Source organism: Heteronotia binoei, chromosome 7 (assembly GCF_032191835.1).
Source record: "Heteronotia binoei isolate CCM8104 ecotype False Entrance Well chromosome 7, APGP_CSIRO_Hbin_v1, whole genome shotgun sequence".
In the NCBI taxonomy this organism is placed as follows: Eukaryota; Metazoa; Chordata; class Lepidosauria; order Squamata; family Gekkonidae; genus Heteronotia; species Heteronotia binoei.
In genome coordinates this window covers 85,069,589-85,141,677 of record NC_083229.1, presented here as the reverse complement: position 1 = coordinate 85,141,677, position 72,089 = coordinate 85,069,589, and positions in this window count along the sequence as shown.

The window sequence follows — 72,089 nt, the reverse complement described above, 5'->3', positions numbered from 1 at the left end:
TGTGCTCAGCAGGTATTGAAATCAGTAGGAAGTCCCTCTTGGGATCCTTCTGTCATTATTGTACTGATGAAGAAATGGGGACCCATTTCGATTTTAAATTTCTAAAAAGATTGCTCTTATATTGCCATTCTCAATGAACACATTGCCAAACATCTTCAATGTACATGACAAATGAGCCATCAATTGCTAATCTTATGTTCAAATGATGCTCATCAGTAAGGCTATCCTGCCTCTTCTCCTCACAGCTCTACCCATTACAACATTAATCTGCTCTGAAATAGCTGACAGTAGTTTGGTTGGTTTAAAATCCCTTTCAATGTCTCTTGATATTTCTGAATAATGATTCCTTTGCTGAGGCTTTGGAAGGAGGAAATAGTGCTGACACTAAGAAGTAGCAATGAAGACAGATTGAAAATAGGAAGCTGCCGTTTTTACTGAATCAGACCTAGTTAAAGCTCAATACTGGCAACAGTTCTCCAGGCAAGATGCATCTCAGTCATGCCGAGATGCTTTTAAAGTGAAGATGAAGCCCAGGCTAGGCTGATCTCATCAAATCTCAGAAGCTAAGCAGGATCAGCCTTGGCTAGTATATGGAAGGGCAACCTCCAAGGAATGCCGGTGTCATGAGGAAGAGGCAGGCAATGGCAAACCACCTCTGAAACATCTGTTGCCTTAAAAACAAGTCTAGCTTGCCAACGTGGAGTATAACACTAAAAGATCTAGAGAAATTCTGGCTGCCAAACAATCTTAGGATCTCCTGGCTATTCTATACACAGTGCCATACAACAACAACAACAACATCAACAATAAGTGAAGGTGAAGACTTATCTACACAATATAAAGTCCTCAAGTTTGTTTGGGAAGAGCATGGAGACTTTGCATCAGACATACAATGGAAGTGTTCTGTCTCCCTCACATACACACCCGGCTCTTTTCTGCTTGGGACCAAAACAGGCAAAGAGAAAATAACAGTAATCTATTCCCCTGCTCCCTCTCATGGATTACTGCCTTGACGTGGTGAGAGGACTTGTGCGATTCATTGAGGCTGTGAGCTATGCTATGCAGGGCCATCCAAGATGGACAGGCCACAGCTGAGAACCCAGACAAAATGTGATCCACTGGAGAAGGAAATGGCAAACCACTCCAGTATCCTTGCCAAGAAAAACCCATGGACAGTAGCCATGAAATTAAAAGATATTTGCTCCTTGGGAGGACAGCTATGGCGAACCTGGGCAGTATAATAAAAAGTAGAGACATCACCCTGCCAACAAAAGTCTGTATAGTCAAAGCGATGATATTATCAGTAGTAATGTAAGAGCTGGATCATAAGGAAGGCCGAGCGCAGAAGAATAGATGGTTTTCAGCTGTGGTGCTGCAGAAGAATCTTGAATGTCCCTTGGACTGCAAGAAGATCCAATCAGTCCTAAGGGAAATGAACCCTGACTGTTCCCTGGAAGGTCAGATGCTGAAGCTGAAGCTCAAATACTTTGGCCACCAAATGAGAAGGGAGCACTCACTGGAGAAGATCCTGATGCTGGGAAAGACAGAAGGCAAAAGAAGAAGGGGACGGCAAAGGATGAGGTGGCTGGACAGTATTACTGATGTAACAAACACGAATTTGAGGACACTTCGGAGGATGGTGGAAGACAGGCGGGCCTGGGGTGACTTTGTCCATGGGGTCGCAAAGAGTCGGACTCGACTGTGCGACTGAACAACAACACATTCTCTAGCTGTGTTCACACTTGCATGCTACTTGGTGGGTGCTCCTGTTGGCTCCATTGTTAAAATCAGTTTCACAAGGGAGCCAATAGCAGCTCCACCAAAAGGCTACCACTAATTTGGGCAGAAGCAGACAGGAGTGTGTGTGTGCATGTGCGTAAACTCCCAGAAGAACCAGGAAGTTTGTGTATGCAAAGGATGCACTCCACTATTGAGTTAGACCAGTGGTATCAACTGTACAGCCCACAGGCTGGATCTGGTCCCTGCAGAGCTTGAATTTGGCCTGAAAGCAACTGGCTGTCTCCTGCTTCCTTTACCAAGGCTGCCGTCACCATGGCATTGATTAATCTGCAATTGTCATTTAGCATCTGAAGTCATCTTTATAAAGTTTATATCTCCGATACTTCATACTACATTTTATAATACACATCACCAAGCCCACATTCAACCCTATACCAAAGATCAGATCTAATATGTGGCCTGCCTGATGTGTGGGGCTGGAGACAATTTGTTTGAGTCCCAATGCCATCATGGAAGACATTAGTTCTGAAGCCTGAGCAGAGGTGGCAGGTTTATTCGCATGGACATTGAAGTCTTCCAAAACCAATAGCCACAGGTACTCCAAGGCCCACCTGACCACCACCTCCAACAAGCTCAGAAGGCCATCTGATGGTATGCTAGGCAATCGGTACATCAGACGGTGGCCAGAGCCACCTCAGACTCCCACACCAGGCCAACACATTCGATTCCAGTGATCTTTGCGATGGGGAGTGGTTTGAAGGAGAAAATCTCCCAAATGAGCAAAGTCATCCCACCCCCTTGCCCCCAGGTTTGAGACTGATAGAATATAAAATGGAATATAAATAAATACCTTATAAATAACTACAAATAAAACAATATAATAAACATATTCAGTATAGAAACTAGAAGTGTAGATTCAGGTCAACAATTACTCAACCAGCTTTAGGAGAATTTGGATTCATTGTACATCTCAAATTAAAACAACCAAATATCAACTTAGCATTCTGCAGGGCTTGTAACACAATGTTGCTGCACAGGACTTTTGAATACATGTTGGTGTTTGTTATTGAACTTCTGTACTTTGAATGTTTTAACTTTTTTTTGTTCGATTCTTAGGTGATTAGTTTGGTTTACATCTGAGAGTGACACTATTTTAATTAATTGTATGCCATGGTGAAGAGCCTCATGGCACAGAGTGGTAAAGCTGCAGTACTGCAGTTGGAGCTCATGACCTGAGTTCGATCCCAGCAGAAGCTGGTTTAGGTAGCCGGCTCCAGGTTGACTCAGCCTTTCATTCTTCTGAGGTCGATAAAATGAGTACCCAGGTTGCTGGAAGGAAAGTGTAGATGACTGAGGAAGGCAATGGCAATGGCAAACCACCCCGTAAAAAGTCTGCCGTGAAAACATTGAAACTTGTGAAAGCAGCGTCACCCCAGAGTAAAAAATGACTGGTGCTTGCACAGGGGACTACTACCCTTTTTTTTTTTTTATGCCATGATGAGCTAAAAAAGGGGACTGGATATAATTTTTTTAAAAAAATAATATAGAAGCTAAATATTTTTAACTGCTAAGTTAATTTTTTACACAATGTCATTGTTTTCCTGAATAAGGTACTGACAGTTGAGCCACATTGTGTAGCTTGGTGCCATGCCATGCAATGATTTAATAGTGTTTCCCTCTGTGTCTTTTTTCAAAACAGAAGCAAAGGATCTAGTACGTTGTAATTTTGCTTCTTCTAAGCATATTTTTTAGCCCTCTAGTCTTTACTAAGCCACTCCACCCAAACTGCCCTTCCACCTGTATGGCCCCTCCTTTTACTGCCCCGCTCTGGCCACTGCCACCGCTCTAGCCACCCCGCTCTCCTCAGCACTCTCGCCACCCCACTTTCCCCGCTGCCATAGCTGCTATCACTACCCTGCTCTCCCCAGCACTCTCATGGTCCCACTCTCCCTACCGCAACTACTCTTGCTGACCCCACTCTTGCTGCTATGCTCTCTCCACCACTCTTGTGGCTCCGCTGTCATCGCCACAACTACTCTCACTGCCCCCATTCTCGCAGCTGCCTTCATTGCTGCCACTGCCATTTATTTATTTATTTATTCAACTTTGGTTGGGGAGACAAATTGCCTACATTTTTGAAAAAAATGAAACACTGTCTGTGTTGTGTGTGTGTTTGTATATTGCTGTGTGTTGGTTATACCCATGGCACAGCAGTTTTTTGCAGTTGCATTGAGCAAAATTACATTGTTACATAAATGCGGAATGGTTTTTTTTAAAAAAGGGTTGTCGGGTCACCGCACATCATCACAGCAGGCACATCAGAAAAGAAGGAGGGATGGAGGGCATGATCACCAGAACAGGGGTGGGAAAAATAGTCCTGAATGGAAGAGTTCTGCTTACATGGCCAACAGCTGGATCAAAATGGAAACACCTGTAAAAAGAGGAGTTCAGAAAACCCGCAATAAGCTTTGCAGAAGCCATATCAAAACACTGTTCTGGATGAACATGTGCAGAACTCTTTCCAAACTCCAAAATGCTTTGTCAGCATGCTCCGAGGGAAGAGACTGTACAGAATCAGCCACAGTAGTTGGAGACTGGGGCCTGCTCCTCAGGGCAACACTAATGTCTAGGTCATGATTTGGGGCATGTGAGGCCAGCTTCAAAGGTTTAACAAGAACACATTAGCCCCTGTGAACAGGTTGAACCAGCAAGTCCCTTTGCCTAGGTATTAAATACCATTAAAAGACAAGAAGCCCCATCTTTTCCTAGGTTTCATTAAGCTAGATCTTGATTGAGATCCTGCCCTGCAAGGAACTAGATACACCAGAACAATGATCAGGCTCAGTAGCAGGAAGGAACACACAAGCCTGGTCCTTCTTTCCCCTTGTGCTGCCTCTTCCCAGGCCTGCTGTGTCCAGTGTCTGTCTCTCCTTCTAAGTGAGAGGAGAACATGTAGGGCTAGTGGTCTTACCCTACAGGAAAGAGGGGTAGCTGCCCTTGGGTCTGGTGAGTTGTCTGCTTCTTCTTGAGCTGAGGCTTCAAGAGCAAGGCCCTTGGCCAAGGCCTCAGATTCAAAGGATTTAAAATAGTTTAAATTGTTTACTTAGAAAAATATGTAGGAATTAGGCTTCCCAACCCTCCCGCCCTGGTGGGGGACCCCAGGATTTCCACCCTCTTCCCCCGCTCCCCCAAAAAATGGAAGCGGGGAGAGAGGGGGGAAACGGCGCCGAGCCGCCGGATCCTGGAGCCGGCGAGGCTGCCGCGCAACTGCCGCCCCCTCCCCGCCCACCACAGTTTCTCCTCCGAGATGGGCCCAGGCTGAGCCCATCTCGGAGGAGCAGCCAAGAGGCGGCAGCAGCGCAGGGGAGGGCGAGGCAGGCCAGGAGCATGGCGAGCCGCGAATCTGGGCCCTTCTAGGACCCGGACTTGCGGCTCGCCACGCTCCCGGCCCGCCTCCACCCCCCCCCCCCCGCTTCCACCCCAGAGGCGGAGCGGACGAGGCGGCAGCGGCGTGGCGGCCTCTTCTCTGCTCGCTGTGGCTGCTCCTCTGAGATGGGCTCAGGCTGAGCCCATCTCAGCAGCCATGGCGAGTGGAGAAGAGAGGCGGCAGCTGCGGGGCGGCTCGCCACGTTCCCCGGCGCCGTTTCCCCCCTCCCCCTAGTTCCACCCCAGTGTCTCCTGGCTCCACCCCCAAAGTCTCCTGGCTCCACCCCCAAAGTCCCCAGATATTTCTGGGGTTGGATTTGGCAACCCTAGTAGGAATACAATCACACATGAGCAATCAAAATACACACACACAAGAGACTAAGAAACAAGGAGATTTTGAGGGGAAATTACAGAGGCGACACTTGTCCAGATGCACAAAAGTTTAGGGGAGGGACGGTGGCTCAGTGGTAGAGCATCTGCTTGGGAAGCAGAAGGTCCCAGGTTCAGTCCCTGGCATCTCCAAAAAAGGGTCCAGGCAAATAGGTGTGAAAAACCTCAGCTTGAGACCCTGGAGAGCCGCTGCCAGTCTGAGAAGACAATACTGACTTTGATAGACCGAGGGTCTGATTCAGGAGAAGGCAGCTTCATATCTTAATATCTATGTGGGGACAGGCAAGACAGCCAGTATCTTGGGTGTGTGACTGGATCCAGGAACACACAACACAGAGAGCATGGGCAAAACTGGGTATATTTGTACCCCAAAATGTATTCTGAAGGTATGGCCGGGTGAATTAAGTGGTTTAAACAATAGTTTTATAGGTTTCTCATTGTGAGTTATGGTTCCCAGGTGCTGAACACAAAAGTGAAATGTTCTGTGTTTACTCAGAGAATAGAGACAGGAGATGGGTTTTCCAGGGTGAAATGAATAGCTGTCCAGTTTGAAACAAAAGGTGGGAATGGGTTCCTGATGGTTGACAGAAAGAGCCATAATGTGTGACATTTTAGAGTAATTTTTATCTCTGTACTCTTGGGGGAAGAGGCAGGAAGGCAAAGGTGTTTGTGCAGTGGGTTTGCACATTCGCATAGGAAGACATAAAAGATGTTTGGGTGGGGTATGGAGACATGTAAAGAATTAGCCAGCCAAGGTTAAGATATGCAGATACTATACCTTGCTAGAACACATTTTCTTGGACATTCCGTTGCAGGGAGAGGAGGAAGCAGATTGTAAATAGCCTGGAATGCCTGTTGCAGCCTTAGACAGAAATCTCTTTTGGAGAGGCTTTTGGCAGGCTTTTGGACACAAGCAGGATCTCTGGTTCAAGTCAGGAAAATGGGGACTCCAAGGTCTATTGGGGTGCTCCCCATCAGTTAGGCAGCACCTCTGGGCTACATCTGAATCCAAGAGCATGGGAAAATTGGAGTATATTTTTTCCCAATACCACTCCAACCAGGGTTCTAAACTAGGCCTAAACCCAGAAGCTTTCAGTTATGCTCTCCACATGACTGGATGAGAAAGGCAAGCTTATGAGCAGGACAACAAGCTGTGTTCATGTCCATCACAGACAAAATATTTTCAAGCAGGCCTTGCTGCATAAGCAGTATTTAATTTGTGTGCTGGCATTTTGGTAGGAGATGTTATTCTGTAGCAATGAATGTTTTAAAAGGCAGCCCCAAGACTATCCTATCCCATAAAGTCTTCCTCCGCCCTGAAAAATGAAAATACTCAGTTCATTGCTCCATGCATTGGGAAGATCGTGAAGTAAAATCATAACCATGTGCCACTGCTTTTATTTATGAAATGCCTATTGTAAAGATATATCCCCCAAAGAAGGCAGTTCTTCTCATTATAAGTATTCATGGAAGACAGAGTTACTCTAACTATCAGACATAGTTGAAAAATAACTATTTGCAAGCCAGGGTTGAAAAGATAAAATGTGTGTGTAGTCATTAGACTTTTTTGTGACACTGAATCAGGTGAGTGATACATTGCAAGAGTCTTCTTTCTAAATTTTATATTCTCCCACAGTTACTTACTTCATTATCTGAAGCTTCACAAACATCCTGGTGGAAAAAGCTAATTAAACTTTTCCATTCAATTTTAATTGGCAGTATCCCACCTTAAAAGATAACAAGAATTGTTTATGAAATCTGATGTCTCACACTGTTTAAAAGAACAAAGGCCAACAATAAAATCATTCAGAAAACAATAAGCCTACTATCCCAGCTACACTTATTTACTTTTATGTAAACTTCAGGGATAGCTTCAGCATACCCTGAGGTAGGGCAGCTGCCAGAGCCCAGGGCTTCTGTCAGAGCTCATTGCCACTGATCTCTTGCACCTAGGCCTGCTTTGCCATCTGCTTGATGTCCCCCCTCCCCACATCTGCTTGATGTTCCACCACCCATGCTTCTTGCTGGCATTGTTGGGAAATGGTGTGGATGTGCTACACAGGGGTGATGTTTTAAGAAACTGAAACCCTCAGTGGCTGTTGCTAGGCAGCCACAGCATTCTAGGTTAGTTTCTGTCAGTAAAAGTCAGGAGGTAGGGTAGGGGTATGGCCCATTCTTCTTCTTCTCCTAATTAAAAAAAACAAGAGAGAGAGAAACCTAACACATGTCTCTCCTTTTGGAAGCCAGATACAGAAAATTTGCCATCATTTCAATAGTTACAACATTTCAAGAAGAAAGCAAATAAAGGGACATTTGCTCATCTGATTGGCCTTTTAGATCACCTTGGGCGTTTTTGCACTCACGTTCAGCCGGCGTGACCCGCCTCTTCACCACGCAGGATCTGCGCGGATTTCGCACTAAATGCCGCGGAGCAGCCGGAAGAGCCGGAAACTCCCGTCGCAAAAGCCGCGCAAACGGAAACTGGCGGTAACTGATCTACCACGAACGTCAGAATAAAAGGTACAGTGCAGGAAAACATGCTTGACACTTTCTAATTAATTCCTTCCACAGCCACATACCCCTTTGTGCATATGGAATCTTAAGAAACCTCCCATAAAGTATGGCTGAAGGTAATGCATTCAAATCGGCTAGCATGTAAGCTCTATGAATAAACAGATCAACTAGACAAGAAAAATACAATGCTAGTGACCCGCATGGCTCATTCCAGGGCCGTTTTGGCCTTTGAGTTCTGCAATTCGGTAGGAAAAATCCCATGCATAGTTATAGGATGGGAGAGACTTGTCTTAGCAGTAGTATGTGTGAAAAGGATTTAGGGGTCTTAGTGGATCATACGCTGAACATGAGTCAACAGTGTGATGTGGTGGCTAAAAAGGCAAATGCAATTTTGGGCTGTATCAATAGAAGTATAGTGTCCAGATCACGTAATGTGATGTTATCGCTTTACTCTGCTCTGGTAAGACCTTACCTGGCGTGTTGTGTTCAGTTTTGGGCACCACATTTTAAGGAGGATATAGACAAGCTGGAATGGGTCCAGAGAATGGCAATGAAGATGGTGAGGGGTCTGGAAACCAAGTCCTATGAGGAAAGGTTGAAGGATCTGGGGATGTTTAGCCTGGAGAGGGAGGCAGCTGAGAGGTGATAAGATCACCATCTTCAAGTACTTGAAGGTCTGTCATATAGTGGATGGTGTGGAATTGTTTTCTATTGCTCCGGAAGGTAGGACCAGAATCAATGGGTTGAAATTAAATCAAAAGAGTTTCCAACTCAACATTAGAAAGAACTTTCTGACCATTAGAGTGATTTCTCAGTGGAACAGGCTTCCTCGGGAGGTGGTGGATTCTTCTTCCTTGGAGGTTTTTAAACAGAGGCTAGATGGCCATCTGACAGTGATGAAGATCCTGTGAATTTGGGGTAGGTATTTGTGGGTTTCCTGCATTGTGCAGAGGGTTGGACTAGATGACCCTGGAGGTCCCTTCCAACTCTATGATTCTATGAAAGAGATTTTTCTACATATTTGGGGCACTCACTAGGTTTGCAGAAAAATCTGTAAAACATATATGTGTGTGTGTGTATATACACACACCCACACACACACATGGTGCGCTAAGGGGGTGGTGTGCAACAGTGTGAACACACCAAAGTGCTCCCTGCATGATATATGGGCACATTGCACGGGAGCATCTGATCGAGACTGCTCCAGTTTGGGGCAGCACAGTTTGGGACGCCTCTATTACACCTAAAACTGCCCATCTGTACTCAGCCATGATCTTTAATATCTTCAGATTTCAGAAGCCTCTCTGTGTTACTCAGCCTGCTAGATTATATATAAAAAATGACAGAATGCACAATTTTAAAGTTACATTTTAATAAATGTGGCTCTTACCAGAGTTAGCTGAAATTAAGATTACTGCATGGTAAATTAATGCTTTTGATGTGAACTTCACCTTGCTATGAGGTAATGAATATAACAGAATAGTAACTCTGTATATAAAGGGACATTTTTCTACCAAGAAATCATGAGGCTGCAGAAGCATGAAGAATCCTTTCCCTTTACAGAATACTGAGCTAAACATTTTATGGGAAAAAGAAAAACATGTGCATTTTGTAAGGAAAATGCCCATTATGATCAGAATTGGTCTTTAAAAATTCAACATATCTATCTAACAAATATTTTCTGTTTTAAAGAGCTCACTGTCTAAGAGCCAAACCAACCATTATGAACACATGAAGGTGCCTTATAATGAATCAGACCCTTGGTCCATCAAGGTCAGTGTTCTCTACTCAACTGGCAGCAGCTCTCCAGGGTCTCTGGAAGAGGTCTTTCATGTCACCTATTACCTGGTCCTTTTAATTGGAGATGCTTTGGGTTGAACCTGACACCTTCTGCGTGCCAAGCAGGTGGTCTACCACTGAACCACGGCACCTCAATATGTTATCCTGGTGCATTTTTAATGTTAAAAATCATCCTAGGTGTACATGTCAGTGCTCATGCAATTTGTATCAGGAAGAATAGTATATATGGGGTAACTACCCATCCTCCATGCTATAGCCCAAATACAAATCTCCCTATGGATTTTATGGTATATATATAATATTTATTTTTATATAAACAAACGTAGAAAAACAAACATAGGAAAAGGTAGGATAAGATAGAAATACCGCAGTTGTTCATTTATACATTAAAAATCATATTTTGGCCTATAAGAGCATAAAAATCAATAAATTATAACTAGTAACATTTTTCTATCTAATAAAATTACTAAACAAATCTTACATTGTTAAGTGCAAATTGCTTATCTATGGATTTTAATTATAAAAAGATAGATGGAAGAACTGATCACAAATCTATTGCAATGTACAGCCAAAGAGGATCTCACACACATAATTATAAGTTATTGCCATACCCTTAAAAGAGACAATAAAGACACAAAACCTCCTTAGATTATGCACAGATTCCCTTAGGGGGGAAATTAGATAAACTATCTTCAAGGTCACCAAAAGTCTTTTGTAGTAAATACAGGACACAAACCTGTCCACTACTATAAAGATGCCTAGAAAGTAATAATTGTAGATATAAAATATGTATTGCACTTCTGGCAGATCTATGATGAAGGCAGGCGGCACGTGTGTGGTTGTTTCTATAGTTACAGTGGCCTAGTGAGGCATATTTTGTATCATTTTCTTCTAGCACTTTATTTACTAGGAAGAGCAGCAATTTCATCTATTATTCACAAATGTTCTCTATTACATTCACTTCCTTTCTCCCCTTGTTCTGCCCCTTCCCTTCTCCACAGATAATTTGTAAAATACAAAATTAATGCCTTTGTTCTTACAGTGTTTAGTATTTTGACTTTAAGCTCTCAGCATTGTATTATTTAGGCTTACTACTTATCACAGTTGAGTGAATGTCGTTCACTTCCTACTATGATTGCAAAGCTGTTTCTCAGAAAGGAAAACAAGAGTCTCCCCACAATACAATTATACAAGATTTACTTCACAGTTTTGTATACATTATTTAGCTATTTATTTTTTCTTAATTCAAAGCCTTGGGGTAGTTTATGCCATAGAAAACAAGAAGATACATAAAACTTAACACTAAAAAGAAACAAAAAAAATCACATCAGTTCACAGTTCACAAATCCGAGTAAATTCCATTTCACTTCTTGATCACTGATTTACTTCCTCATCTCTTGAAAATGTATAATTCCCAGGGTTCCCAAATCCCCCGGTAGGCCTGGAGACTCCCGATTTGGAGCCTCCTCCCCCCGCTGGCCATAAAAGGGAAAGCGGGGGGAGGGGAGGGGGAAAACGGCAGCCCTTCCCACCCAGCCCCGATCGCAGCAGCCAGAGCTCTTCCGATTTCTCAGGCTGCTTCCCGTCCCCAGTCAGCCGGTGAAGGGAGGGGAGCCCAGCCACGCCCCCAAAGGACCATGTGCCTTTGCACCTCCGGAGGTGAGTTCTGCCGGCTTCCTATTCCATGCCATAAAGTGCCCAGCTGGTGTGCCTGTGTTGCTGTGAGAAGCTGGCAGCAACTCGTGAGTACAGAGTCCCCTGCATCAGATTTGCCAGAAACGGGGGGGGGGGGGCGGGGGGGAGTGGGAGGGGGAGGGGGGTGGAGAGGGAAACGTCTTCTCATAGGGTATAATGGGGAATTGATCTGGAGGTTTCGGGGGCTCTGGGGGAGCTGTTTTTTGAGGTAGAGGCACCAAATTTTCAATATAGTATCTAGTGCCTCTCCCCAAAGTATCCCCCAAATTTCAAAACGATCGGACCAGGGGGTCCAATTCTATGAGCCCCAAAAGAAGGTGCCCTTATCCTTCATTATTTCCTATGGAAGGAAGACATTTAAAAAGGTGTGCTGTCCCTTTAAATGTGATGGCCAGAACTCTCTTGGAGTTCAATTATGCTTGTCACACTCTTGTTCCTGGCTCCGCCCCAATGTCTCCTGGCTCCACCCCCAAAGTCTCCTGGCTCCACCCCCAAAGTCCCCAGATATTTCTTGAATTGGACTTGGCAACCCTAATAATTCCCCCTCTGTCATATACCACCTCATGGAGGGGCCTTATATTGTTATTCCTTCCTCCCACCTCATCTCAGTCTCTTAGCCAAGGTCTTTCTTTATTCTCACAAATTCCTTCCTTCCAGATCCTCTGTAATGCAGGTACTTGCCCTCTGGAAAATGAAACATGAATATTAAAAATGCAAGTGACTGTAATACAGGAACTGTTTGCTGACAGCTCCACAAAAGACAAACCATGTTTACATTTTCTGGGTCAATACAATCCCTTTCTTTGTTTTTCCAGGTAGTTTGTTCTCATATGCAGGCTTACATGAAAAGACAAAATTAAAACAGTGACGTTTCAGATCCTTGGTATTTTTTTTTCCAAAGCCTGGCTAAGAATATCATTACTATAGCCAATTTCTAATTACAATAACTGTGGAGAAAAACACGTACAATCAGTGGCTCTGTCCTTTCTAACCATCATAATAACAGCTGCCATAGCAGAAGTATTTATAGTATCTCGTAACCCAATGTTACCTAGGCAAAAGTTGTCTTACAGGTCTCAGCTTATGCTGATGTGAATTGTGATGTACTGAACATAATGAATTGTTCTGCTCTTTTTATTCATGTGCCAGAAAGGGGTGTATGCATGCTGGTGTGTGCAGGAGGGAGTGTAACCTGCTTCTTTCTTTCTTGTCAACTTCTGAATGTAATTTTAAAACTATTGGAAAGTCATTTACTATAGTGATGTGCGAACATCTTTCACCACAATTTGCCATCACTTCAGAATTGCCTTAGAGAGAGCATTCAAAACACAAAATATGTTTTCTGAGACTTCTTTTCTGTTTCTTATGTTGGTGCTTTCTGTGGAATTCATGTTCCCCTTGTGAACTGTACTTTGGGTTTCCTTGTCCTTGCATCCAAGTCCCTGCATCCAAGCCAATGGAGAAAGATGCCTGGAAATTCAAACAAGCATACTTGCCCAAGAATGATTGAAAGCTTTATATGTGAATGTAGGAGAACAACCACAAAAATATTTTCAAGAAGCAAGGAGGAGAATAACCCCAAATTCAGAAAACAAAAGGCTGTACCCAGGACAACAGGTCTATAAAGTAGTTTGCAAAAATGTACAAAATTTTCATTAAGAGTGAGGGGCTAACATTAAAGAATCCCAGCATGTGTGTTGCAGTAGCTAGCTTTGCATGCCTGGTCAGCTGAAGTCTTGCTCAATAATCTGAACCAGAAAAGAACTGGGAGAAATTGCACTTAATTTGTCATACAGCCAGGCATCACAATATGAACCTTGGCGGGGAGGATGGGGTATAAATAAAATTAAACATAAACAAACATAAACATAAACAAACCAAGTCATATATCAAATCAAATAATTATAAATTTCAGCAACATCACAAATTGACTGTAGGGTATGTTGGCTACAAAATACAAGCTAAATTACTGGTTATGGTCCTTTACCAGTCAGTGGCTACATTCTGAGAACTGAGTCTTTTTTGCAAACTATGCAGAAGTTAATTGGATCTGTTTTATTCATAAGGGAGGTATCCCAGATGTGAAGAAGGGAAGAATTTGGCTCAAATACCCTTCCTGTTGCAGAAAAGTGATAAAAAACATGATCACTAGGGTAACCTTAGCATTTAAACAGCAATATTGCATGGAAGAAACAAATAAAAATTTAAAAATTAGAATCTCAGGAAACTCTACAGTTAGAGTTCCCAGCAGCTTAATTTGACATTTCTTATGCAGCCAACTGACAGTCCTCATTTGTTAGATGGAATGCACATCTGCCAGGATATGCAGTTTTCTGCACTTGACAAAAAGTGATTCATTAATAAGTTGAACTGCTACAATCCCTTTCATGTAGACATAACGGTCTACCACCTGCTGTGCATATACTGTGACTATGATGATAAATAATAAATAATAATAATATACCCTGGCAGATACTGTGTAATGATAAATAAACTAGAAACATACAGAAAATTAGGAGATACTGAAGTTTTGTATAATATATAGAATAAGCTTTCAAAAAGCTAAAGATTGGGGTGCTGCCACCACTTTTTCCTTCCTTTTATTCTCTTAGAAGCTTATTGATTGATAAATCTTGAGCAGCAGAAGATTCTCATTCCTTATTTTTGGACACAAGGGCTAAAAAGTCAGAAATAAATTTTGCTATTACCAGAGTAATCTTAGAATCCTTATCACTAAGCAAAGGAGTAAGAGTTTCCAGGGTGTAAGAGGATGATTGATCAATTAGTGGCTTAATATAATATACTAAAAAAAAACTGCATTCAGGCAAAACATGAATAGATGTGTCAGTCTTATTAAGGCCACAAGGACAAACTCTATCGGAGTAAGGCCTATTCAGAAATCTCTCCTGTAGAACCATTGAAGGTATAATACTCAATTTTGAGAATAAAAAGCTTTGCAGTACTGTAGGATAGTAAGATGGGGGGAGGGGGTAAAGATTTTGGAAGAAGGAAACCAAAAGGCAGGAATGAGAAAACTCAATGGGCTCTTAAGATCAAACTGTTGTAATCAGTTTCTAAGACATGATTTTTGATCATAGAAAACACTTTGTATTTGCCCATATCAGAAACCTGATTAGCCGACATTCTAACCAACATCATCTTGTCATCCAGGGATTTAATCCAAATTGATTTGTGGGTTTCCCATTTCAGAGCCACTAACAAGCTCTTCAGCACACAACAATCTTAGTCTCAGTTGAAAGGCATAGAGCCATGCTCTTGCTTCCAGGGATATCTGCCCAAATTCTGCCTGCAATACAACATTCAATACACAATCAGTATTTTCTTCAAAACTGGGCCAGAGGTTGATCAATATTATCAGAGATAGCTTTGATCCAAACAGCTGAGTCATAAAGAATAAGGGGATCACTTTCAAGTTGAAGGCTTGCAGAGCTCCAGGAATATACTCCCCCCTCCTCCTTATTATGGAAAAACCAATTTATAGCATTTGCACATGGTTTTGCTTTGTTGAACAGTCTGCTAAATTGAGGGGGGGCGGGTGGGATTCCCAAGATAAATCTGTTGAGAATAGGATCCTCAAATAGGAAAAGGCCTTAACCTGCTCAATATTGACCCGTTGATTTACCAATGAAGCAGGTTCCATTTCCTGGTCTTGGTAAAAAAACTAAGGTCTTATTCAGAAAAACTAATTACCAAGTTTTCTTGGGAAAAGTAACTTCAGAAAGATTGTAAGGCCCTTTGCAGATCAACCATGGTCCGAGATAAAATAACAGCATTACCCATGTAAAACAGGGCAGGGAAACAAGTCTCAGTTAGTTTTTGTAGGAAGAAGAAGTGGTGGTAGTGTTAGCCAAATTGCCCTCAAAAGAGGTTTGGAGAATTAGTTTGTTGGGCAAAGATGACCAACTTTAGCAGGTTCAAAACCTTTGTATACAGGAGGTGGTCTCCCAAGAATTTCCCTTTAAATAATGAGATTTTGAGTAAACTAAAGATATTTATTAAGAAATCACACATACAAACAAAGTAAATAATTCATACAACAATCACACAGTTCTAAGAAAAATAGAGATGAAATTGATAGAGGTAACATGAGGGTAACACAGACAAGGTGATACTTTACCATCTTGGAGACTTCCCAGTAGCGACAGATGAGGGGAGGGGCAGCCAGAGATGACTAGCATCACTAGCCATAATGGGCCCAATTTGTGTAAATTGGGGATGGCTCAGACAGCAAATGGGGATACTATAGAGACACACTGAACTGCCATTTGCTAACCTTGACATAACCTGATTTGTGCCCTCAGGGGATGAGGTCATGGGGTCTGTGACCCGCAGGTCAGATGATCTGTGACACTGTGGTGACGTTGGAATACTGTGTACAATTCTGGTCACCGCACCTCAAAAAGGATATTATAGCATTAGAAAAAGTCCAGAAAAGGGCAACTAGAATGATTAAAGGTTTGGAACACTTTCCCTATGAAGAAAGGTTAAAACGCTTGGGGCTCTTTAGCTTGGAGAAACCTCAACTGTGGGGTGACATGATAGAGGTTTACAAGATTGTGCATGGGATAGAGAAAGTAGAGAAAGAAGTCCTTTTCTCCCTTTCTCACAATACAAGAACTTGTGGGCATTCAATGAAATTGCTGAGCAGTCAGGTTAAAACGGATAGAAGGAGCTTCAGAGACGCCTGTCTATCAATCCACATCTGTGTCTTCACACCCTTAAAGCCTGTCTGTTTTTAACATATTGCAGCTTCTTCAAACATTACATCAGACATCCTTTTTGCTTTTAAAGGCATTTATTATTATTATTATTGGGGTATTTATTAATTATTCACGGGTCCCTCTTCAGAATCAAACCTGGTCCTCCATAATAAAATATAAAGAAGGCACCAGCAAACATCCTTGCTGTACCCCCTTTTCCAAGTTAAATAGATGTATTAAGTGCCCTTCATATTTGCTCGTCAGTCCACTTTTCTAAAAGCCTTTCTATACGTCTCTGCACTGAGGGCAAAATGCTGCTGTGCCAGTTCTTTAAACTTGGTATAAGACAAAGCTTCCTGTGCTGGCATGTCACTCATTAATTCCAAAAGTTCTCCAGTAAGTAGAGAGTGTAAAATAGTCATGAAGAAATGCTGAGGCACACCCATTTCCTCACAAATATGCTCAAACAAAATAAAATAAGCCAAAATGTCCGTGTCAGATCTATAAACAGGAAACATTTTTCTATCATACATCCAAGGGCTATCTTTTCTTAGTGTTTGCCAAAAGCGTTCCTCCTCTCTCTGATTGTAATAAAGAGGACTCTCTCTCTCCCTTCTTCTGGGTAAAACAACATCTCTCTGAGGACTTAAACAAAATGGATTTTCAAAGTCTAGGCTGTCTTTGAGGCCAGGGAGTCTCCCAAGGGGAGGGACGGTGGCTCAGTGGTAGAGCATCTGCTTGGTAAGCAGAAGGTCCCAGGTTCAATCCCCGGCTTCTCCAAAAAAGGGTCCAGGCAAAATGGTGTGAAAAACCTCAGCTTGAGACCCTGGAGAGCCGCTGCCAGTCTGAGAAGACAATACTGACTTTGATGGACCAAGGGTCTGATTCAGTATAAGGCAGCTTCATATGTTCAAGAAAACAGCCATGGTGGGCTTTCCTCTTTCAGCTCCCTAGACCATTGACAAAAGGCAGGTGGGGGGGTGGGTAACAGTTCTTCTTTGAAACTCCCCTTCCTCCCACCTCTCTGTCTTTCTAGTAATCCGATCCCTTTGACAAGACACATGCAGCCGCAATTCCTTTGCAAATTCGGACTGGACTTTCACTTCTCAGGAATTCACAACCCTTCAAAAGTCAGAGTTAGCTGAATGTCTTACTTGACTACTTACAGCACCATATTGCTCATCCAAATCACTATCCATGCCTGGACACAGTCGTGGAGACACTCTTAGCCTGCCTTCCGCTTCCAGCTGGCTATGCAGTTCAGAAAATTTTCTTTTGCGCTTGGTAATTTCCTCCTGTAGTAAATCACCAAGAGGCAAGCTGGACTGGTTTGGCTTACATTCCACATGAGGAGTCCATGGTGAGGGCAAAGGTGCTTGTTCACCACCATAAGAACATAAGAGAAGCCATGTTAGATCAGGCCAATGGCCCATCCAGTCCAACATTCTGTGTCACACAGCGGCCAAATATATATATATATATATATATATATATATATATATATATATATATACACACACACACATACACACTGTGGCTAATAGCCACTGATGGACCTCTGCTCCATATTTTTATCTAACCCCCTCTTGAAGGTGGCCATGCTTGTGGCCGCCACCACCTCCTGTGGCAGTGAATTCCACATGTTAATCACCCTTTGGGTGAAGAAGTACTTCCTTTTATCCGTTTTAACCTGTCTGCTCAGCAATTTCATCGAATGCCCACGAGTTCTCGTATTGTGAGAAAGGGAGAAAAGTACTTCTGTCTCTACTTTCTCCATCCCATGCATTATCTTGTAAACCTCTATCATGTCACCCCTCAGTCGACGTTTCTCCAAGCTAAAGAGCCCTAAGCGTTTCAACCTTTCTTCATAAGGAAGGTGTTCCAGCCCTTTAATCATTCTAGTTGCCCTTTTCTGAACTTTCTCCAATGCTATAATATCCTTTTTGAGGTGCGGCGACCAGAACTGCACACAGTACTCCAAATGAGACCGCACCATCGATTTATACAGGGGCATTATGATACTGGCTGATTTGTTTTCAATTCCCTTCCTAATAAATCCCAGCATGGCGTTGGCCTTTTTTATTGCAAACGCACACTGCCTTGACATTTTCAGTGAATTATCTACCACGACCCCAAGATCTCTCTCTTGGTCAGTCTCTGCCAGTTCACACCCCATCAACTTGTATTTGTAGCTGGGATTCTTGGCCCCAATGTGCATTACTTTGCACTTGGCCACATTGAACCGCATCTGCCACGTTGACGCCCACTCACCCAGCCTCAACAGATCCCTTTGGAGTTCCTCACAATCCTCTCTGGTTCTCACCACCCTGAACAATTTAGTGTCATCCGCAAATTTGGCCACTTCACTGCTCACTCCCAACTCTAAATCATTTATGAACAAGTTAAAGAGCATGGGACCCAGTACCGAGCCCTGCGGCACCCCACTGCTTACCGCCCTCCACTGCGAAGACTGCCCATTTATACTCACTCTCTGCTTCCTATTACTCAGCCAGTTTTTGATCCACAAGAGGACCTGTCCTTTTACTCCATGACTCTCAAGCTTTCTAAGGAGCCTTTGATGAGGAACTTTATCAAAAGCTTTCTGGAAGTCAAGGTAAACAACATCTATCGGGTCTCCTTTGTCCACAAGTTTGTTTACCCCCTCAAAGAAATGTAACAGGTTAGTGAGGCAAGATCTTCCCTTACAGAACCCATGCTGAGTCTTCCTCAATAACCTGTGTTCATCAATGTGCCTACTCATTCTGTCCTTGATAATGGTTTCTACCAACTTTCCCGGTATTGAAGTCAGACTGACTGGCCTGTAATTTCCTGGATCTCCTCTGGAACCCTTTTTAAAGATGGGGGTGACATTTGCTACCTTCCAGTCCTCAGGAACAGAGGCAGATTTCAATGAAAGTTTACAGATTTTTGTTAGAAGATCCACAAGTTCAACTTTGAGTTCTTTCAGAACTCTCGGATGTATGCCATGGTGCGTCTCCCAAGAAAAGTTCATCAAATCAGGCTGCCTGGACACATCCACTGTTTGCCAGGTACCGTTGTCTGTCCTGCTCATAGTTAAATCAAAGCCGTCAGCCATCCTAACTCTCTTCCAAAAATAACAAAATGCTCACAACCACATGCAATTCCTTGCCAATAAACCAAAATTGCTAAAAAAAAGTCACAACATGCCAAATCGCACCACTGATCACCATGTGATGAAGTCTGCCAACAATTGGGCCGAGGTTTGTCAGCAGACTTGCCAACTGAAGTACAAACAGGACCAAAAAGGTAGGCTGCCACCAGACTGGGTAAATTCCTTAGCACAGAGGCCCCAGTTAAGCCTCTGCCTAATAGGAACAATCTAAAAAAACCAAGCCACACCACAGCAGCAAGGGGTTCCCCAAGTCAGTTTTTAGGAATTGGTAGTAGGCACTTCCAAAGGCTAGAGGGTAAGCTTTGGTGAGGATTGTTGTGACCTTGAAAGCAAACAACCAAAGAATAAACTTAAAGAAAGTTTGTTTTACAAATTAGGCATTTAGAAAGCATTGGTTTAGTCAGCCACCCAAAACAAAAATGCTGCGTCACCTGGGGGGGGGGTGACTAAGTAGAAAACAATCAGCACACCAATTAACTGGTCTGGACTTGCAGGTGTTTATCACTACCTGTTATTACATTCCTTTACTCTAAATAAACTCTGCTAAAACCCACAACTTAAAAATTCTTTTAAGGGAGCAGGCCAAATCTTGACCTTTGTTCACATAAAAACTATTTGGTGCATGGCTACTGTATTACAAGCATACTTGCACTTCAACCAAAGAATTTGTTATTTATGTAGGGATAAGCCACTCCGTTCCATGACTGGCTCACTCCATGGAACAAATCCTGCAAACAGCATCCTGCAATTTAATTACTTTTTGAGCCCTTTTCCTTCTGTTTCAATAAGCAGGTCTATGGGAGGGCACAGCAGCAAGGAGCAAGAGGAGAAGCTTTCCTTACTCCTTCTCTCTGAATACATGGAGGCCATTTACCTGTGAAAGCAGATTGGAAAGACAAGGCCTCCACCTGCATAACCTTTGTGTCCTTTCACTGGGTCTCAACAACAATTCAAACAGAAGATGGAAAGGAATGGCAATATGAGTCAGCACCAGCTTCTTTCTGAAGACTGTTAAACATAACAGCTGAGTGGCTTGAGCATTTCACCAGTTTGGTTTGCTTCCCCCCACTTTGAAGCATTAAGAATTCTAGTCAGACTTGATAGAAAGAATGAGACATAGTCTTAAATATTGCACCATCAGATGGATATTGTGACATTTGTTAATATTCTGCACCTACACAAGCAAGATATTCATCATGAAGGGTCAACGTGCTGCATACTAGATATTGCTTCACATATTGAAAAAACACTATGAGTGAAAATGTTCAAGTCATGTTGATTACTGAAACTTAATAGTAGTGACACTTCAGAAATGTAGCTTTAACCTGGTAAACAGGGATCAGGGACCCTGTAGTATATGAGAAAAGCAACAACTGGAGAACCTCATTTTGGCACCTTCATTAGCAGTGTGGCATTAGACCGTGAGGAAGTAGGGTGTGAAGATGATTAGTGTCCCGAGAGATGATAACTACAATCATAGAAATTACATCTGTTGCCATGTATTTTCCCTCATATGGGAAATAACTGTTCCAGGAAAACAATGCAAGGAGAAGGCATTAAATCTCCCTTCTCCCGTGACCAACCCTGATCTGAAATAAAAGCCCAGCTACTATTTATAATTTCCTTTTAAACATTTTGATAAAGATGTGTTCACTAATTTTCCAGCATCTTCTAATTTGAGTTGAATTCTACTTCCATTGCAATCATGGGGTCAGTCTTTAATTTACAGGCAGTTGAGGCATCACATTGTACCTAGAAAGAGTTTTCTCTATCTCACATATTTACTGAGTACTCAGCACTTTTCCAGGATAAAACATTTGGCATTTTTATCATTTTATATATCTATCATGTTTTTATCTTCCCTTTCATCCAGGCAGAGCAGATCAACATACCATGTTCTCCCTTCAGTTTATTCTCACAACATCTCTTTGAAGTAGGTCAGGTTGACAGAGAGTGACTGCTGTGGTCTCTGGCAGTCCTGATGAGTTGCACTGTTTAAAATGGACTTCAATGGGCTTACTCCAAAGCCAAATCTGAGAAAGAATTCAGCTACCTTCTTTCCCAGACTGCTTCTAAGGACCAAACTAGACAATACAGTATCCCAAGGATGCCCCACAACATCAATGCTACCATTTTACTGATGGAATTCCCTTGTTTTACAAACGCTGTGGGTTTGATTTCTTGAAAATGGTGCAGGAGAGACATGAGCCCTTTGTCCACAAACACCACCATCCTGATAGAATCAGGCCACTGTGGCATTGGTAAAGTGAGGGAATTCCAGCCATAAATCAGTCACTGCACCCCCCCGGTCATCCCCAGGGATTGGGTATCACCTAGAATCAAAGAACTGTAGAGTTGGAAGAGACCTCCAGGGTTATCTAGTCCAGCCCCCTGCATAGTGCAAGAAATTCAGACGTACCTCCCTCCTACACACACCTCCAATGACCCCTTCTCCAAGCCCAGAAGATGGTAAAAGAAAAAACTCTCCAGGATCCCTGGCAAAACTGGCCTGGAGAAAAATTGCTGCCTGACCCTGAAGTGGCAAACAGCACTTCCCTGGGCGTGTAAGAAGGGGCCATGAGTACTCGTTTGGACCAAAGCCCTTTGGATAAGTTCTCTGGTCTGGCACTAGGAGTTATTGAACATATCCATCTATACTGTATTCAGCATAGAGCTAAGGTGGAGAGTGAGGGCTGCTGAGCAAAAAGTGCTGAATCCCCTAATGTTACTCCTGTATTGCAGTTGCCTAAGGTTTGTTCCTTGTGTGTTAGTGCCCAGAATTGATGCTGTATCAGAGTTCAGGTTAGCTAGCTTCATTTGCCTTCTTTGTTATGTATATGGCTCTAAAACCTTGCTGTTTGGGGACTGCCTTCATTGACTGATAAAATATGTGTTTATATTTGCACATTTATTCATAGTTCATTTTTAACAGTATACAATGCTTTATATTCCGAGGCATCATTTGCAAACATGTCTAATATAGATTGCAGTGTAGAATTTGTCAGATGATGTTTTAATTTTAAACACACCTTGAGTCATACTTGGAAATATTTCTTAGTGCAACTATTTCCTTCTTTAGCGTAACCCTATTTTTGCAAGTTCTTTAAATCCACACCTAATAGTAGATGGATTTTCCTAACTTATTGTTATTTACAAAACAAAAAACACAAAAACCTACACCTTCAAAGAAAGAAAGAGGAAGACAAAACAGGACATGCTATTCTAAAGCACCTGCTATTTTAAAGTATATATATGGAGATTGAGATTACTCTTACTTAGGAACGAATACCATTCTACATTTGGACTCTTGTGAAAAACAAATATGCCCAACATAGTTCAAAAGTCTTTACTGAAATCATATATTTGTTTCTAGTCTATGTACAGATAGACAGGTGGGGTATGATTGACATTGTAGGTGAAGTGATAATAGAAGGTGCTATAAAGTGAGAGCTGACTTAAGGCAAGGTGAGAGGCATTCAAAGGTGGCTTGCCATTGCCTGCCTCTGTGTCATGAACCTGGTATTCCTTGGAGGTCTGCCATCCAAATGCTGGCCAAGGGTGACCCTGTTAGCTTATGAGACCTGACAAGATCAGGCTAGCCTGGACTATCCAGGTCAGGGCAGGTGAAGGTAGGTGGGCACTGATTTCTCTCTAACTTAACATTCAGTTCAATTTTCCATTGGGTTGCACTGCAAGAATGTTTTGTGTGGAGCTTTATATACTGGAATGTCACCAGAGTCCTAAATCTGTGCCTGTCATACTTTTTACCAGAGCATGATGCTGAGGATGCATTTGTGACATTGATCAGCCTTTATCTATCAAAGGTCCATAAAGGTGATTGCACGTGTGGAGAAATCACCTCCATAAAATATTCACCCAAATGCTTCAACCAGTAGGAATATATTCTGTCCATCAGCTAGGGCAGTGGTGATGAACCTATGGCACGGGTGCCAGAGGCAGCATTTGGAGTCTTCTCTGTGGGCACGCGCACTCCCTTGCCCCCCCCCCCCCCCGTGCACAAGGCTCCAGAGTCATATCTCATTAAAGTTCCTCCTCTCTCCAAACTCAGGCTCCTTCCCCCAAATCTCCAGGTATTTCCCAATCCAAACCTGGAAACCCTAACTGGGTCTTCTTCAGAGAGACAACAGGGCACTCCAACCTTTTTGAGCTAGTGGGCACCTTTGGAATTCTGATGGGGGGGTGCAATCACAATGCAGCCCCCAAGAGGAAAGTTCCTTGCATGTGTTCCTGCAGTTTTAAGGAAAGGGATAGATGGGACCCATTAGGGCAGGGGTGGCCAAACTTGCTTAACATAAGAGTCACACAGAATAAATGTCAGATATGTGAGAGCCACCAGACACAAACGTCAGATGTCTGAGAGAAGGAAGGAAGGAAGGAAGGAAGGAAGGAAGGAAGGAAGGAAGGAAAATAGGTAGGTAGGGAGAGAGAGAGATGGAAAGAAAGCAACTTGAATTTTAAATGCATTCTCCAAGCCACTGGCTGGCTTGGCTTGAAGACGTGGGTTAAAGAGACAAATACATTCTCTAGTGGGGCTTCAAGAGTCACATGATGTGTGTGAAAGAACCACACGTGGCTCCCAAGTCACAGTTTGGCCACCCCTGCACTAGAGAGATGGGTATAAGGCAGCTTCACATTTTCATGTGGCCAAGACCTGGTTGCGTTTCATATATCAAAACTGTTGTGGCACGATCCAAGCTGAAGGGAAGAAGAGAGCATGGGTGTGTGGGGATGGGGGGTGGGGAGGAGAGATCAGGACCTTGAATAAAGCACGGTTTTGGGAGGGATGTGGGCTTGTTACAGGAAATGTTGGATCCCACTAATCTGGCAGAAACAGCGGCTGGGATCGCCTCTGGTTTAGGAGTGGAAAGGGAGGAACTGCAGGCTTCCTTGCTTTCAAATATGATGCTTCTGACAGCAGTAACTGAGCAGAGGTCTTTCAAGCTACGAGGACCATAAGGCAAATTGTTGATAAGCTGTTTTTGAACTGTTGCACTACTGTTCTGGTTTCTCAGAGCATCCCTGACAAGTGTTTGTCCAGCCGCTGCTAAAGACTGCCAGTGAGGGGGGTTGATTGCACTGCTGAACAACTTTTACTGCTAAAAAGTTTTTCCTATGCTAGTCCTCTCCTCTTCTCTGCTTTCAGCAGGAACAGCTCCCTGCCCTCCTCTAAGTGGCAGCCCTTCTAATACTTCAAAAGAGCAATCATGTCTCCCCCCTCAACCTCCTCTTCTCCAGACTGAATATCCCCAAGTTCCTTAGCCTTTCCTCTTTGGGCTTGCTCTCCATGGTTACTCGAAAGTAATCTACAGTGAGCACTGTGGCACCTACTCTCTACACATGCACAGGATTGCAGTTTGAGTTTAAAGAAAGAAGAAGATATTGGATTTATATCCCACCTTTCAGCCTGAATCTCAGGGTCTCAGAGCAGCTCACAATCTCCTTTAACTTCCTCCCCCACAACAGACACCCTGTGAGGTAGGTGGGGCTGAGAGAAGCTCTCCCAGAAGCTGCCCTTTTAAGGACAGCTCTGTGATAGCTATGGCTGACCCAGCAGCTGAAAGTGGAGGAGTGGGAGATCAAACCTGGCTCTCCCAGATACGAGTCCACGCACTTAACCTCTACACCAAACTGGCCCTCCTTTCTCACATCAGACTTTCTAGTTAATACAATTCAGACTATCCCTGAAGTTTCCAAGGGTAGCCGTGCTGGTCCATAGTAGAACAACTAGATTTGAGACCAGGAGCATCTTAGAGACCAACAAGATTTGGGGGAGGAGGCACAAGCTTTCCAGCATTAGAGCTCCCTCGATTAGATAAAAGGAGCTTTGACTCTCAAAAATCTTGTTCTTTAAGGTGCTGCTGGACTCAGATTTAGCCATGTAAATCAGTGGACTCATTTCATCAACTTAATTCATTAACATCATATATCCCCTGCCTTCCTCCCCAAAAAGGACACTGGAGTGGTTTGACACACTCTCCCCTTCTCTTTTATCCTCACAACAAACCTATGAGGCGGGTTAACTCAGAGTACATTACTGGTCCAAGGCTTCCCAGCAAGCTGCCAGTGCAGAGTGGGCATTTGAATCAGGACCTCCCAGATCTGATTTGGACACCCTAATCACCAGCTGCTACTAAACACACTATATTTTAATGGAACAAAATAGGAGTCAAGTTGCACCTTTAAGACCAACTTAGTTTTATTCAGAATGTAAGCTTTCGTGTGCTCTCTATGTCAAGTCTGCTATGGTGCTTGAGTAGCTTAGTCACAAACTCTGGTTCAGGAAAAGGATCCTGGGTAAAACCACTCTGTATTCAGATGCTGCTAGCTTAAACTCTCCCCCCCCCCCTTCCCCTCCTTTGTTATGTAGCAATGCTTGGGAATGAGAATATGGGAACAAGATTGTGGTGCCTTCTCAGAGATAGCCGGTGCTAAGAAAGCGCCCAAGGCCAGCCAGTGCTTGAGAACGATAAAATAATAACAATGTGTGAATGTGCCCTGCATAGAGTGCCCCCACCCTCAGGAATTCCTTTGATGTATACCTTAAATGTTTGCTCTTTGTGTATGCTCGCCAGTCTCTCAATCTGCTTCTACAGTCTTGCAACATGTTACAATAAACTAGAAACTTTTTTATCAATAAGGTCTCGTTATTGAAACATCAGACTTGACACTCTAAGTGCACTTCATCAGACGAGGAATCCGGTACAGTGAGCAAATCTCAGACCCATTGAGACAAATATTGCAGAAACATTATGCATAATAACTAAGGCATTACAATAAAAACCTGCAGTATTACATTGATCCTATGTTATGTGGGATTGGGTAGTTTCTCCTTTGCGATGCCTTCAGCTTGCACACAAAAATAGGAAAGATTTAGCCCAGTAATGGCGAACATTTTAGAGACCGAGTGCCCAAACTGCAACCCAAAACCCACTTATTTATCGCAAAGTGCCAACACAGCAATTTAACCTGAATACTGAGGTTTTAGTTTAGAAAAAACAACTCATAGTGAAATTAACAAACTGAAAGAACATTTGGTCAGGATAGCATTTGTTGGTAGTCAGTGGCTCAGAATGCAAACTGGTACAAATTTAAGATCCAATCACAGTATAGTAAAATTATCTGGTTGGGAGTGGTTTAGAATGCAAATTTAAGATTCAGTGACAAATCTTAAATTTGTACCAGTTTGCATTCTGAGCCACTGACTACCAGCTATATGTGGCTTTGCTCACTGTACCGGATTCCTCGTCTGATGAAGTGCACTTAGAGAGCACACGAAAGCTTATGTTCTGAATAAAATTAAGTTGGTCTTAAAGGTGCAACTTAACTCCTATTTTGTTCTACTACTTCAGACCAACATGGCTGACTACTTGGATCTAATTATATTTTAATGTATTCTTTTTTCCCAATGGCAAACTAGAATGATGTTTATAATGTATGTTACATGTTCAAAAGTAAATTAGGTAGACAGGAACACCTCTGGGAAAGGCATGTTCTCAGTTTAACCCAGACCTGCAAGCAACAGAGCAATGAACAGCCTCCATTTATTGCCTTCATTCTCCCATCACCATCATTCTCCCATTCTGACATGTTACTATTTTGTTGGTTTCCTAAGCAAATACTATCCAGACCAAATGTTCTTTCAGTTTGTTAATTTCACTATGAGTTGTTTTTTCTAAACTAAAACCTCAGGTTAAATTGCCATGTTGGCAATTGGGTTGCAGTTTGGGCACTCAGTCTCTAAAATGTTCACCATCACTGAGCTAGGGCCTGGCTGCAAACTCGTAGCTAGCAGAAATGAAAGGTTCCAAAGTACAGAGTACTTTAGTGAATACAGATGCAAATAACTGAAATAAGAATAAAAATATCACCATCTCTCACCTTGCTAGAATGTTACACCTCAAGGGAGAGAGACTTGGACAGTTAAATGCCCAGATAGATAGGAATGACCCCAAGAAGGGACAGACTCTCAAGGGACCATTATAAAACTTCAGAACATAAGAAAGAAGCTCTGTTTTATCTTTATGCTTGGGGTCAGGGAAGCACAAGCCATGATGCAAAAAGACTTTACCTGCGACATGTTCCTGTGGCAAGGGACAATGGGGAGAATTTCCAACTGAGATGTAAGGTAGTGATGAACCTTTAAATGCTGCAGCTTCAAGAACTACTAGTCTATCCTAGTTAAACACCCTTTAGAATAAGTGCCAAAGGTGCCAAAGGAAGGTGTGTTTTACCTTTTCTTTGTGTTCTTGCTCAGCCTGATGCTTGAACAGACATGTATACGCCTTTTATTTTTGTTTATAAAACATATTTTAAATGCTGTTAGCCTAATCTCTGTAAACATATACCTATTCAGTCTTGCTAAGGAGCAGAAAAAGGGGAAGGGAAGCAGGTAAGCTCAACATTCTTCAAGTCTAATAGTTCAGGTTTTGAAGGTGGAATTGATTGTCCCCACACTAGCTTGTAGAAGCAGAAGTGAGAGATGCAGCAACTGTTGTTATTTATTACATTTAATTGATCACCTCATCCTTGCTCATGCCAGCCTCTGAGCGATGTACATAATTAAAACACATAAAATTTATAACAATACATTAGTTGATTATAAAATTCATGAAATTCAGATGGCGCCCTATAGAAATTCAGATGGTGCCTACCAGGGCATCCTGCTGGGGGGAAAGAGAATTCATAAAACATTTTTTTTTGGAGGGGGTGTTAGGAGATTCTCTAAATGGCAATCCAGATTCAGAGGGCTAGATGCTAAATCCATCTAGCAGAAGATATTTTCACATTTGCTAGTGTCAGTGAGAGCCAGTTTGGTGTAGTGGTTAAGTGTGTGGACTCTTATCTGGGAGAACCGGGTTTGATTCCCCACTCCTCCACTTGCACCTGCTAGCATGGCCTTGGGTCAGCCATAGCTCTGGCAGAGGTTGTCCTTGAAAGGGCAGCTGCTGTGAGAGCCCTCTCAGCCCCACCCACCTCACAGGGTGTCTGTTGTGGGGGAGGAAGGTAAAGGAGCTTGTGAGCCACTCTGAGACTCTTCGGAGTGGAGGATGGGATATAAATCCAATATCATCATCTTCTTCTTCTTCTTCTTCTTCTTCTTCTTCTTCTTCTTCTTCTTCTTCTTCTTCTTCTTCTTCTTCTTCTTCAATTTTTGTAAGGGAAATAAGGGAAAGGGGCAGCATTGTTGAATGAAGATTTAGGATGGCCACCAGGACTGTCTCCCAGGACCCAAGAGAACAGAGCCTGTCAGTTTGTTCCTTTTCACAGTGTCCTTTGATACCACTGATCTTGGCACATGGGTAATGTGGGGGCTTTTGTTAGAATTCATGGGATCACTTTGGAACAATTTCAGCCCCACTTTAAAGATTCCAGGGAACTGTGGTGGGACAACCTGATTTCCCTCTCCTCACCTAATGATTTCCTTAGAAGTCTAACTTAGAGCTTCCCTATGAGGTCATAAGGATTCAAATATATCAGTGGCAGCCAATTGCCATAGATACTTGAAGCCTTCAAAGATTTAATTCTCCAGCAAAGAGTAACAAATAACAGCCCCCAAGCATCACTTAATAGTAATAAATATCTGCTTAGTAATCACAGTCAAAACCTCACAATGCATCTTACTAAAACCAATTGCTTATTTTGCTATGAGTAATGCATCTCTAGAACTGTCACTCACGTTTAATTTCACAAAATGACACTGATGCTGCAGGCAGTTTCTACTTTAGACAACCATTCCCTAACTTTGACTGTTACATAAAGCAGGGAATCACATTATCAGAATAATAGTATTTAATGTGGTAGAGAAGTTGTAATACAGCACTAAATAATGACATTGGAATAAAAAATGAAGTTGGGAATCATACACATATCATATATTTCAGATTTCGTTACAGATTGAAAGAGAAGTCAGGTATGCTTTCCTAAACTAACAATGGTTTAGAAGATCAGTCACTGAATTGAGACCAACTTGGACTTCCTAATTCCTTGGGGTGAGGAGATGATACACAAGTGAAATTTCCCTTTGGTTTTTGTTCTCTAAATTCAGAAATAGAGGTAACAAGTGAGAACCTGTGAGAAACTCACAGGAAAACTCCTATTTCATTCTTTCTGTACCCCCTTTCCCTCTAACACATATCCTCTCCATTTCCTCCTCCTCACAGCTTCCACAGCTTCCTCCCCACAGAATCCACACCTTCAGGATTCTCTGAAAACCAGGATCCTGAAATGGTGGAGGGAACTGGTGAAAGAGGTGGGGCAAGTTGAGGCCCCTCAGCAGCATGTGCAAAATTGGGCAGGGAATAAGGAGCACAAGACCCAGACAAACGCTAGTGAGGAATCAGTCGGGGGGGGGGGGGTTGCATGTTACAGAAAAGCAAAAGTGTTTGTGTGTCTTTTCCTTTAACTGGCAGTCTTGGGAAATGAAAAGGGTAAGTCAGAAAGGTGTTTAGTAATGTGGCAGTAGGCACAAGGAGCTGGAAATATTACAAATCAGAGAGAGAGAGAGAGGCTTCTTCTTCTTTGAATTTGAATCTCCTCTTGTAATACTCAATTCAATAGAGAGATTAAAGAAGAGGCCCCCAGGCCAAAAGTACTGCACAGTGGGTAGGATGGGGTTGGGGAAAGTCCATTCTTATGGGATATCTCTTCACTTGGGCATTTCTGTGTGTGTGTGTGATGGCTGTTTTCTCACAATCCAACTCTACCTCTTCCTCCTGCCTGCTGATCCTTACCCACATTCTCTTTCTGATTTAGACTGGAGCAGTGGTACCTCCTTCCCTTTGTCACCTCTGTCCTTTGTCACCATCATTCTATCCTGATTGGAAGGAAGTAGAAAGAAGCAGCAGCAAACAGTAGCAGAAGTACCACCACAACAATTTCCTATTCCTTACCATTCTCTTCTCTTTTCTTGGTGGAAGCTGGGGAAAGGAGGAGAGTATGACACCAATTCTGGCTGTCCAGTTGTATGCCTGGTTTCTTATCAAGCTGGCAGTGGCTTAAGTAGCTGCACCAGCTTCCTGAAACCCAGCAGCTCTAAGTCTGTCTCAGAAGCAAGTACGAAGGAGGCTTCCAGGAGTCAGGGAGCAACTCCCTCCTCCTATTGCTTGCTTCTTTGGCTCATTGGCTCAGAGACTCCAAAAGCAATGACAGTTCCTGCTAGTCCTCACCTGCCCACCTCCAGCTGTTAGAGAATGTAGGCACAATGTTCCTCCAGTTGGTAAATATTTAAACTCCTTGATCTGTTTTTTTAAAAAAAGATTTCAGATTTGTATGCAAGCCTGGGGGGGTCCCTCATATTTGTAGAAAAGTCTCCGTTGCGTCAAAGTGTGCCCAATTCACAGATTTAGATATCTGCTGAAGGGGGGCACACTTCAGTATTAAATATATAGATTAATCCCTTTTATCAGTTAAAATCCTAAATTGCTATTTTAGAACCATTCAAATCCCAGTGCCATATTTCTTTAGACAGTATTATTCAAATTTCCTTTAACATCTTGATGCCATACATTGACAAGAGTCAAAGTGGCCCTCTGCATAATGTTCTAACATGAACTGGTTGTACTTGTGAACTGGACTGCAGTAGCTAAAATGATTATTTTGGAGAAGTCTATAATTCCTTCTCATCTACAGACTGGGCCATAGAGAAGGTGACTCTATAATAAAACTAGAAGCCTTGAAAAGATAAGAGGATTCTAGACACATACTACACTCTGTGGCTGTTGATTGTGTTTTGATATTGCTATGTAAAGCTTCTGTATGTTCAAGGTTTCTCATCTCTTGTTTTTCCAGATTAAAATTGACACTGAACTTTGCTGTTCATAAGTACTGTTTTTATTTTATATGGATTTATAGTTTTTGACGGTATATGCCAAGGCCCACATGCCCCCTAGGTGGTGCTGCTTTCCACCATTGCACTTTCTCCATTTCAGAATGCTCCTAGGTCTCAGTATGGGAGGAGAGGGCAGGTTATCCTTGTCCCAGGTTATCCCAGGTGGAGTGACCCTTGCCACAGCTCAGTGTTCCGGCTTCTTACCTCCTCAGCCTTTCTGCTGCCCCCTTCTTTTATACTTCTCTCCACCTTTTGGGCTTATTCTCCTTCCTTCCTCAGGGAGTCAGCCCTTTCAAGGTCAGGCCATCTCCACTGGCTTGTGCTCTTCCCAGCTGACTAGGGGGTCCTGCCTTCCTTCCCAACACCCCTGAGTTGGGTGTGCCCATCCCTGACTTTACCACATCCCAGCTGGCTCAGGGTGGAACTGTGTGATCTAGCACTGAGACTGCCATTTCTACCTCCTCCAGGTCTCTTCAGGCCCTGCACTGTCCCAGGCCCTGCCCTTCAGAAGGCTACTCTGAGTAACCTTGGTATGACCGGCTCTGCCTCCTTCCACATCATTGCGGGCCCTTCTGTGCCAGCCAGGACTATTGCTGGTCTCACTACTTCCACTGGCTCCAGCTCTGGTGAGTTGGCCCAAGTGTGGGCAGGGACCAGAATCAAGGTTCAGTGCATCTTGGGTTGCAGGGGCTGTCAGAATTGCCATGGCCTAGTCAGTTGGGGCGGGGGGGGGGGGGTCCTTCTTCCTTGTGTGGTCTTCTCCCCTAGCCAAGGCTTCTGCGCTGAAAAAACTCCCCCCTTGGCCTGTTGTCCTTGGTGGTGCCCTTGAAGAGCTGGAACATGTAGTTCACATTGAGGTGGGCCCTGCTGGGGTGGCATTAGATCATGAAATGAAAAGGAAGCAGAGAGAGGTACCATTTGAGTATGTGAGGGTTATGATATTTCATTTTGGCCATCAGAGATACTGGTCACGAGTGTGCTAGGTGTGGCTAAAAGAATAATGTCATAAATATACACCATAGTGAAACCTGACCACTGGGCAAGGGCCCATTTGACCAGTGGAGTCCAAAGGGCATCATACAAAACTGGAATAATCCTAACATCTGTTCCTTGAAAATTTATAGAGACTGTTATTAAAGGTACAATAATTAAGCACATAATAAGAACAGGTGAATCAGTCTGGCTTCTGAAAAATGAAATCCTGCCTAATCAACAGTCCAAGGGGGGAGTGTGTCAGGGCAGGAGCCTTGGTCAGAGGAAAAGACCACCCAGGGAAGAAGATGCCCTGTTGACTAGGCCTACTCACTTGGGCTAACTCACCAGGGCCTAATCAAACCTTTTGAGTCCTTCAGTTAACAAACATGTGAATTAGGTGATCTGGTAGTCATTATATACTTGGATTTGCTTCCAAAATGTTTTTGAAAGTTCCTAACCAAGGACTCCTAAATAAACTCAGAATTCATGGGATAAGAGAACAAGTCTGCTTATGAAGTAAAAACTTTGGATGCAGAAGTAAAGGTATACTGGCAATTCTGCCTGTAAAGGGAGTACAATGTTTGCCACTGCCAGGAATCTGCATTAGAACCAGTACTATGTAATTCTTTGAAGTAGGAATGAAAGTGGCCAAGTTTACAAACATCAAATTATTCACAATGGTAAAAGTCAAAATAGATTATAAAAACTACAATATGATTTCTACAAACTGGGTGGGTGTGCAACAATTTATCAAATGAGATTCAATGCAAATAAAGGGACCCACATAGGTGCCAATAGCTGCTAATTTTATACAAACACCAGTAGAGTCTGTAATTGACAGTGACTCACCAGGAAAGATCTTGAAGATATGGTGGGTAACTCAGTATCATAATGACCTTGTATAAATCCATAGAACAACCTTTCTCAAACTCTGACAGAATATTGTAGAGCTGAAAAGGTTATAGAGAAAAGAATATTTTCTTTGTGAGGAAAGATAAACAGTCTGGGGCTAAAACTCAGGGCCATCTTGTTTGTTTGTATATTAATAAACTGCCTTTCTCATTGAGATGCAAAGCGGATTACAGACTTGCAAGTGCGATGCAAAGAGACCAGTATAATACATACAATGAGCAATACAATAAAACTGGGTTATGCAATTAAAGAACAAAAGAACAAAACCAGTATCATACACACAATAACCTGGCTTTCACAAATTAGAGGATCAAATTATCAAGTAGAGAAAATGAGATAAAACAGCATAAACTATAGAGTTCTTCACATAATTACTTTCAAGAACTCACTCCAGAGATGTAGTAATGGCAAAAGCTTAGATAGCTTTAGAAGAGCACTAGACAAAAATAGCTTTGTGGGATATAGCTTCATTCGCCCATTGTCTTTCCCCCTCTGCTTGGTGTGAGAGGGCAGCAGCAGTTTTTACTTCCCTATCTATCTGCCTGTTTGCTGCCAGGCTGACATAGTGGGAGTGGCAGTAGCTGCCCAGCACTGCCACAGGAAAGGGTATGCTTTCTACTCTACCTCACACCTGTTAAACTTAAGAGAAGTGGCTGCCTCCAGGCACATGGCCCCATTCTCCTCTCTGCTGATGCAAAATTCATGCTGTCTGCACTTGCACAGAGACTATATTAATCTATTTACAGCGTTCAATACACCCCTTTCTATTTTAAAACACTTTTCAGATTTTTCTGGGGGTGGGGGGGAATCTCCTGTCTCTCTCCATGTCCCCAGCAAGCAGATTGAAGATCCCACGGATGGGACCATGTTGAGAATTAGTATACTGACAAGTGGTAACCTGCAAGGACTACTTCCTCTTCTCCTTTTCTGAAAGCCCCCATAGCCTTTCCGCTTTTCCTGTTTTCTTCTCCCCTTCCAGCCCAACAGCCCACCTTCATTTATCTGCCCCTTTGTCTTCAGGTTTTCCTCTCTCCCACCCAATAGCTTCAACTTAGAAGAATTTTGATCCAGTTGTGTGGTGCCAGCTGCTGGGCCAGGCCCACTTGCATCGTAAGAAACCCTCAAGAACTTATGGACAGGGGCCTCACTTTCCCCTATATCCCTCTTGTAGAATGCAGATTCAGATTTGCATTAGAGCATGGACAGAGTGCCAAATAGAATTGCACTAATCCAGATCACAGAACTCATTTGCTCTAACCTACCTTGCACTACCGTTACATTTGAACTGTTACCTTCAAAGTATTATACTTGCAGGGCTTGCTTTAAAAGTACATAGTGCTTTATCTCTCTCTATGCCAGGCCTGAAGTGGTCTGGGAATAATGGACAATAGGCCTCTATTAAGAGTCCTTGCTAAGCATAATATGTATGAAAAGAAGCACATTTCTCTAGCAAGAGAACGTTATCAAAGTTCTGTTAGCATCCTTTGATAATGAAAGCTGTTCTCCCTGCCTCAAGGAAGGACCTCCTAGTCTGAAAGGAGCCATCTCGCCCCCACAGTAGAGATTGTACTTACTGACACATTCTCTGGGACAAAACCAGAAACTGAGAGGATGCTAGATGCCAGGAAGATAAAAGATTGGGAGTAGAGAACAAAGAAATCCCCAAGGAATTACCTCACCCTGGTAGAGACGGGTTTCTTTAAGCCAATGAGACACCACAAAAGGCTAAGAGCGAGGATTTGTAACCAATCAACGAGACCTGCTTTGTTATCAGAAATTGTATAAATATGCTATGCTTTGCAAAGATGGGTTTGAGGAAAGACGCAGGAAAGATGGTGGTACAGAGAGATACGGGTCTGAGGCAACTGATGGTCTGTATTCTTGGTGCTTGGGGAGGCAACAGGGAAAGGGCTTGTAGTGTCCTGGCTCCACTGGTGGACCTCCTGATGGCACCTGTGGGTTTTTTGGCCTTTTATGTAACAGAGTGTTAGACTGGATGCACCATTGGCCTGATTCAGCATGGCTTCTCTTAAACCTGGTTCTCCCAGATAAGAGTTTGTGCACTTAGCCACTACACCAAACTGGCTCTCAGTATCAAGCAGCCAGGCCTAGGTGAGTCATGCAAGTCAGGTGGTATGAAGAGGGTGCTGCCAGGTAAGTCTGTCCTCTCTCAAACAGCCCTGGAAAGGTTCCTGCCCCTTTCCCCTACCTCAGGGGTGGCCAACAGTAGCTCTCCAGATGTTTTTTGCCTACAACTCCCATCAGCCCCAGCCATTGGCCATGCTGGCTGGGGCTGATGGGAGTTGTAGGCAAAAAAACATCTGGAGAGCTACTGTGGGCCACTCCTGCCTTACCTTTTACTTAAAAAAAACAACGATCACCAAACCTAGAATTCTGTGGTTGCCTAGGAATAGCCACTGGCAGACCTCTGTTTCTTAAAGCTGTTTCTTAAATCTACAGGGACGTCTTTATAAGCCCTTCAATGTATTTTAAGTTTTTTTAGACTTCAGATTTTTCTGCAAATCTGGGGTGTCTTTCAAGTCTGTCTTGCCCATCCATAGTGCCAGTCACTAGATTTCAACCACCTCAAATTTCCCCAGCTTGGTTATTAGAATATACAAGTGGGAACCTACAAAAACTTGTAGGAGGCATTGCACTTCCCCTTTTCTGAAAGCCCTATAGCCTCTCCCCTTTTCCTGCTTTCTGTTTTCCATCTAGGGCTGCCAACCTGAAGATCTCTTGTGTCATGCAGCAAGTCAGGTGGGCAAGCTAGATATACTCAAAACCATGCAACAGAGTCCAGAAGCAAGGGTAAAACCAGAGAGTAATTGCCAGAGGAGTTGTCCAGAGAGCATAGTCCAAGGGTCACATTCAAACTTGGGGGTCACAAAGTCACAAGCCAAAGCCAGTCTGAGGTCACATGGGTGACACAAGTCCAGGAGCTCTGGCAGCTGAGTCTAGAAGAGTGACATGTTGCTTCTATAACAAGCAGGCTCCCTGAGCTGGTTTTATAGGCATCCACTAAAGAGTCTTGTTAGCAGCTGGCTGCTGAAGCATAACTCTGCAACTACTCTGAGATGTTATCAGCAAGCAGCTGGTGACAGCCAGCTGCATAGCACTCTGTCATCTTTCATGCAGCTCCTTATGTAGCCACTGCTTTCAGTGCTCAAAGGATGAAGGAGAGGCCAATGGACTGCTAATGCTTAACTGAGGTTCATCAGCTGTGACAGGGCTAGGCACTGATGGCTCTGAGTCTCTGAGTCAGCTGCTGAATGTGATCCTTGATGAGCTGCATCTCTTCTTCCAGCTTGTCAGAGCTGGCACCATGAAGCTCCTCTTCTCCTGAGGAGGCCCTGCTGCTGCTGAGTTTTGGCTGACCTACTTCTCCCAAAGAGTTCCTGATGCTGTCAAGCTCTGGAAGGCTGATGACATCCTGGAATCACAATGGATACCCTAACTACAGAGATCAGTTCTCCCATTAGGATTAGAACATTTCTAGAGATTTAGGGGTGGAGCCTTGGGAGGGCAAGGTTTGGGGAAGGAAGCATCCTCAGAAATGTATAATTCCAAAAAGTTCACCCTCCAAAACAGCCATTTTATCTGGGGAAATTGAGCTGTCATCTGGGAGCAGTTGTAATTCCAGGTGATCTTCAGCCTCCACCTGGAGGTTGTCAAACCTCGTTCCCTTTGAGAAAATGGCTGCTTTTGATCGTGGAGCCTATGGCATTATAGACTTCCTTAAACCCCACCATTCCCAGGCTCCATCCCCAGATTTCCAGGAATTTCTTATCCTGAATTTGGCAACCATATCTTCCCACACAACAGCTAACCTAATTTTACCTGCCTCTCTGTACTAAACTGTCCCTCCCTCCTGACTGCAGCCTCTACCTAGGAAAACCATGGCCCAATTGTGTGGGATCAGCCACAGGGCTGAGCCCACTTGCATGGTAGGAACCTTTCAAGTACTTGTGGGGTGGCACCACACTGTATCCTTCTCAAATTATTTCTTCTTTCCCTCCACCTGGCAACTCCTCTCCCCTTTACCTGCCCCATATTGTCTCCCCTTTTCCTGCTCCATGCTCTCCTTCTCTGCTATTCATCAACCTACTTTTTGTTTGCCTCACATCTTCAGCTACATTTATTATTTATTTGCTTCATTTATATTCCACGTTTTTCCACAGCAGGGGCTAAAGCAGCTTACATTATTCTCCTCTCTTCCTTTTTATCTGTAGAACAACCAATGAGATTGATTAGACCAATATATGACTGGTCCAAAATCAGCCAGTGAGCTTCTTCAGCAATATGAAGGCTTGAGCCTGGGTCTTAACTTACTCTGAAGTTCTTAAGTCTATATCCCACTGGTTTTCATAAAGTGGCTGCTGTTGAACAGTAGCAATCAGCAAGACCTAGTTGAGTCATGCAAGTCGAGATCTGTCTCCCTGGAGAAAATGACCACTCTGGAACTAGACTATATGACATAATAGCCAACTGAGGACTCTCTCCTCTCCAGACCCTGCCCTCCTCCAAAACAAAATTTCCAGGAATTCCCAACCTGGAGCTGGAATTTTAGTCAAGCCTGGCCCCATAAATCCTTCTTTAGAGGTGAAAATAAGCCTGGAAAGAGCCCTTCCCTTCCCCTGCCTTTTACTCACTTGAACCCAGCCTGTAATATTACTGTTGCCTAGCAACAGCCACAGAGGAAATCCTTTCTTTAAAGCTATAGGAGCTTATTTTATCATTTTCAAGGTTTTTTAAACCCCCAATGTATTTTTAAAGATTTCATATTTCTCTGCAAACCTGGGGCCCTTTTTAGAAAGATATGTCTTGCCTGTTCACAGTTCCATCCCCCAGATTTAAGTATCCAAAGGTTTCCTGACTTTGCTAATAAAACAGCATATTATTATTTCAGGCAACTATTTGCAATGCCTGGCAAATGGTAACCTATCTCTGGTAGGACAGCACTTGAGAGTGCAGTCCAACAGGCACTCTGTAACCAGGCCTGCTGCGGCTCCCTCCCCGCATCACCACCATGGCTGGGAGAGCTGCAGCTCCCAGCCTCCCCCTCAGTACTAAAAGAGGTAGGTGATTGTCTGCCCATGCTCAGAAAACACTTTGGGTTTTTTTGGAGGGGGGTTATAAAACCCCTAACGTGTTTTTGTAGCTTTTCAGATTTTTTTGCAAGCTTGGGTGGTTCCCCAGGTTTGCAGAGCTATTTGTTTTCTTCTTGTGCAGCACCAATCTGTGGATTTAGATATCTACGGATAGGGATCCCACAGTTGGGAAACATATATACAGGTAAATTTATGCATGTTAATACTAAAGCACCAGTTGGTATCATGCTTCACCTGCCTTATGTTAAGAATATGCTATATAGATGACATGTTTATTCTAGAATATCTTTAAGTAATAGAACTAGTCACTGTCTCTGATTTTAAATAAGAACAAGACATACCAATGCACAGTAAAAGAATGCAGAACTCAGCAGATGGAGAAGATCCTTCAGCAATATGTAGGGAGGCGGAGGTCAGGAAATGGTCCTTGTTAAAATAACAAAGGACTTTCAAATACATAAGAATGTGTCAGTTTTCTTCAGAGAAATGTTAGAGGCTATGCTTTGGAATTTTGTATGATGTGAGGCTGCAGCTTTTAGGCAGCATATGGAAGGGTTTGCATATACAGTGGCCTTTTGCTGGAGGTGTTGACATTTGATAAACTTGTGATACAATATGTATATAATGCTATTTGTATGGCAGTGCTAGACAGTCTTTTGGGACTGATGCCTTTGACAACTATGCATGATGATTAAATGAGATGTGTTGTCTGCCAGCAGTCAAGTCTGCTTTCTGTAGAGGTTCCGTCTGCTCACATATTTGCTGGGCAGTTTGACTAAAGAACAGTTGCCAGGCTTTGAGGGTTTTGCTGCATAAATACCAAGGCTGATGCCATAGCATCTGCAAAATGTTCCAGGAATTCACAAAGCTATCTGGAAATTCTAAATGCTAATATCCTAACAGAAAAATGAAGCTCTATATAAAGTACCAGTTGGCTTTTCCAACATTTGCATGGAAAATGCATTAAGACGTAGTCTCATTGTATTGCACCTTTTAGGGTTTAAACTGCAAGGATTACTACTGGGTTAGATCCAGCCAGTTCTTCACTTGGTCTCACCTAGTCCCCCTTCTTACTACAGATCCTGTCCCAGATGCTTTTGTTCATGCAGGCCCATGATCACCAGTATAGCCTTTTTATTGAAGGTGAAAGAAACCCACACTTTCTTTTTTGACCAGTAGAAAAGCTTGTTATATCCAAACTGTGATACATGTGACTTTTCACACACTAAAATAAAATAGTTCCATTAACACAGATGGAAAGCAAGGACCAGTAGTATCCAGGCTGTCTTTTAGTGCACTGGTGTGTTCCGTTATATGGGATGCTGTAAGTGCTTTATATAGTTAGCTGAAAGACTGCAAAGCCAAACATTTTGTTGGTGCTGTGTTTGCTTGGTAACTCTGACTTTCTGTGGCTTTAGCACAAGACAAGTACAGGACAGTTTTTTAAATTGCATCTGCAACAAGTTTCTTCTGCTGGATTGGATATTTAACTAATTACTGTTTATGAACATATAATAAACCATTTGACCAATGTAAGTACACTAGGGCTTGGATCCTCTAGACAGAGTTCCTGAATTTAGATCCTCAGAGAACTGAAAGTGTACTATAAGTCTGACAGCTGTAGGAAGTCCAACAACAATGTTAGAATTCCATCTGCCCTCTTAGTTTTGCTATGGGAAAGCAAAGACAGAATTTGCCAAGGGATGTGAGAGGTAGATAAGGAATAACTATATAAGTTCTCCCCAACCATAGGACCTTAATGATTCAAGATCCTACATTTTGGGATAACTACCTTTCATCAAATGTCAACTAGTGCAAATTTAACATATACTTAGCACACTACATTTGCCAAACAAAATATGATTGTTGATAAAATCATTTTTAATGTTAATGTAAAAAGTGTCTTGTTCACTGGGATGAAAGGAGAAAATCTTAATGTCTTGTGTTTTATCATGTTTATGATCATGATAAGACTATCAGAAAGGCCATGATTTCATAACTGTTCTGCCATGTCTGATGCTAGAACTGCCAATTTAGATTAAAAGCCAAAGATTTCCTTTTAAAAAAGGAGAATGCATTTGTATCTCAGAAAAGCATTACTTGAAATGAGGGAAGAAGGCTGTTGCAGAAGAAATAATGGTTTATACTGTGATAATGGATAAAAAGGAAGGCAAAAATGATAGTAGCTTTTTAGTGAATACTTTACATTCAAATTATAAGTTCTTTTCAACATTATTTCATGGAATTACAATTCTTTCCCCCAAATTTAACATAAATTTATCCTTTTTGCTACAATGCAAATCAACCCAGTTCTTGTGAAACAGCACTGAAAATAAATGTAAATATGTTGATCATATGACAAAATAGTTTGCTTTTTATTCTGCAAAGCTGTTATTTTTCATAAAAGACAAAGAAAGCAAGAAAAGTAACTACCATGAACACAAATCACATACTGCTGGATCAATAATGCAATAGTTATGAAGCTTAAATTTAAGACATACATTTGTGTGGCTGGAAAGTCTTTCATAACCTTTTATCAGTCCTACAATGAAAGGACTAACAATTCTGGGATATGCATGATTCTAATTGTGCCTTAAAAATAGGTTGTATAATAAAGCTGCAGTAGCCTGATATACTCAGATGAGTGAGGTTTCTCCCACCAATCATTTTCTTCTCCTACAGCAACAAATAAGAAATATGAACAGCAGACCAATGATACATCTAGTCCCATATCCTGTTTCAAATGGTAGCCAATCAGATGCAAACAGCACATACAGGCTCAAACTTTTCCATTTTGTTTCCCCACAGCACTAGTTTTGAGATGATTTGAGATAATTACTGATTCTAAATATGACTGTTTCCCTGAGTCATCATGGCTGATAACCAATGATGGCTCTAGGCTCCATAGGGTTGCCAGATCCCTCCTGGCAATCCATGAGGGATGAGGAACTGGGAACAGGAATGAAGCCTAGCAAAAATTTGACTTTGATCATAGAGTTTTTGCCCAAATACCAGAGCATTGCCTTGATGTGATGACTTCACTTACGAGTAATGTTGGAATTGACATTGACATATCACTGCAATGTTGGCTGTGTCACTCTTTTTCAGCGTATGCCCCTCCCTACTGGCCAGCTGATTAGCAGTGAGACCCCTATCTCCACCAGGGGGTCTGGAAACCCTAAGGTGTCATCAATCCATCTTATTTCCTCTTAAAGTTTATCTGAAGTAATGGCCATAATTATATCCTGTAGTTTTGAGCTTCACAAGTATTCAGTTCAGTTCAAACATAACCAGAAGCCATCATTTAATTAAACTAACCACAGTAGATTGATCATTCAAACTTGTGGCACATCAGTAGCTATAATCCCCTCAGGGTGCATGTAAAATTATGACTTTTTTTTTTGTTCAAATGTAAGTTTACACTTACATCAAATTTCATTTCTGATGTTGTTAATGCCTCACCCAGGTTGGAGAGATCCTTCTGGAGCATTTTACAATCAGCTTTGCTTTTCTCCATTTTCAATAACATGGTGTCATTTGCAAACTGTGCAATTTTACTCTTCACCACCCATTCTTTAACATTTATGATCAAATTAAATAACCCCAGTCCCTATGGTGATTCAAAAAAAAACCCCCTAGGGATGAGCATAAACCACAAAATGAACTGAATTTTTACTTAAACTGAGCCATTTCATTGTTTGTTTTCACCCAATTCATTTGGTTGCACTGTTCCTGAGCCAACCACCACCACCATTTTTTTCCATGGAGGTTCAGGTGGTTCATTAGAGCAGTTCTTTGACCAGACAGCCTGGTACCAATTCAATCAAACCTTAGGCAATGCTCGGGGTGGACTTGTGGAGAACCCTAGAAACACCCATAGTAGTTGTCCATATCTTGATTGGCAACTCTGGGGCTTCCATTCTTCTCTATGGGACCAGATTGTATATATACACCACACCCTGATGCAGCTGTTTTAACTTTTCAGCAGGAAGAGAGAGGAGTTAATCTTCAAGTGAGGGAGTGTTAGGAGAAGAAGAATTGCTTGCTGCTGACTGACAGACTGACAGACACACACAGTGGGACAATTTTTAAAACACCTTTTCCACCTGAGAGGGGAGATGGATAAGAGCCTGCTGAAGACTCCCTGTGAGTTTGGCATCACTAATTCACAAGGGGGCTATTCTACCACCTCCCAAACTCATGAACTGCTCAAACCATGAACCAGTTTAGCAGATTAAAAAGTTCATGAAAATTCATGAAACCCAGCAAACAACAATGAACCACCATTTTGTCAGTTCATGCCCATTTCCAACCCCCCCCCACACACACTGTTTATCATCTTCCAATGTGAGAACTGTTCACTTGTTCCTGTTTTCTACTTTATGTTTACTATTTTCACATCCCTTATAGAACCCATAACCTAACCCATGACAACTAAATTCATTCAGGAGGCCTTGATGACAGATTCTGTCAAAAGCTTTTTAGAAGCCCAAGTACATAATACCAATCACCATGGTACAGATGTTCAAAAGACTCCAAAGAATTTCAAAAGGTGAAGCAGGACTTCCCTTACAGAAGCCATGCTAGTTTTCTTTCAGTGGGCCTTGTCCCTCTATATGCTTAGTAAGCCTGTCTTTGAAATACATGCTTCTGATTTACCCAGAACAGACCATTAGACTAACTGACTATTAGATTATAATTTCCTGGATTTCTTCTGAACTCTTGTTTAAAAACTGGAGTTACATTTGCCATTTTCTACTCCTCTGGGTAGGGAGGCTATAGCAGCGCCCGCCCCACGGCCTCACTGGATCTCTATATTTTAGTCTCTTCGGGGTATTTTTACTTGTTTCTTTGATGGGACCACAGCAGCTTTGTTTGCTCTTCCCACAAAATATAGGCTCACGAGAACTTTAACTTAAACCACAGATTTATTGTAACAAAAAGTCTTAAACTGGGGATATGGGAGATATTTACATAGGCTAGTACGTTTGTTCTGTTGTTTCAGGCTTTACAATCACTTTTACTTTCTTGAGTCTTTCACAGTTACACGGTTCACAGTTTCCCTTCAACTCACTCTCCACCTCTAGCCAAGGTCTGGCCTCTTGGGATTGATGTGTCTAGTCTCACCCCTCGACTGAAGTCTCTCCTCTCAGCCCTTCTTGGTGTCTCAGACCCACATCCACTCCCTCAACCTCCTCACTAGATCTTCAGAGTGGTTCCTAGGTGTTTGTGACCATTCTGGTCTTAACTGACTCACACACACACAGCCCTCTTGGCTGGTTTTGTCCAGCTGGCAGTCTCTGGAAGACTTCCCCGTCTCCGTCTCCAGCTTCTTCACAGGATCAGCTGCCCTCTCAGCCCTTCCGGCCGGCACTAACTGACCCTCTCAGTCTCTGTCAGGTCCCCACTGACAGACTTCTCTGACAGGCCTCCACTCTGTCAGACATCAACTGACTGAACTCCTGCCTCAGCAGTTTCTCTCCTTCCACTTCCTTTTCCCTCCCTGAGAGCTCTGAGCACTTTGCCCCCACCCTCAGGTCACCTGACGCAGCCCTGTGCGTCTTCAGTTTATGGTTAACCCATTGCTTTCCGTCACAGAGGCCAATTTGAGGGACAAGTTTCATATACTGGTTAGAATATCAGTAGTTTTATATTTGAGTTTCATTTCTGAGCTCCATGCCACCCGGTCTTAGTGACTGTAAATATTTAATTTGTCAATTAGCCTTAAACTCTTAATATTTCTACTTGAGACCAAATCTACTGTCTCCTGACAACCAAGGCTCCAGGACAACTGCCCCATATTTTATGCATAGAAAACTGACACCAATAATTCACTCAGTTACTAATTTCCCTGTCTTCCTTCAGCAATTCATTCACCACTTTGTCATTCAATGACCCCATAGGTCTTTGACTAGTTTGCTGCTTCAGATGCATTTAAAGAATCCCTTAGTATGCAATCACATTTGGAGGAAAGGGTTCATCATCTTTCTAATTTTCCATGTAGTTTCAAATGGGAAGATTCTGGGAGCTTTGTTTCCATGACCTTCGTCCTTGTCAGTTAACTGTAGTCACTCTGCTATTCCCAGTTGCACCTCAATTTGTTTCAATTTATTGCAATACCTGGCAAACAACTGGCAAAAACTGTGCTATCATGAGAAACTGGATTTCTTTCACAAGATAATATTTTTGTTTCATATGGTTCATGGCCAATTTAAGATCCTGAAAGTAAAAGAATGATGGGCTAACATTAAGGATAAACTTAGGTAAACTGGGATAAATACATTCTGACTTCTGTTACAGTTTGAGTGGCCAATTTACTTTAGTTGGTGCAGTCTCTCTTCAGGAGATAGCCTTTCTTTTGCATGCTATCAATCTACGGGTGTTTTCGCACAGGGCTTACCCCGGAGCGACGTCCCGCTTCACCACGCAGCGTCTGTGTGGATTTCGCACAAACTGCTTCGCAGAACCCGGAAGAGCCGCAAAGTCCCGCGGCTTTTGCATCGCAAATGTAAACCGCCAAAAACCAGTTTACATTTGCGACGCAAAAGCCGCAGGACTTTGTGGCTCTTCCGGGTTCTGCGGAGCAGTTGGTGCAAAATCCGCGCAGATGCTGCACGGTGAAGAGGGACGTCGCTCCGGGGTAAGCCCTGTGCGAAAATGCCCTATGTCTAAATAAGAGGAGGAGATGTGGCTGAACCTGAAAAAGTATGACAAACAATTGCTTTTTGGAATGAACAATGGTGACAATGATGGGCCATTGAGGAAACACCCAGAATGGGGAGAGGGAACTGCAATTTAATTTTTTTATACACAATTAAATTATTAGTTATTTAAATTGTTTCTGTCTAACCAGAAACATTTCATTCAAACTTATTTATATTTTATGAAATTTGTATCCCACACATATGCCCTTACAAGAACCATCAAGTAGATAACAATTTAAAACACCTCACATATTGGTAGTATGATGTTTCTCATACATGCAATTGACATTTTGAACAAATAATGAAAGGTGAATATTTTCAGCCTTCAGCAAGCATGGCAAGAATACTACATTTTCCAGTGTATGGGTTTGTGCATACTGATGCTGAAAATCATGCACATTTTCCTATTCAAACAAAATGGGAACCCTGAATATTGGGGGCACACACTCCCAATACACACAGTTACATCTCACACAGTTACATCTCTGAAAAAGTCTTATGTGCTGGATGGGTGTCTGAAAGCAAATTGCATGAAGTTTGCTTTCATGTGAAACCATGTGGTTCCATATGAAACCATCTATGTGAAACTGCTCTCTGTGAACCATGCAAGCTTCTGTATTTATATCAAAAGAGCCATGTGAGGTAACCATATTGGGTTGCCTATTGTTTATGATTCATTGTATTGCCAAACTTCTAGGCAAATTCTGGCTTATGAGATGCCAGATATTTATTTACTGGTACTCTATTTACTGCTCTATTTTCCCACCAAAGTCCTCCATCCCATGTTAGGCTAACCATTCTTGCAGTAGAATGTAAGAAAAACCTGCTGCAGTCGTTACCTCTTGATTTATACATCTCAAGTATACAATGTATCAGAGAACTACTTCCTATTCCTTCTCTGCACAACTCTGCAGTAAGTGAGAAGATCTCAAGGTTTTAAAATTTTTCTCCATCTCTCTCATGCTTGCAGAATCCCTTGAGAACCTATTTCTGGAGAGCAATATGACCCACATGTTTCTTCACCTATTTTTTTGTCACAGAACCCTGGTATCTAACTCAGAGACAGGTGTGTCCCAGTCTGTAATTTATGTGGATTTCATTTGTATTTAATTACAATGTCACATCTAAATCAAAATCAGAAATACAAAGCTTTCATCAGAGCTACCACTAGGCTTGCTAGAATCTGAGTTTAGACAGCGTTGATTTGAGATAACATAAGCTAAAAACTCTTCATATCAATCTCTTCTGCCCCTCTCTTCCTTACATCCTGACCTAATATAAAACACAGCTTCCTGTCCATTTGACCATGGTGCTCCCATTGTCAACAGAGCAGGAGCTCTTTAAATATGGACCATCTGGTCTGAAAGCTGCGTGTTATTAATACTGACAGAATCTTTCCTCTTTCAAGAAGCTGTTGTCACTTTGAATTGGTGGTCATTGTAAGTTGGTTGCAACTTGATGACACTTTATTATTATACTCCCCCAGCCTTTTTATTTGTTTTCTTTGACAGAATACATGTACCTGCTATGCAGTTCACTGGAGAGTGGGGGAGAAGACTGTGCTTGCTTACCAGGAGCTACTCCAGGAGGTCCAGCAAAGACTAACTCCCATCACTCTCTGTCACTCACTTGAAGTAACTCTTGCACAGGAAGGTAGTGTGAAATTCAGATGAACACTGTGTTCTACAGTTCTTTCTTTATTGTCTCCTATTAACTGGAAAATGCCGAGAATATACTTTACCTTCCTTCCTTTCTTTGGCCACAAAAATAAATTTTCTTTTAGAGATTTTCATCCCTTGCAATCTACAAGGGATCACTGATAAACTTATTCTGTCAGAACCCTCACATACTAATTCCCTCCTTACATGTTTTCTCTGACAATTATTACTGTAAATAACCATGAAAGCAATATTAGGCCATCATATAGTTTATATATAATGTAGATCTGACATAGTAATTCTTCTTTGCATATACTACATTTGATCTTAGCCAAAAGGTCAAAAAGCAATTTTGTGTGTGTGTGTGTGTGTGTGTGTGTGTATGTAGATAGATAGATAGATATACAGACAGACAGATTGATAGATAGATACACACACAAATACATACAACCCCCCCCCCCCACACAATCTGATAGCAAAGGAAAGGTGGGAAAAGCCAAAAAATAGAAAAAGCTATTGGAAGTATGTTCTTTCGGTCTCCATTAGAAACATGTTGAGTTCGAACAAATTTTTCTCCTTCATTTGAATAGCTTATTTGCAGAATTATTTCAGTTTGTGGTCTGTGAGAACACTCTGTACAGTTCTAAGTGAAGAGGAACAGAAAGTGGCCTAATTGCCTTGTCTAAGGTCCTGGATCCTCCCCAAAACAGCATAACCAGTCTCTTGCATATTGGCTACAGTGGCTGCTGAAATAGATTTCTTACAAAGCAGAGCTTGATGTTAATGGACAATACAATGAGCAATTGAGAGAGTTATAGTGGGATGGCACATACTCCAGTTTGAGACAGTTCAGAATATGGGGTTGCTCCAGGTCAGCCTTTTTTCAATTGCTATCCAGGTTCTGTCCCTTTTAGGAAGACCACAATCATAAATTGATTGCCAACTGCAAAGTATACCATTCAAATTACAATCTCATCATAATTAAACATCAACCATTCCAAACAAAACATGAATTAAAATAAAATATATAAACCTAAGCATGCTAACATTGAACACCTTTAACATTAAACACCTTTCGACCACAAGGTCTTCATCGGAGATGAAGAAGATATTGGATTTATATCCCTGCCCTACACTCTGAATCTCAGGGCAGCTCACAATCTCCTTTACCTTCCTCCCCCACAGCAAACACTCTGTGAGGTAGGTGGGGGTGAGAGAGCTCTCCCAGAAGCTGCCCTTTCAAGGACACCTCTGTGAGAGCTATGGCTGACCCAAGGCCATTCCAGAAGCTGCAAGCGAAGGAGTGGGGAATCAAACCTAGTTCTCCGAGATAAGAGTCCACACACTTAATCACTACACCAAACTGACTGCATGTCAAACATATACACAGAGTTTTAAGCCATCAATATTATGTGTAGACAGGACTTTTTTTGAGCCTGAAAGCACAGGAACACCATTCCGGCTGGCATGGGCAGTGTTCCGGCTCATCCCAGGCAGCTTCAGCAGCCTCCTGACTTTGCGCTGGTCTGCTGGGGTCAGGAGGCCCAGCCATGCTTGCATGGCAGACTCCTGACCTCGCGCTGGCTGTTGGGATGTTTCACTCAGCTCATCTACAACAATAATTTCCTCCCCTAGAGGGGTCGTGGCCGTGGTGCTCCCCTTCACCGACTCCTTCGATCGACCTTCCGTCTTTTTCACCTTGGGTGTGCCGGATTTTGGAGTAAGGGAGGGACCTCAAGGTCTTTCCGAGCAGTTGGCAGCCAAGTGATTTAAGTTGCCACACCAAAAGCAGCATCGAGGGGTAGTTGGTTTAGTAGCTCCTCCAGTTTGGCTGGCCTTCTTCCTATCTGGTTTCGCGCCCAACCGAGACTCACATCCCCCCCTTCCCCCTTGCTGCTGTTGCCATTGTAGGGCCACTCGCTTCATGTTGGTTTCTACTTCACCTGCTAGTTGCACTCACTCTACAAACGTAGTAAGGCAGGCTTGTTGAAGGGCCCAATCCAGTACACTTGCATTCAAGCCCCACTGGAATTGCTCTATTTTCATTTGTTCATTCCATCCCCGGATTTTAGCCGTATTGGCCCAGAACTCGGCAGTGTACTCACGCACGGTTTTGGATCCTTGCTGCAGGTTCCTCAAGGTGGTGAAGGCTCTCGTTTCTTGCAGAGGATCTTCGTACTGGGTCAGTCGGGCTTGAAGAAATGTGTCTAGCTCGGGGCTTCTGGTCTCGTATAAACTCATGTACTATCTTTTCGCCGCTCCTTTCAGTTTTGACCCCAGGTAATCCACTCGGCTGAATTCATCAGGGAAGGTATCTCCCCAATAACGCATGAAGCTATTCGCTTGAATTGAGAAGTACTCCACCTCTTTGGGATCCCCATCAAAGGTGGCATCCAGATCTCGTCCTCTCCTGTAGTCACGGGGTATGAGTGGTAAAGGAAGTGGAGATTGTGGCTGTTACCTTACCAGAGAGGGTATTGGTCCCCCTCTTGGATCTGGTGGCTGCAGCGCTCTCTCCAATTGCCTCCTCATCTCTTGGGCCATGAAGGTAGCATTGGCTTGCATCTCATCTCTCAGCCCTTTGGCCATCTCTGCCATCTCGGTTCTCACTGTTTGGAGGAATTCCTGGGCATCAGGATTTGGCTCTTTCTCCTCGTCATCTGGGCATGGCCGTCCTCTGTCTCCCCATCCTCTTCCTCTTTGTCCAGGCATGGTCACTCTTGATCATCTCGGCCATCTCTCCCGCTCGCCTCCGAAGGGCTCTGGTTGCTTTCCTCACCCACTCTTGAGCACAGGGAGGGTAGTGCCAGGATTGCTTCTCTCTGAGCTGGTGCTTCATCCATTAAGGAAGTGGATGTTCGGGGGACCCACACTTTAGGGGTGATAAACAGCTGCTGGATGTGCAGGGGAGATCCTCTCCCTGTAGCTCTCCGAGCATTGAGGATGTGCCACGGAGGTGTTTGCATCCTGGCACCATCTCCTCTCAGCTCACCTCGTGGTCTCACTGGAGTTATGGGGAGTCTTCCATTGTCTGAAGTTCTCTCCGCCATACAGTCAGAAAGTTGCCAATTCGGTTACATCCCCAAGTAAGATTACTTCCAAAATGTCAAGCATCGATATTTCTCAATAACCAAGCTTTTGTTCTTTAATCAAAAGTTGCTTTATTGTTGAAACTACATAGCTTGTCCAAGGACGGACTCCTTGGAAGTAATGACATACATAGCATTGCATAGTAACTTATAGGCATGCTTCAATGGGAAAGGTTACAGATAACTTCAAAAGGATAACATAACGATATAAATTGAGTTGAGGGTTCAAAGGCTACTCACTAGTATCTCTTTATGACTAAGGCATGCTAGCTAATAAAAACATCTCCCTTTCTCACACATTCTCTAGGAACAGATAAGACCTGGCTGTGTGAATATGGGGGAGAGGCACTCTACACCATTAGCACAAGGTTACTCTAAACATCCTGGGTCCAGATGGATTTATTATGCACCCTTTGGTTAGAAGGAGAAAGCGGGGGGGGGGGGGGAGAGCATGAAGAGTGTCCTGCTTTGTATCTGGCTTGTCGGCTGAACGCCATTAGAAGTAGCATATAGAAATGGCATGCTTGACAAGTACTTCATTTTTCTGTCCTCATAGGACGGTCTCCAGACCCCTCACCATCTTCGTCACCCTCCTCTGGACTCGTTCCAGCTACGACTATATCCTTCTTAAAATGTGGTGCCCAAAACTGAACACAGTATTCCAGATGAGGTCTTACCAGAGCAGAGTAAATCAATACCATCACATCATGTGATTTGGACACTATACTTCTGTTGATACAGCCCAAAATTGCATTTGCCTTTTTAGTCACCGCATCACACTGTTGACTCATGTTCAGCGTATGATCCACTGAGACCCCTAGATTCTTTTTGCACATACTACTGCTAAGACGAGTCTCCCCCATCCTATAACCATGCATTAGATTTTTCCTACCTAAATGCAGAACTTTACATTTATCCCTGTTAAAATTCATTTTATTGGTTTTAGCCCAGTTTTCCAGCCTGTCAAGGTCATCCTATATCCTGTTTCTGTCTTCTTTGTGTTTGCAACCCCTCCCAATTTAGTATCATCTGCAAATTTAATAAGCATTCCGTCTATTCCTTCATCCAAATCATTGATAAAGATGTTGAACAAAACAGGTCCCAGGACAGATCCCTGAGGCACTCCACTTGTCACTCCTCTCCAAGAGGATGAGGAACCATTCACAAGCCCTCTTTGGGTGCGATCTGTCAATCAGTTACAGATCCACCTAACGGTAACAGGATCAAAACCACATTTTACCAATGTCAACAAGGATAGTATGTGGAACCTTATCAAAAGCCTTACTGAACTCAAGATAAACGATGTCTACAGCATTCCCCCAATCCAGCAAGATAGTCATTTTCTCAAAAAAAGAGATCAGGTTAGTCTGACATGTTCTTGAGAAAACTATGCTGGTTCTTAGTAATCACATCTTCCAGGACCAACTGTTTGATGATTTGTTCTAAAACTTTTTCAGGTATAGATGTCAAGCTGACGGGTCGGTAGTTACCCGGATCCTCTTTTTTCCCCCTTCTTGAAGATGGGGACAACGTTCGCCCCCCTCCAATCTTCCAGCACCTCTCCTGTTCTCTAAGAATTTTCAAAAATAATAGGCAGAGGCTCAGAAATTACACCCGCAAACTCTTTTAGAACCCTTGGATGCAATTCATCTGGCCCTGAGGACTTAATTTCATTTAAAGAAACTAGGTGTTTATGTAGTACCCCTACGCTGATCCTATACTTCATAGATATTTTTCCTGACCTTCTGCCCTCAAGCCCTGAAACCTGTTATGGTACCTTAGATTTGATAATTATTAAATTGTGCATGATTAGTGCATTGAAAGAACTGATTTATCATGGTTCTGTATTTTATATTGCTATATTGTAAACATTCTCTTTTTCAGGCTTTTATTAAAGGGGATTTTGAACTGAGACAACAGATGGATAAATGTCTGTACATGGTGGTTAGTACTGCAAGTGATTTTTGAAGGATTTTAAAGTGACTCTGCTTTCTCTTCAAGAGGCTGCAGAGAAACCTGGCAAATTGTACAGGATTGAAAGCATTCATAAATCAAACATAACATGCCTAGTCTCCTTTCAACAAATCAGGACATACTAATAGTGAACCCAAGGTGAAAAAAAGAAACAAATTTTAGTTTGTCTTAATCAGAAAAAGATAAATGGGATCCAATCCAAAATTGGCTTTCAATTGATGAAAGAATCTTCCATTCCCAGACTTTTCTGGTTGATGGAAGCGTTCATTAACAAAAGACTCCTGATCTAAATGGAAGACTATTTCCATCAGCAGAAAATTCCTTTGCAGGGAACAAAATATTTGGATCCCACCAGTGGGCAAATAGGCTTCCCTGATTTAATTATTAATGGAGAAGATCTTGCAAGGAGACAATGATAAGCAAACAGAACTGTCACTCCATTACATTCAGTTTCTTCCATACCGTCACTCACATTTCAAAGCAGATGCCCAAAAGGTCTGTATTTTCTCCTTTTATTTATTTATTTACAAAATATATATCCCACCTTTCTGCCCTTACAAGAAACTCTAAGGCAGCTAACAATTAAAAAAAAAGATAAAATTACATTATAAAAGTCCAAAAGAGGTTTGTCGGGAAGGGAAACACAACTTGCCAATAGCTAAACCACCCTTCACTGTAGCTTCCTGAGTGGCACCACTCCCACTGTGCTAACTACTCAGGGCCCACTTTGTTCCTTGTTCTTTCAGTAACAAGAAAGTCACATGACTGGTGGCTGGCAATTGCTAAAGAGAATTCTTACACACTTACCCTTATGTGAGAGCCAGTTTGGTGTAGTGGTTAAGTGTGCGGACTCTTATCTGGGAGAACCGGGTTTGATTCCCCACTCCTCCACTTGCACCTGCTGGCATGGCCTTGGGTCAGCCTAGCTCTGGCAGAGGTTGCCCTTGAAAGGGCAGCTGCTGCCAGAGCCCTCTCAGCCCCACCCACCTCACAGGGTGCCTGTTGTGGGAGAGGAAGATAAAGGAGATTGTGAGCCACTCTGAGACTCTTGAGTGGAGGGCAGGATATAAATCCAATATCTTCTTCATCATCATCTTCTTCTTCATTGAAAAATCAACATGAAAGTGTGTGTGGGAGGGGGGAGGAGGTGCGGTGCCATCATTGTTTAAGTTGTCCCAGGTGGCTCTACATCACTGCTACATAGAACCCACCAGATTCTAAGTATCCAATCAAGCTGTCCCCATTCAACTGACATGGAGCTAACCAATATGGCTTCCTGAGGCTACTGCCTCTGCTGGCTATTAGCCCAATGAGGGGAAGAAGAGCAAGAGCAGTGTGAATGCTCCTTTGGTATGTTTATGGCCCATGAGTCTCCCAGCAGTCAGGCAGGGGCTGTGTGATTGTCATGGTGTGCCTCAAAAAGCACCAGCGTTTTCAAAGCCAGGAAGCCACCAGGGCAAATTCCTTATCTGATCCCACCCATAGTTACGGAAGTGTAACCTGCAAAGACTTGTGTGGAGGCATCTTGTTTACATTCCCACTATTTCCTCTTTCACTTTTCTGAAAGCTCTCATAGCATCTTTCTTTTCCTGTTTACTTCTCCCCTTCCCATCCAACAGCCTATCTGTACCTATCTGCCCCTCTGTCTTCAGCTTTCCCTTCTCTCCCTTGAAAGCCTCTACTCAGAAAGGCTATGGCCAGGGCTTTTTTGTAGCAGGAATCCTTTGCATATTAGGCCACACACCCCTGATGTAGCCAATCCTCCTGGAGCTTACAGTAGGCGCTGTACTAAGAGTCTTGTAAGCTCCTGTAGGATTAACTACATTAGGGGTGTGTGGCCTAATATGCAAAGGAGTTCCTGCTACAAAAAAAGACCTGGCTATGGCCAAGTTGTGCAGTGCTAGCCACCAGACCAAGCCCTGTTGCATGTTGCTGGCCACTGGGCCCAGTTGTATGATTGGGAACCTACAAGGATTATTGGGGTCACTTCATTCCTTCCCCACACACATGTTCTATTTTTTTTATCCTAGTAGCCTCCATATCCTCTTCCCCTTTCCTGCTTACCTCTCTCCTTCCTGTTCACCAATTGACCTTTATTTTATCTGCCTGCAACTCTTCAGCTTTATTTATTATTTATTTACTTCATGTATACCTTTCTTTTTTTGTGTGTTTAAAACTATTATACTGTTATATAATGTAATAACACTTATCATTTGTTATTAAAAATTAATACATATATATTACATTTTCTCCACCCTCCCCCCCTTTTGGTGACCCCTGGCAGTGTATTTTAATTAAATTGCTAAAAAAAGTAATCAATTTAGTCTATTTAAGAATCTTCATAAAAAAGAAAGCATCATAAAGCAAAAAGAGAAAAGGAAAAAAACCCCATATGTTATAATTATAATCCATCTTCATCGTAATCTTTTAGTCATTATCAAAAGAACGGAAAAAGATATATTCCAATAGTCTTGTTTTTTTACTGTAATCCATTTAGGCACAAAGATCAATGTTTACAAAGCAGTTGTGATGACAACCCTCATCTACGGCTCCAAATCGTGGGTTTTATACTGCCATCACCTGCGACTCCTTGAGCGCTTTCATCAGCGTTGCCTTCGCACCATCCTCAACATCCACTGGAGTGACTTTGTGACCAACACTGAAGTCCTCAAGCGGGCGGAGGTTACAAGCATCGAGGCATTGCTGTTGAAGATGCAGCTGAGCTGGGCAGGGCATATCTCCAGGATGGAAAACCACCGCCTTCCCAAGATTGCCCTGTATGGCGAACTTTCCACTGGCCATCGAAATAGAGGGGCACCAAAGAAGAGGTACAAGGACTCCTTGAAGAAATCCCTTGGTACCTGTTGCATTAACCATCACCAGTGGTCTGACCTAGCCTCAGATCGCAAAGCATGGAGGCACACCATCCACCAGGCTGTCTCTTCCTTTGAGAACGCACGCATAGCTGGTCTTGAGGACAAAAGGAGATCGAGGAAGAATCGTACTGCTACAGCACCAACCCCAAATCAGACTTTTCCCTGCAGCCACTGTGGCCGGACCTGCCTGTCCCGCATTGGTCTTGTCAGCCACCAGCGAGCCTGCAACAGACATGGACTACTGCACCTTTCTTAAATCTTCGTTCGCGAAGTCAAGCCGAGAGAGAGAGAATTTAATCATTGTCAAAGATCGCCAAATATCCCTTAACATTCCATTGTTTTTCAACATATTTTTGAATTTTTTCCCACTCATTTTTTAACTTCTCTAAATCATGTTCTTTTAAGATTCTTGTAAGCTTGTCCATTTCACTTCAATGCATAACCTTTAGAGTCCATTCCCACTTTTCTGGTATTTTGTCTTGCTTCCACATCTGCGCATATAATGTCTGAGAAGCTGAAAGCATATACCGAGCAGCTGAAAGTATCGTTCTATCTTGTTTTGGAAATTTTTCCATTTGTAATCCCAACAGAAAAATGTCTGGTGCCTTCTTAATATTATATCCCAAAATTTTCGAAATCTCTTGCTGAGTCATTTGCCAAAATTGTTTCGCCTTTTCACAAGTCCACCACATATGGTAGAAAGATCCTTCTTGTTTTTTGCATTTCCAACATCTATTCGACACTTGATTGTTCATTTTTGCTAATTTCTTAGGTGTCATATACCACCTATATAACATTTTAAAACAATTTTCTTTAATATTGTAACATGTCGATATTTTCATAGAGTTCTTCCTCATGTATACCTTTCTTCACAACTAGAACCCAAAACAACTTACATAGTTCTTCTTCCCTCCATTTTATTCTTACAACAACCCTATGAGATAGAATAGGCTGAGACTGTGTGACTGACCCAAAGTTAGCCAGTGGAATTCAAACCACAGCAGACTTGGAATTCAAACCTAATTTGAAACTCTAACCACTACACCACTCTGGCTGTAGTAGGTGGTTCCTGTTCAGCAGCAGAAAGCAGCCAGGCCTGGTTGAATCATAGCAGTCTGTAGGTGCTGTCAGGCCTGGCCTCAAGAAATAGGGTTGCCAATTCCCAAGTGAGGACAGGAAATCCTCCGGTTTGGAGGCCCGCTTCAGGGTCATCAGAAAGTGGGGGGAGGGAAACCCCTTCAAGTTTCAAAAAGATTAAACGAGGGGGTCCAATTCTATGAGCCCCAAAAGAAGATACCCCTATCCTTCATTATTTCCAATGGAGGGAAGGAATTTAAAAGGTTTGTGGTCCCTTTAAATGTGATGGCCAGAACTTCCTTTGGAGTTCGATTATGCTTGTCAAGACTTTGCTCCTCGTTACACCCCCAGTGTCTCCTGGCTCCACTCCCACAGTCCCCATATATTTCTTGAATTGGATTTAGCAATCCTATCAAGAAATCAAAACAGCCTTGGAAAGGACCCTGCCTTTTATTGACAGAAATCAAGGCTTAAAGGTTCACAATATGACTGTGAACAGCCACTGAGGACATTTATTTCTCAATGCCACAAGGACTGTTTCTGTCACTTTAGAGGATTTTCCAGTGTTCCCTCTAAGCTGAATTAGTGTGAGCTAGCTCAGAGTCATTTTAGCCTCTGGCTCACACATTTTTGTCTTAGTTCCAGAGCAAACTAATTTATGCAATAGCTCACAACTTTAATGCCAGTACCTCACAAAGTAGAATTTTTGCTCACAAGACTCCACAGCTTAGAGAAAGTATTGGTTTTAAGCCACCAGTAGTTTGTTTGCTTTTAGATGCCAGGCTTTTCTGCGGACTCTAGTTAGTCCCTGTCAGACTTAACAACTTTTACTGCCTTTCCTATTTTTATTGCTGTATATCATGTTCAGGTCTGCAAACTCTGGTTAGCTTCATAGTATGAGTGTATTTCATTCTAGAAGCCACCTCTAATGTAGTTGAATGCTTGAGATAATAAGGATAAAAGTTATCTCAATATAAATGTAAAACTCAAAGAATATTACTCATTCTGATGAAATCTATTATGCAGCTCTAGAGCAGCAATGTTTTAATTATCAAATAAATGATATATAAAATGCTTTTAAACAGCAAGTGTTACAGTTTAAACCTAGATGCCTTACTTTTGAAACTCAACAATTGTTTGACACAATTCAATAATTTATTTTCAGAACTGATGAGATCAAGTCATTATCACAGAAGGCTAAGGAGGAAATCAACTTAAGTATTGTGCAGAAGAGGCCAAGCTGAAGACACAGAGCCAACAGGTAACCTTACTGTAACCATAAAGATTAATTAGAAAAACATATTTATTCATGTGGTGTCTTGTCCTGTTATAGCAAATTTTTGAAAATCAATATTTGCAGAGATTGCTAAGCACAAGCAAATAAAACCTAATATTGAGCCCTGCTCAACTTATTTATCAATGAAAACACCAAATATAACAACAGCAACTTTCTTTTAGTAACAGCTATGGTGCATATTGCTTAATGCTGGAAGAATACTAAAGGGATTTCCTTGGACAGGTGATCTGTTAAAGTAAGGAATATAGAAGCACTTGAAAAATCAACAAATAAGACTGGATTAATTCAGGGGAGAAAAAAAGAAAGATGATTTTAAGATAATTTGGAATATTTTTATAATTTATGTAATGGAATTTCCAGACTATAGCTCATAATGGATGGAAACTTTTACCTGAAAATTTGAAGAAGCCATTGATATTAGAGGATTCTATTTCTCAGAAACAGAATTAATGAAAATTATGTAAAGTCTCAGCCAATTTGGATGGAAGCACCACCCCTCATTCCCCTTTTCTCTTTTCTTCCTTTTTATCTATTTATGCTTTTCTTTGTGCTGGTTTATATGTCTTCTTTTGTTTTGTTTTTCTGGTTGGAACATCACCATAACATGAAGGTATAATCTCTTATACTGGATATGATGTTATCAGATGGTTTTGTTTTGTTAAGTTTGTTTTTTTGTGTGTAATTTTTTTTTTTACAAAAAAGAAATACATGTTAAAGTCAGCTGGCCTCTAACAAGAGCCAAACTAAATTGTAAGTAAAATGCTCTTGCTAGAGACTGAATTCCAGTACTTTCTAGTATTGTGAGGCCAGGAGGGCTAATGCATCACACAGAGGCTAAAGAAACTTGTTTTAGTGTAGTGATCATCAAATACTACTAGTCTGAGTAGTCATGGGCCTGAGTAATCCTGGGCCTTATGAAATGCTTATTATGCTGTCATTTACTGTTAAATTGGTCTCATTCTGAGTAGTCAACTGTGTTGCTCTTGCAACCTCAGCAACTGCGCACAAGCCTAACAGTGCAGTCAAGTCTAAGCCCACTGATTTCAGTAGACTAAGAGTACTTTTACACAGCAACTGTTTGCAAGTGGATTTTGCTATTCTTACACAGTACAAATCTAGTTGCAAAGCATGTTATTTACTGTGTGTGAACACATCCTTACAGTGGAGTAGCTTTACAGAGGTTTATAGCACAAATAACTGAGAAATATGTATGAAAACTTTAATATGAGGACAGAAGCAACATTACTTAGCAAAACAGAGCACCAGGGGGAGAAAGGTAAAAGCATTTACATTGTGTGAATCTGTCTACATAATGTTATTCATACTGTTCTTAAAGTCCAACAATGACAGTAATCAATTCAATTAATGTTCTGGTTAAAATCAACAGTAAAGGAAACAGTTGAAATGACAAAATAGAGACATAAATACATAACATCACTAAACATTGTTGTAAACTGCATTACATAAAATAGTATTGTAAATTTTATAATCTCTCTTAACCACAAGACAAATAGAGTACAAACTGAACATCTGTGGGTCTGCATTCTATTTTATTACAGAGGATCTTAAGACCTATAGCTAAAAAGAGCCTAAGAGCCTAGGCATAGAGCATTTAATATGAACCGAAGGCTGAATATATAGTTGGATCCTCACATGTACATTTATAACAGGATAGAAACCAGCCACACAGTCTATGCTCTCCTTTGGCAATGGATACCTCTGGTAAGCTTGTTTCATTCAAAATATAGAGTATCATAAGTGACAGCTAAGCAAAAAATAAATGTGAAGGGAGCAGAGAAATCCTGCATTCTCCCTTAAGTGTTTTTTGTTGTGAACTTTTCAAATGTTTGAGGACATCTGAACAGTGAGGGCAATTCAGAAGCATCCTTACTGAGTTCAAACAGGCATACATTTTTCTTCGTGACTGAACTCTGAAAAGAAAATTGAAATTGCACATTTGAGTTAGAAGCAGAGTATTTATTTTATTTTATTCTATTTTTAGCCCACTCTTCCCGTAGGACAGGCTAAGGGTGGCAGAGCTGGATTAACAATTAGGCAAACTAGGTGCTTGCCTGTGGGCCCCAGGTCTTTGGGAGCCAGCTCCCCCCTCCCCCCTGTTTTCATAGCTGGGGTGTTCCTCCCACCTCTTCCTCCAGCTAAGCAGAGCTCCTTGCCACCCATGCAACAGCGCCCAGTGACCTTCCCTCCGTGTGTTCCTCTGTGTGTGTGTGAGAGAGGGGAGGGAGGCGGACTGGGTGCTTGCTTGGAAAGGCGTGGAGAGATGGAAAGATGTAGGAGGAGCACTAGGACCAAGTGCCTGGCATGGCGTGAGTGGAGGGGCGCATGAGCTCACCAGCAGCAGGTTCCTTTCATGTGTTGTAGGGAGGAAAAGCCGGCTGCTTTCTCGTCCTGGACCCCTCCCTCCGCTTCCTTTGGCAGCTGCTGGCTCTCTTGCAGTGTGAAAGGGAAACTTAGGGGGGCTCTTAGAATGCATCCATCCCTTGGGCTTGGTGCTCTTTTTTGGAGTTGGACTTTATTGGCCAAGTTTGACTTTTCTGCACCTGTGGCTCATTGACCAAAACTATCATGAGAAAGGGCCAGTCTAGCCTGTCTGGGAATAGGCATTAAAGGTTGTTATTGTAAAATAAAAAGTGGGAGGCCCAGGACTTAAAATATTCAGTCTGAAGCAATCTTATCCTCCCCCCCCCCCAATTCATTTGGGAGTAAGCCCTAGTTGGTTTGCCAGTTCCAGTTTAGAAAATTCCTGGAGACTGGGGACAGTGCCTTGGGCAGGAAGGAACTGAATGGATCCCTAGATCCACCCTTGAAAGTGGCCATTTATTCTGGATAAATTCTGAAGATCAGTTGTCTTTCCCAGAGAACTCCAGCTCCTTGACAGTGGCCCTAATTCAGCACTGTGACTTCCCCCCAATCATTACTTACTGTAATATATGTATATACCCTGCTGCCTTTCTCCCCAGTGGGGATTCAAACTAGCTCACAACATTGTTCTCTCCTCCTTCATTTTTATCTTCACAACTTGTGAAGGTAGGTTAAGCTGACAGTGACTCTGGATCTTAAGCAGGTCTACTCAGAATCCTACTCTGGTCTGTTCAATGGGATTTACCCCCAGGAAATCTGGCACCATCAATGCATATATTCTCCATGGCAGCTGAAAGCACTGCCTTTGTGCAGTCTTCCTCCCTTCCTCCCTCCCTCCCTCCCTCCCTCCCTTCCTTCCTTCCTTCCTTCCTTCCTTCCTTCCTTCCTTCCTTCCTTCCTTCCTTCCTTCCTTCCTTCCTTCCTTCCTTCCTTCCTTCCTTCCTTTTTATTTACTGCAAGTGTGGAGTAGTGGTTAAGAGTATCAGGCTAGGTTCTCGGAGGCCTAGGTTCAAATCTCCGCTCTGCCATGGAAGCTTGCTGGGTGACCTTGGCTTGGCCCAGTTACACACACATTCTCAGCCTCTCCTACTTCACAGGATTGTTGTAAGGATAAAATGAAGAAGAGAAGAATGATGTAAGCCGCTTCAAGTCTTTATTAGGGAGAAAGATGGGATATAACTTAAGTAAATAGATGATACAAAAAATGTGTCAGCTTTTGTAGTTCACTGATAAAGAATCCTGGAGAAAGCTTGAGCAATATTGGGAGTCATTTGGGTTGAACCTATTAAAAAGTATAATGTGGCTATTGTTTTTGCATCCTAGATGAGGACTGTCACCTAGTTCAAAGGTTCCTTCTTTCCCTCCTTTCTTCCTTCCTGTCTTGCTCTCTCAAGTATCTGACATTCATGTCTTTGTTCACGTATTCGCTGGTATGCTCTGGGTTCGAGAGGCATAAGAACATACAGCACACTGACTTGTGCTAACTATATACATTTATTTATAGATTTACAAGTTATAGTTGTCCTGGTATACACTGGTCAAAGTGCTTTGCCAGACAATACATACGATAGCAGAGGATACACTGTACAAGCTCTTCTCAGTTGTACACACATAGCTATATACAAACACCAATCAGCACACAGTGCTGAGTCATTCTGCATAAGCACAAGTTCTCTGGACAGAACCGGTTTGCACCAAGGAAAGCTGTCAGGAACTGTCATAGATCAGGTACTGTCATAGATCATGTGCATTAGACTCCAGCCTGAAGTCTTACTAGCAAGCATATGCTGCCAGTCTTGTGGCTCTCAAACATCTGACATTTATTCTATTTGGCTCTTATGTTAAGCAAGTTTGGCCACCCCTGTTTTATAGTCATTAGTAGACCATGTTAAAAGGCTAGGGGTCATGGCTAGCATTGGGATGCTGAATATCTGAAAAACATCAGTTTCTGTGAATCCACATGCCATCAGTGTGTTTCCAAGATCAATATTGATTATTGTTGCCTTCCCTGAAAGTGACAGAGCTGGCAACCAGATGCTCATGAACTTTTTCTGTACTGGCTCCACTACTGTGGAATAAGCTCTCTGTGGAGCTAATAAGGATCACATTGCTGTTGGTCTTCAGAAGGACAAAATTGTTTTGTTTCTGTGGACATTTTAAATGAAGGGTTTTTTTGTGTGTGTGTTTTGGCGCCTGACAGGTTTTATGTAAGATGTCTTTAGAAATATGTTACTGATTGCCTTAGGAGGAAAGGTAGGATATACGTTTTAAAATACAAATAGAAAGTAGCCTGTAGTACATAGAATACTCTCACCTGAATATGAGGCACCTTTTACAAGAAATGGGGCACATGTGACCCATACCAATATGAGAACCAATGTTCAGTGCAGTTTTAGAGCACCTCCTTCCTATAGAATATATATGCATGCTTACTTTTAAATAGGATGCATATCTGTTGAAAGTTATTTCTACTTTCAGTTGCAATCAGGGTAGGTAGAGTCACAAAATGGCTGATGCTCCCTCATCCACACTTACTTTCCAGTGCATGCCAGATATTGTGAATTCTGTTCTGTATTAGTCACTATATGCTAACTATTCATCTTCAACATGAAATATAAGCATATTATTATATATGTGGCATATTTCCAGTTATTTCACAGTCCTCATCAGCCATAGAGTCATAGAGTTGGAAGGGACCTCCAAGGTCATCTAGTCCAACCCGCCTGCACAATGCAGGAAATTCACAGATATCTCCCCCTAAATTCACAGGATCAGATGGCCATCCAGCTTCTGTTTAAAAATCTCCAAGGAAGGAGAGCCCACTACCTCCCAAGGAAGTCTGTTCTACTGAGGAACTGCTCTGTTAGGAAGTTCTTCCTAATGTTGAGCCAGAAACTCTTGATTTAATTTCAGCCCATTGCTTCTTGTCCTACCTTTTGGGACCACAGAAAACAATCCTGTACCATCCTCTTTATGACAGCCCAGCTGGCTCGAGGTTGACTCAGCCTTCCATCCTTCTGAGGTCGGTAAAATTACTACCCAGCTTGCTGGGGGAAAGTGTAGATGACTGAGGAAGGCAATGGCAAAACCACCCCATAAAAAGTCTGCTATGAAAACGTTGTGAAAGCAACATCATCCCAGAGTTGGAAACGACTGGTGCTTGAACAGGGGACCTTTCCTTTCCTCAAGTCCTTAAAGATGGTGATCATATCACCTCTCAGTCGCCTCTTCTCCAGGCTAAATATGCACAGCTCCTTCAACCTTTCTTCATAGGACTTGGTCTTCAGACCCCTCACCATCTTCGTTGCCCTCCTCTGGACTCGTTCCAGCTTGTCTATATCCTTCTTAAAATGTGTCCAAAAGTGAACAGAATACTCCAGGTGAGGTCTTACCAGAGCAGAGTAAAGCAATACCATCACTTCACGTGATATGGACACTATACTTCTGTTAATACAGCCCAATATTGCATTTGTCTTTTTAGCCACTGATGCCTGCAGGCTGCAGCGGGGGCCACGGGCAGTGGGGTGGGTGCTCCAACTCTTGAGATAATTTGCAAGGGGGGCCTCAAGATTTCAGCTGCGTAGGGGCCTTCACAGGGTTTAATCCGGCCCTGCAGGGCTGGTATTGATATTTTTGATTGACCAGCACGTGTGTCATCTTTCAGTCTTTGAAGAAACCCACCCTTCATTCTCTGAAGCAATTTTGCATGTTAAAATGTGTCTATTTTTAATAAGGTAATTAACAAACATATATTTCTTTAAAGACGCAAGCAGTCTACTTCATGCATGGATGGGAAGGGGTGGGAAAATAAGGTTGACATTTTGTTTTCTGGTATTGAAGAAGAAGAAGAAGATATTGGATTTATATCCTGCCCTCCACTCCGAAGAGTCTCAGAGCGGCTCACAATCTCCTTTACCTTCCTCCCCCACAACAGACACCCTGTGAGGTGGGTGGGGCTGGAGAGGACTCTCACAGCAGCTGCCCTTTCAAGGACAACCTCTGCCAGAGCTATGGCTGACCCAAGGCCATCCCAGCAGGTGCAAGTGGAGGAGTGGGGAATCAAACCCGGTTCTCCCAGATAAGAGTCCGCACACTTAACCACTACACCAAACTGGCTCACCGTATATACTTCTTTCATTACTAATATCAAAACCAGGAGGAAGCTGAGGTGATACTGCAGCTGAGCCCTCTACTGTGAATTCTCCTTCTATAGTATGGCTATCTCCTTCTGACAAATCTAGGTGATGAGGGGCAGAGAGAAATCTTACATTCCTTCCAAAACATCCCTTGGTATCTGTTCTCGCCATAGTTTTTAAGCACTCTTTAATCTGTAAGCAATATTTTTAAACTCTTACTTGAACCCTTACCTCATAGTTAAAACAAACAAAGCAATTTAGCCTCTAGCTTTTACTCTACTTAAATGAAAGGTTATAACGACTAAACTATGCAATAGAGGAAAGTAAAGATTTGATCCAATTTGAGAGTTGTTGCTCTTATCTTTTCTACTTGATAGAATCTCTCTACCTTGCTGTGAGAATGACTAACACACCATCATACAAACACAGTGATGCAAGCTTTGTGAGCAAGAGTTTATTCCCTGGTATGTCACAATAATTGAAAGCTTCAACCTACTGCTGCGAGAACAGTTCACAATGCTCACTTGCAGAGGATTTGCTAAGGATGTGATGATGGGAGTCTGGCTTCATAAGCACCAACATCTGGAGATTGCCTTGTTGCCAGGCTGGTTAGACTATCTGAATTTAGTCTTGTGCAAATGGATAACCTATCTACATCTACTATTTTTCTCTGCCTTCAGCCATGTTGTTACTTTGATAAGGAAATTATGCAGCAGTTTCTTCAAGAACAGGTACATATAATAGCACAGTATGGATTTACCCTAGTTCTACAGTAATTCACATTTTTCCCCCGAGAGCTAGGGATCTCTAACAGAGAATTCTCCACACCTTACCAAACTAAAGTCCTTTGGCGGTGTGAAGAAATGCTCTCCATGCAAGAATGCACCCTGATATTTCAATCATTGTGATTACAGTCTCTGTGTGTGCAAGAATCCAGCTGTGAACTTGTAGCTGTTAGAAAGGTGGAGTTGAAGAAACACGCTATCAAGCTCCAAGCACAGAACACTCGAGGACTGGGATATGCTAATGACTCTAGCTAAAACAGGAAAACAGTTACCACCCCACATCCTTCTGGAAGGAAAGGCCGGGAGATCTTCCAAAATGATAACTGATATCCAGAGTATAGAGATCAGTTCTCCTGGGAAAATGGGTGCTTTGGAGGATAGATTCTATGACATATCTTTCTGAGGTCCCCCCTTCCCACACTTCACCCTCCCCAAGCTCCATCTTTGTCTTCAGAACTTCCCAACACACAGTTACCAACCCTACTGAAAGATAACACCAAACAACAAAGAGGGAAACAGCCAGGCCTTGGATTCAGCAGGAGCTCACAAAAGTGCAGCTCCTGGACCTTTCTGAGAGTTCCATCTCCTCCTTCCCACCTTGTCCATTGAATAGTAAGTTCAGCTGCATAGCAATCCTGGAATTGCTCCACCACCTATTTTTCTACAAAACAACCCCTGGAAACAGCCAAATGGATATGGGGTCCTAGGTGTTTGGTCCTGGAGGGAAATTTAATTTACTAGGCAGAAAATTAAAGGCCAGGACCTCAAAAGTGGCATTCTCAATCTGGCAAAATCGTCCTTCCCGATATGTGCCCCATAGAGCCTTGTGCTCAATTGACCAACACCTCCTGGTTGTCTCTGGCCCAAAGGATGTCCAGCTAGCCTCAACTAGGGCCAGGGCCTTTTCAGCCCTGGCCCCAGCCTTGTGAAACAAGCTTCCAGTTGAGATTAGGGCCTTGCAGGATTTATCACAATTCTGCAGGGCCTGTAAAATGGAGCTTTTCTGCCAAGCTTTTAGTTGAGGCAATGGACATCCAAATTCTTCCAGCCTGTAGCCTCCTCTACTGGCAGCCTTGGCCTATTGTCATCAGCACTTCTTAGAACTAGTCCATCACAGCATCACCACCAAGGCATTGCTTTATCTTGGTTCTTGTTACCATTGTAAATTTTAAATTTCTGGTTTATATTGATATGTGATATTGTTTATTGTTACAATTTTGTGATGTTGTAACCTGCCCTGAGTCCACTTACAGAGAGGGCAGGATATAAATTGAATAAAATAAAAATAAATAAATAAACAAAATCCAGTTGGAAAGTGCATTGGAAGTGCATTATTTAGTATGTGTGATCACACAGATGAGGGTCTCAGCATGTAGATGAGAAAGTGGTGCCAGGAGGCAGGGTTTAGATTTGTTAGGCACTGGGGAACTTTCTGAGGCAAGCCAAACCTGTACAAAAGAGTTGGGCTTCACTTGAACTAAAAGGGAACTAGGCTGCTGGTAATTAATATAAAATAGTAGAAGAGTTTTAAACTAATCACAGAGAGAAAACTGACAAGAGCTGGGGAGCCTCTAGTTCAGGACAAGTCAGTCCATAGAGATGATTGAGGAAAAATTCAGGGCCATATTTACAAGAAGATAATAGAACATGGGAATTAGGGTAGGATGGCGTCGGAGGACCATGTGTGATGACAAAGGACCTGAGAGAGGTGAGGGTTACTGGGGAGGGAAACGGAATATAGGTGACTATATGCCAAAGTTAAAAGCCTCTGAGCCAAGATGGGGGAGCTGGTGTGCTTGATGTTCAAGAACAATTTACATATAGTCAGGAATGGAATTCTAGCAGGAGCTCCTTTGCATATTAGGCTACATACCCCTGATGTAGCCAATCCTCCAAAGAAAAAAGAGTGTTGTAAACTCTTAGATGATTGGCTACATCAGGGGTGTGTGGCCTAATATGCAAAGGAGCTCTTGCTAGAATTCCAACCCTGCATATAGTAGCTATCTCACAAAATGGTAGAATGGGGAAAATCTATGGGATACAGTCATTCCTGGGTATAAGCTCTATAGGCAGGACAGGAAGGGAAGGGTCGGGAAAAGTGTTGTACTGTATTGAGGGGAATAGTAAAAAGGAAGCTGAAAGAAAAATACAAGAGAGTCATATCCCTAGAGGATGCTTGGAAGCTATTTAAAACTACTAGTCTAATTGAGGTCAAACAGAATGTATTCCACAGGTTAGGAAAGGCACTGTCAAGTCAAAAAGAAGGCCTGCATAGTTGACAATGCAAGTCAAGGAAGCTATCAAAAGCAAAGAGACTTCTTTTAAAATGTGGAAGGTCTGCCCCAATGACTGGAACAGGAGGGACTACAGGCTCTGGCAGAAGAAATGTGAGTCAATAATTAGGTATGTAAAAATAAATTTTGAGGAGCGGGTTGCTAAAAGCATCAAGACAAACAAACATTTTTAAAAATATATCATGAGCAGAAAACTATCCAGAAAAGCAGTAGGGCCTTTGGATGAGAAAGGAATAGAGAGATTGCTAAAGGAAGAAGGGGATGGCAGAGAAACGTCATGACTTTTTTGCTTCTGTGTTCACAGTGGAAAGTGTGGGGCATGTACTCACGCCACAGTCCCTATTTTCAGGAGGGAGTCTGAAGAACTAAGCCAAACTGAGGTGACCAGAGATGAAGTTCTAGACCTGCTGGAGACATTTAAACTAATACATCTCCAGATCCTGAAGGCATACACCCAAGAGTACTTAAGGAACTCAGATCTGAGATCATTGAGCTACAAAGATTCATGGTGACTCAGGGAAAACTCCACATTCAGACACACTAAAACTCTGAATCCCAGAGCTAAGAGGTGGCAATAGGGAAGGTCTCGGCCTCTATGCTCTGTTGTTGGCCCTCCAGAGGAACTGTGTGAGACAGTCTGCTGAACTAGATTGTCTGATCCAGCAAGGATCTTCATATGTTCTTGTGGGAAACATAGACTATAAATTCTCAAGACACAGAGAAGCTCTTGCATCTTGCCGTTGACTTTGGAACATAAGTAATGAAGAGCTAAGCTTTACGTAGGGACTCTGTCTTGTTCATATGACCAGGGACAATGGAGAGAAGATCCAGAACAAAGAACTGAGGCATTGTTTTCCCTGTGCTGCCCTGAGGAGCCTGGCTCCGCTGCCTCCCACAATGTCCCCCGACACCCTCCACCACTTTGTTGGGTCCCCAGGTGGCCCACCTTCAGCAAGCCAGGTAGGGGGTTGTGCACTCAGTGGGGCAGTTGCTGCGGATCCAGGAGAGGCCAGAACGCTGCGGCCCAGACACAAAGGTATTAGAAAAGGGAAATAATTACTGCCATTACTCAAAATCACACAGAACAGAAAACAACAAAGTTAGCTTCAACTACCTAATACAATGAAAAGCTGTGTCAGGTTGCATGAACCTTAATTTATGTAAGAAAGCCTCAAATAGCATTGTCTACATTTCCAGCAATTGCAGGACATAGTTTCAGCTCATTGTTCATGAGAATCTCAGCTAGCTGGTGGTCTTCTTGGGCCACAGTTCAAATGATAATTAGTGGCCTGTCCAGTCAGGTGATGGTGGCATTCGTTCAGGATAGGTCAAGTCAAGTTTATTGTTACAGTTAACAATTAGCTCACTCAATCAATTTGTGTAGAACATTTGAATAATCAGTACAGGCCTCTTAGGAATCCTCTAGAAGATTACATTACCTCTGTGAGGGTTCCCCTTTCCATCACAGCTCATAGGTTTCCATGATAAATTAATTAACTTGCATCCTTCTTTGGCCTTGAAGATGATAAGAAACCTGTAAGCCAAAAAACCCAATTAGCAATACCTGCAAGTCAAGTACAAACCCATCAGCATTCATGTTAACCCTTAAGAGGATTGTGGGGAAGGTGCTTTGCTTCACACACCTATATATCAAACTTTTGATCTGGGAAGAATAATTTACAGGGTAAAGTTTGAGGAGGTAAGTCCATAATATGCACTTAGATTTTTTAATGGGTTGTTCTAAAGCAACCTATTTAAATTATTTCTAAAAATAGCTTTTTTGCATCTAAAAGAAAACAATGTTTTACTGGTCTCTGGAGGAAAAAAACACAGGTGTTCAGCATCACTGATCTTTGTCTATATTTAACTTAATTGTCTCAACCTGGTTGAATTACTTCAGGTGAGTTAAATTCTGGTAGCTGCATCTCCTATGAAGAAAATGGTCACAGCAATTCTGACTGTCACTACTCATGAAATTAGAGTACCTGGCTCTCTTGTGGAAACACAGTGCTCTTGAATTAATCCATCAGCCTTCAAAACACAGAAGGTAAATCAAAAGTAATAGTACAGCAGCTGTTCAGAAATAATAGTGGAAGAAAGAGGATCAAACCTCAGTAGGGATACATAAATAGTGGATTATTTTGAATGTCACAGCATCCAAAACGAAGGACACAGCTTGGCATGGAATCAATCCACCTTCATTAAACATATGGGAATACCTCTGAAGTGCAATATACTCATTGTTCTCACTAGGAAATAACTGAGGGCTCTGATATGGGATATATAACTTCTGGAATTAACTGTCACGGGCTAGGTGCAGGTGAGAGCAAAGTCCAAGTCCAGTCCAGGGTCGAGCCAGAGAGTTCGAACCAAAGCTGAGTCAGGTAGCCGAGTTGGGGTGGAGAGCGAGGTCATCTGGATCCAGAAGTCAGAAAGCTGAAGAGTGCAAGCAAGAGTGCAAGAACTGGGATGGATGCGAGTCATCACAAAAGTAACATTGCTTCCATGGAGAGCCCAGCCCTGAGCAGGAAGCTAAATAAGTCTCCGGTGATGCTCCAATTAGCAAACGAGGAAGCTCCTGCTAAAACTCAGGACTCAGTGACCACCTTCCTTATAGGCTTGCGTCCCTCTGATGGGCTGCTAAGTCTCAGCAGAGTCACTCTCTCAACCGAGCTACCCACAAGAGTGAGTTGAGAGGGCTCCCTGCTTGCAGCTGTGCCTCCTCCTCTGCTGCCAGGTCAGGTGAGGGGAATGCTGGTTCAGGCAGCAGCAAGCTGTCAACCTCAGGAGCACTAGAGGGGCCAGCTACAGGCTCGGCTGCCAATTCAGATGGGGGTCCCACTTGATTGTTGTCACCCATGACATTAACATGGTGCCTGTATAAAGGATTGATTTCCTGAATGAGAAAATTAAGGGGGAAGTTGTACAATGTATCCTGTTTGTTTGGGTAGTGATGTCCCAAGCTCTTCTGAATTTTTACTAGAGTATCATCATCCACAGGAAATTCCTTGTGTGGATCTTAATATGAACTACTAGTCAAATATATGTGGAGATGACTACTAGATCTGTTTTGGGTTAATCATCACACACTATTGACCATTGAGGAAGGCCTTTGACTACAAGAAGCCAAATATACTGCAACAATTTCTTTCTGCCATATTCTTTCATATATCCTTCATTTTTAAGCAAAATATAATTCCAGTGGCATTTTAAGGACTAACAGCATTTATTCCAGTATGAGCTTTTGTGAATCAGAGATCACTTCTAAAAATACTATGAAGAAGAAATAATTTTCAGCATTTTTATATGGCAAATTCCTGAAGGGAAGGGAGAATGGGAGGTTGGAGACGGAGAAAGGGTTGGTATGAATGTTATCATGAATTCTTTATTTATGATCCTCTGTGTAAAGGACAGGAATCAGTTAGGTACTTATATGCACTGGACTATGAGAGAGGTCAAGCTTTCCATTCTCTCTCTCCTGGGTTATAAATAAACAACAACTAATTGGAAGAAGCAGAATTCCCAGCATTAATGCCAAGGAGCACTTTGTCCCAGCCCATTGGAATTCAAAGGAACTCTGATGATTAAATGAGTAACAGCCAATAGGAAAGCATGGCTGTCCAAGCTATATTTCCTGCTGGCTGCTAACCTGCACGCCCTCTGTTAGTCATCATGGGATTAGTCGGTCAAATGTTTTGGGTTTCACCCAATTGGCTGGAGGGTGCCTTTTTTCATCTGCTTTGTGATCCCATGGTGGAGGCTGGTTAAAAAGGCCTGGCCATTAACTATGTAGACAATAATATAATTAAACACACAAGGTCATCAAGAATAAGCTTTACATAAGCAGTTATAATTTCCTATACAAAGCTGATGATAATGGCCAATACATGACCATACGCATTTCAGTCTCAAAGGCTTTCCTCAATAGTCAATAGTATATGATGATTAACCCAAAACAGGTCTAGTAGTCATCTCCACATACATTAAGTTACAAGTTACTACTAGACCTGTCGAAGTTAGACTTTAAGAACATAAGAGCTGTATTAAACTAAGGAAACTAAATTCTCCACTCATCAACCATATCTAACTTCCAGCCACACGGAGAAACAGCTGTGTTTCTGGGTGGTGGAATGTGTTCAACCTATGTATACAAGTCTGCACAGACTTCTACAGAAAAGAGAAGTGGATTCAGCATCTTCAGACATTGGCACCATCTTCAGACATTGGCCACTAGGACTGAATGAAGAAGCAGACTGGACTTGTGGTGTCTGTGAATATCTTGATAGTTATTTCTGTGACTAAGTGCCTGCTATTCACATTAACAGTACTGATTAGAGGTGTGTATTAGGCATAAACTGAACCAAATAAATACCTCTCAAATGCCTTATTGGTAATTTCCAGGTATTATTTAAGCCAGTAGAATTTGGCTACTGGCACAGCTGAGCAAAAAAAAAAAAAGCTGATTTTTTTTTTGTGCTTTTATTTGGGTGTATTCAGCTATGCTGTGAGCCAGTCCCAACTGAGCTGATGCTTTAAGTTGCAAGACAGGCTCAGTCAGATGTAAGAGGAGCCAACCCAGGATCAACCGCCAGTATGGCAAAACCTGAAAGCTCTGCATCATCTTGGCTGTGACTGAGTGGTTCCTCTTGCAGCTTGGTTGAAACTGAGATGTACAAGCAGCCAGTCAGTTGCTGCCAAGGTGATGCACAGCTCTGAGCTCCCACTTTCCTGGCCAGTCCTAGGCTGGAGATTTGACCTGGAAGGCATTAAAGGGACTGCAATCCCTTTCAATCATTTTTTTGTTCCTCCAGTGGTTTCAATGGAGGATGGGGCCCATAGAATAGGGCCCCCTGGTCCAGTTTGGTGTGAGACCCAGTTTGGTGTACTGGTTAAGTGCATGGACTCTTCTCTGGGAGAACCAGATTTGATTCCTTACTCCTCCATATGCAACTGCTGGAGTGACCTTGGGCCATTCTCAGAGCTGTTCTGCTCCAGAGCAGTTCTTGGAGAGCTCTCTCACTCCTACCTACCTCCCAGGGTGTCTGTTGAGGGGGGGAGGGAAAGGGAAAGTCCAAGTGAAGGGTGGGGTATAATCCAATTTATTCTTCCAATCTTTTTGAGAAGTTGGGAGGGGGGGCGGGTTGAGGAGAGGCAGTAGCAGCTATGTTGAAAATTTGGTGCCTCAACCTTAAAGTACAGTCCCCTTGGACCCAGACACCCCAGATTGATTCTCCATTATACCCAATGGGGACTATTAACTATTCCTATTTCATTGACTTTGGGGACCATTGATCTGTTCTTTTACTATATTGAGACGGTATTGTAATCCAAATAATATTTTTTGTAAATCCTCCAGGTAAAAGTCTCTGTTTGTGGGATCCGAGTGATGCCACTGGGATTCCCTTATATTTTTCTGCAGTAAAATGCTATCTCTCTGGAAACTTCATTCTGAGTGACTTCCTGTATACCATCTTTCCTTCTTAAAACACTACAATGGAACCTGCTCATGTATCTCAGCCACCTCAGCCTTA